Source organism: Juglans microcarpa x Juglans regia, chromosome 5S, assembly GCF_004785595.1.
Source record: "Juglans microcarpa x Juglans regia isolate MS1-56 chromosome 5S, Jm3101_v1.0, whole genome shotgun sequence".
Classification (NCBI taxonomy): Eukaryota; Viridiplantae; Streptophyta; class Magnoliopsida; order Fagales; family Juglandaceae; genus Juglans; species Juglans microcarpa x Juglans regia.
The window spans coordinates 16,387,805-16,454,909 of record NC_054603.1 but is presented as its reverse complement, the minus strand read 5'-3'; the positions used below and the strand labels follow the sequence as shown (position 1 = coordinate 16,454,909).

The window sequence follows — 67,105 nt, the reverse complement described above, 5'->3', positions numbered from 1 at the left end:
GAGTTGAGAGAACCTCCTTTCTTGGTAAGAATCAAATTATTCTTTTACCGTATTCAATTTTTTATTATCAATTTTTTTGCATCTATCGATTGCTACTTTCTATCTTCATGTCAGGCATGACCAATGGAACAAAAAGTATTTGAGTGAAATCCGTGTTTAATTTTTATGTAGTTATTTTTCAAGACTGAGTCATATTGTTATTACGTTATAAATGAGACTGTTATAACTTATGGCTGCATCATACATGTTATTTACTTTTTAAACTATTTATATAGTTATATTTATGTAGTATATCCCGAGCAAAGACATGAGATAAGTATTCTTTATTCTATAATTTCTATTAGTACTTATCCATCCTCTCTCAAACGTTTAGAATTTATTATCCAACTGAAATTAATCGAATTATAGAAATTCGTACCATCATTCTTTTCTATAAAATTTTAAATTTGTGTAATTTTCAACTCATGAGTCATGAGCACTTTTAATGCTAAAGTTTAGGCGGACATAAAACAAATTAAAGATATAATCAAAATTCAGTAACAAAATCAGAACGAATATTTAAATAATTGAAAACTCTTGAATAAACCAAATATTTGTAGATGGTTCACTTTTAAAAAATATATATATGTTGCTCACTATCTGAAACGAAATTGAACAACAAAATTTAAATAATAATAAAAAAAAGAACAAAATTTCCGAAATTGAGTTCGGAAATTTTGTTCGGAGTCGGAGCTCCGACCTCCGTTCGGAACTCCCTCCGAACTTCAGTTGGAGTTCTGATCGGAGGTCGAAGCTCCGACCTCCGTTCGGCGTTCCAATCGGAGTTCGGAGCTCCGAACTCCGATAGGAATCGGACTCCGACTATGTTCGGAGTCGGAGTCGGAGGGGAAATTCGGCTCCGACTTTTGTCGGAGTCGGAGGTCGGAAATGACAACTCCGACTCCGTCGGAGTCGGAGCCCACCCCTACTTTCAACAGTGAGGAAGCTGAAACTATATGTGGGATTCTCCTGAGTAAATGGGGAACAATAGACAGATTGGTGTGGGGGTGCTCAAAGGATGGAAAATTCTCTGTTAAGAGTGCTTATCATCTAGAACATTAAAGTATGACGAAGAGGAAATGGGAAACTTCAAGGAGAAATAAGGCTGGGAATGGATGGAAGCAGATATGAGGGTTAAATGTACCAAATGTGGTGAAGCATTTTCTGTGGAGGGCAGCTCATAATTTGCTACCCACAAAACTAAATCTGTACAAGAAACATATCACTGAGTCTGATAGTTGTCCAATATGCGAGAGGGAACCTTAATCAATTATGCATGCTGTGTGGAGCTGCCAACTGCCTCAGATGTCACTCACTAAGGAGATGAATGTTAAGTGTGGTAAAAAAAAAATACAGAACGTAGGGAGAAACCAGTAAGATTGCATTGACACTACCAAAGGGATGCCCAAACCCAACTCCAGTAAGATATGCACTGCCGCATATGTTGAGCACTCTTTCATGTGAATGATGACAAAACACACTTGCCCGTTCTCTGGACACCTCTCCCTTTAAGACCTATTTACAAATTTTCAATACAGTTTAAGGTAGAGCAAAATTCAGCCAAAATGTATATACAAAGAGGCATCTGTAGATATAAGGTTTCGTGGATGAATACACCCTATTCCTGGAGTCACCTCTGGCACTGATATGTCCAAACACTATTTTTTTTTTTTTTTTGTTTGGATTTATTGTATTTGGGATGACTATTTATGGAGAATACTTTTTGTATACAACTCGTATATGCAAGTTACTCCCTAATACCATTATTTTTACTTACAAAAGTAAAAGGTCCTATTGACAGCATTGGAGAAGAAATGCTGCAGTGCCAGGGACTAGCTGATGAAATCAACTCATTATTCATAGAAAAGAATCTTTAGTTTAAAATAAAAAAGTAGGCTGCGCATGAAAGATCTAAACAGGGTATCTATCAAATACGAGCATTATCAATTTAACATTAAAACAAGTAGATATTATTTTGCAAACTTGTGGAAGAATTGCCCCAACTCTACTTAATCTGCTACAATTTACTGCAGTGGATATATAAAAAGATCACCGGGAAGAAACTCACATGCTTACATTCAATAAGGTTTTGACTGTCGCACATAAACATGTACATTCAGCTCGCCAAATAATCGTACATTATAGACATTTGTTTTCCACCAAACATGATAATTTGCAATCACAAGACAGAAATAAAGCAAGCTAGTGAGACAAAATCCAGCCTTACTTTCTTTTTTTTTTCTTTTTTTTTTTGTCGGGAAACCACCTTTGCAGAGTAAACCCCAGTTCCGTGGACCACTCCCTCAGAAGTGCCCCTACACGAAACTGGTTAAATTGATAGCTTTTCACTATAGGTGTAGCTCCAAATGATTGTTTGCATCCATGAGGTGTTGATCCTTGGACCTTGAAGGGAGTGATACCCCAAAACCAAAGCCTTTTACCACATGGGCCAACAATCCCTTGGGGTTAAAATCCAGCCTTACTTTCTCAACAACAGTTCAGTTTACCTCTAATGTAATCAACAAGGCAACGTATTCAAGCAAAATCCAGTTTCTCTTAATTTCAATTACTGCTTCTATTACATCAAAAAAACTCATAGAAGATGCAATAGTCTTATTAAAACCAACTTCACTTAACATTACAACAGGTGCAGGCGGATACAAATGCGCTGGTTCATAAAGCAAGTAAAAATAAAATTTGCAACGGACAAACTCATCAGCCTGAAACAGATAAGTTGATTGTAATGTTTTCTAACCATACAGCACTAGAAAAGTCAAGTAAAAATAATGAGAGGAATTTAGAGAAAACAACACCCGCATCAAAACACAATGCGGTCACAAGAGAGAGTCCCTATGTTTGGCTTGTTTCAATAGCTCCTCCCGGACTCTCTTGATTTCCGCTTCCTTCTCCAGTCTCTCTCTCTGTGAAAAAAAATGAATAAAAAAGGAAATCAAGCTCACTACAGCAGAAAATGATGTGGATATTCTTTAAGGCTTAAACATCCATTTCTTACCTATAAAAAATTGATGCGGATAACATAAAAATCAGCAACCATATTTGTTTTTTGATTGGTAAACAAATTTTTATTGATCAAAGAGTACACAAGAGCCCAAGTATACAGGAAATATACAAGAGCAATGCCTAAACGTGCAAGTTTAGACGTACAAGGAATTCATGAAAAGTCATGCCACAAAAATCAATTACAATCGACCAATAGAGTAAAGTACTAAAAAGTAAGTTGCTAAGCTCATCTATTGACTGTTCTTAATCTTCAAAGCTTCTTTCATTCATCTCTCTCCAAATGCACCACCATAGTCATATTGATGCAACTTAAGAGTTGCCGAATGCCTCTCCAAGAAGTGAGAAGGTCGCTTACCCTTCTCTGCATCACCCAAGCTAGTCCCAACAGATCAAAGACTTCATTCTACAAAGTTATGGCAATCTCACAACGAAGTAGTAGATGGTCAATGGACTCTCCGCTCTTCTTGCACATATAACACCAATCTATGATCATGAATCGACGTTTCCTTAAGTTGTCTAGAGTGAGGTGAGGATTTTTCCCAAAGAAGCCATCTATACAAAAAATGTTTGCCTTTAGAGGTGTCATTGTCTTCCAAATGCTCTTCCTTGGGAACGGATTCGTGTTGCGCATGGTCATGGCTTGGTTGGAAGAGTAGACTGTGAATATCCCTTTCTTAGAGGGACACCAAAAAATCTTGTCTTCCACTCCCCCTAACAAAAGGGTGGAATACACAATGTCCAAGAACGTTGAAAAAAAAAATCAAATTTCCAATGTTGTGCTTCTCCAAGGAATGTAATATTCCATTGGGGAATACCATTGGAGATGATTAGTAGGTCTGCAATCGAGGCTTTTGTCATTCTTGCTAGACCATAAACTTGTGGGTACGTTTTCTAAGTGCCCTATTGCCACACTATACATCATGCCAAAACTTGACCTAGGATCCATTACCCACAGTAAAGTGGATATTTCTTGCATATGTATCCCACACTTTTCTTGTATGCTTCCACAGCCCCACTCCATGAGGCCCACTCACCTTATTAGAACACCATCTTCCCCATGGTTCTCCATATTTCAATTCAATGACAGTTTTCCACAACGCCCCTCCCATTCATAGTGATATCTCCATAACCATTTGCCAAGCAAGGCTTTGTTGAAAGATTTTAAGTTCCGAATACCCAATCCTCCTTTAATGGGACAGCCTCCATGCGATAAGCCACCTTGGTGGGGAATGGAAATGATGATAGGAAGTAAGTTGGCAAATTGGCAAGAATAATTTTGATTAAGGTGACCCTACCACCTTTGGATAAATACATCATCTTCCAACTAGCTAATTTCATCTCCATTTTTTCAAGAACAACATCCCAAATAAATTTTGACTTCAATGTAGCACCCAAAGAGAGGCTAAAATATTTCGTGGGTAATTGCGATATCTTGCATCCCAAAATAGAAACCGTACTCTCCACATTAGAAGCATCCCCCACATTAGGAGAGCCCTCAAAGCTCGAATTTGTTCATATCTAGCCCCACAAAAGATTAAGGTATCATCGGCGAATAATAGATGAGATATGTTGAGCGAGCCACTAATTGCCTCCCCCACTAAGAATCCAAATATGAACCCCATGACACCTAAAAGCATCTTACTAAAAGCATCCATCATAAAAACAAAGAGTAGCGGAGATAGAGGATCACCTTGTCTCAATCTTCATGAGCTTTTAAAGTAGCCTTTTTCCGTGCCATTCTCCAACATAAAGAAACAAGCCATAGATATACAATGATGGATCCAAGTACACCATTTCATACCAAAGCAACATCTCTCGAGCATGTAGAGTAAGAATCTCCAGTTGACATGATCATATGCTTTTTTCCATATCCAGCTTGCACAAAAGCCCCAACTCTCCCGACTTGAGTCTACTATCCAAACATTCACTGGTAATAAGCACCGAGTCGAGGATTTACCTACCTTTGACAAAGGCATTTTGAGGCTTCGATATTAATTTTTCCAACACCTTGCTCAATTAATTCGCCAATACTTGGGAGAGAATTTTGTACAATCCACTCACCAAGCTAATGGGGCAATAATCTTTTAACTCTATAACACCATGTTTTTTTTGTATGAGTGCTACAAACGTTGCATTTAGGCTTTCTTCAAACCTTTCCATTTTCATGAAATTCATGAATGATTCCATGATATCGTCTTTAAGAACTTCCCAACATGTTTGAAAAAAAGTCATAGAGATCCAGACTTGGAGCTTTCTCACCCGCCATGCATTTTAATACTTGCCTAAACTCTTAACTCCTAAAACGGCTTCCGAGCTTTTCCATTTCCTGTGCATCAAGAATGTCAAAAGAATGCCCATCTAATCTCTGTCTCCAAGAAAATTGTTTCGAGAGCACATTCTCATAGTAACTGACAATGTGATCTGTGATCTCAATTTGGTTGGAGGAAGCCACCCCATCAATCACCAACATCTCTATAGTATTGTTTCTCCTATGTGAGTTAGCCACCCGGTGGAAGAACTTGGTGCATCCATCCCCTCCCTTCTGTTACAGAGATGCTTTCTATATCTAGATAGTATAGTAGTAAATAGACTCTTTGTGTACAGTAAATAGACTTAACGTGTAAATAGCAGCTAACGTGTATAGTAAGACTAGCTGTTGGAATGAGTGCTCGATTGTAACCCTCGTCTATATAAATGAAGAAAAACAATGGAAAGAGGTATTCAGACCAATCTTGACATGGTATCAGAGCCCCTAACCTGATATTCATCTCTGTGGTTTAAATCCTTCGTGTGCGACAGGAGGAATTTTTTTTTTCCTCTGTTTCTGCAAGATTTTCTTGCTCTCGGTTGTTCTTGGTTGTGGAGTCAGAACTATCTGTGGTGGTTCTCGGCTGTTTCAGTTGTTCTCGGTGGTGGGTTCGTATTTTTGGTGTCTGTGGTGTCTGTCGACACTGTCTGTGGGTGGCTGTGTGGCTGTCGGCACCGTCTGTGGCCATCGGCGTTGTCTGTGGGTGGCTGAGTGACCATCAGTCATTTCTGTCGTGGTTTGGTTTGCCGTTTGTTTCCTGGCAAGTTCTTCTCTTTCGCGGTGCTTGTTTTGTGGTGGCTGGGTCGCTGTGGGACCGTCAGCTCTCTCTATGGCAGACAGCAGTTTCTGTGGCCGTTGCGAGGTGCTCGGCTTCCTCTGGTTGACGTCAGTGCGGGGTGCACCTTCTTCTCTGAGTGATATCGGGCCTATCGGTTTGCCGATTCATTTGTGCGGGTGTCTCCTTTGGTGAGTATCGAAATTTTCTGGGTGAAATTTTCTGCTTTCTATACGTGGGAATTTCAGTTGTTTGGGCTGGCCTTTTTATTTTGGGAGTAGACTTATTACCGTGACTTTGGGCCTTTATCAGTTTTGGCTTATTTTGGTCCTAATTTAAGTTAGGCTTGCAGCTTATTTGATTGACTACTTAGAGCATATTTTTCTAAGTGCTTTTCATCATGTCTATTGAAAATACTATTGTTCGCTTTAATGGAAAGAATTTTCCTACGTGGGAATTTCAGTTTAAGATATTTTTGAAAGGAAAAGAATTATCAAATCATATTGATAATTCTGCTAAAATTCCCACTGATGAAAAAGAATTTGTTCAATGGGAGGTCAAGGATGCCAAGGTAATCTCTTGGCTATTGGGGACGATTGAGTCTCACCTTGTGACCAATCTTCGATGTTTTACTACGGCTCAGGCTATGTGGGATTATCTTCACCGCATTTACCACCAAGATCATAGTGCTCGGAAGTTCCAATTAGAATTGGAAATTAGTAATTATGATCAAGGCAATTTACCTATCGCACAATTTTATTCTGGTTTTATTAACATTTGGTGCGAGTATTCTGCCATTGTTCATACTAAGGTTCCCATTACAGCACTCGCGGCTCTTCAAGCAGTTCATGCTGAGAGTCAACGCGATCAGTTTTTAATGAAGCTTCGACCCGAATTTGAGCCCGTTCGAGCTGGTTTGTTGAACCGTAATCCGGTTCCTTCTTTGGATATTTGTTTGGGAGATTTGTTGCGTGAAGAACAGCGGTTATCCACTCAAATAGGTATGACTTCTGAGAAGGTCTTTTCTGACACTGTGAATGTAGCCTATGCAGCACAAGGGAGAGGGAGGAACAAGTTGCAATGTTTCAGTTGCAAGGAATTTGGTCATATTGCTCGCAACTGTCCTAAGAAAGTTTGCAACTACTGCAAGAAAGAAGGTCATCTCATCAAAGATTTTCAAGTACGGCCTCAGAATCGCCAATCCCAAGCTTTTCAGGCTGCTGTACAGTCTTCTTCTTCATCTTCTGCGCCGCCTACTGTAAGCTCTGATTCATCTGTTCTCACACCAGCAATGGTTCAACAAATGATTGTCTGCTTTTACGACTTTAGGCCTGCAAGGTACGGGTACTAACTCAACTTCTTGGATTGTTGATTCTGGCGCTTCTAATCATATGACTAGTAATATGACGGGTCTCCATGGTGTTCGTAAGTATAGAGGCGCGCAAAATATTCAGATCGCTGATGGCAGTACTCTTCCTATTACTGTTGTTGGAAATTTGGGCTCTTCATTTCGCGATGTTTTTGTCTCTCCTGAATTGTCTACCAATTTGATTTCTGTTGGACAATTGGTAGATAATAATTGTGATATTCATTTTTCTCGTAGTGGTTGTCTTGTGCAGGATCAGGTGTTGGGGACGGTGATCGCGAAGGGGCCTAAAATAGGACGTTTATTTCCCTTACAGTTTTCTATTCCTCATGTTGTTTCCCTTGCTTGTACTGCTGCTGCCAATACTAATGAAGTCTGGCATAAGAAATTAGGTCATCCTAATTCTGTTGTCTTGACTCATCTTATGAAACATGGTTTTTTGGGCAATAAAGATTCCTTTCTTCTTCTCCTGTATCTTTTGATTATGCTACTTGTCGTCTTGGTAAAAGTAAAATTTTACCTTTTCCTGCGTATGGTAGTCGTGCTTCTAACTGTTTTGAGATCATGCATACTGACATTTGGGGTGCAAGTCCTGTTATTTCTCATGGTCAGTATCGTTATTTTGTGACGTTTATCAATGATTATAGTCGATTCACCTGGATATATTTTCTCCGTTCTAAAGCTGACGTATTTTCTGTCTTTCAAAAATTTATTGCGCTTGTTGAGACACAGGTCAGTACTTGTATCAAAACTTTATGCTTCGACTCAGGGGGAGAGTACATGTATCATTCTTTTCAAACTTTTCTTCAGCAAAAGGAGATCATTTCTCAGCGTTCTTGTCCTTATACTCCTCAACAAAATGGAGTCGCTGAGCGTAAAAATCGTCATCTCTTAGATGTCGTCCGTACTTTATTGATTGATTCTTCTGTACCTTCTAAGTTCTGGGTAGAAGCTTTATCTACTACTGTCTATTTGATCAATAGTTTGCCTACTACTACTCTAGATTATGATTCTCCATATTTTTGATTATTTGGCATATCTCCTAAGTATCAATCCTTTCATACATTTGGGTGTATTTGTTTTGTTCATCTGCCACCTGTTGAGGGTCACAAGCTTGATGCACAGTCTGTCACATGTGCCTTTATGGGATATAGTCCTACTCAGAAAGGATTTGTTTGTTATAATGCTCATGCAAATAAATCCCGAATCTCACGGAATGTGATTTTCTTTGAAAATCAATATTTCTTTCAGTCTCAGGTTATTTCTGATCCTCCTATTACTCTTCTTCCCGCTTTTAATGATGTGTCTTCTTCTATTAAGCGATTTCAACCAGGTACGGTGTATCATCGACGTCTTCCCCCTTCTTCAACGCCCCTTCCAGACACTGATCCGTCATCTGATTCTGCGGTTCCTATACCTCGACAGTCCACCCGGGTTACACATCCACCAGATAGGTATGGTTTTCCTCACATCTCGCTTACTGCCACTCTCGACACTATTTCTGCTCCTCATTCTTATACCCAGGCATCCACCCAAGCGTGTTGGCAACAGGCCATGCAAGAGGAAATCCAAGCTCTTCAAGACAATCACACTTGGGACCTTATAATTTGTCCCTCTGATGTCAAACCTATTGATTGTAAATGGGTGTACTCAATCAAGTTTTGAGCTGATGGCTCATTGGACAGATATAAGGCTCGTCTTGTGGTTCTTGGGAACCGACAGGAGTATGGTATTGATTATGAAGAAACATTTGCACCTGTTGCCAAAATGACTACTGTGCGAACTATCTTGGCACTTGCCGCGTCGCAAGGGTGGTCTCTCCGGCAGATGGATGTGAAGAATGCTTTTCTACATGGGGATTTGAAGAAAGAAATCTATATGTCCCCACCTCCCGGCATGTTTGCTACACCTTCCTCAGAGGTTTGTCGGCTACGTCGATCCTTGTATGGACTGAAACAGGCTCCGCGTTCATGGTTTGACAAATTTCGCTCTAACCTGCTTGCTTTTCATTTTACTCAGAGTCAGTTTGATTCCTCTCTTTTTCTTCACAGGACTTCTGCAGGAATCATATTGCTTCTCGTATATGTCGATGACATTGTGATCACTGGCTCCGATACTAAGTTAATTAAGCAATTACAACAGCATCTCAAGGCCTCTTTTCACATCAAAGATCTTGGTCCCCTGCAGTATTTTCTTGGCCTTGAGGTACAGCTTACTCCAACTGGTACGTTGTTACACCAGCACAAATATACGCAGGACGTTATTTCATTGGGTGGTCTCCAATAGGGTAACTCTGTTGTTACTCCCTTGGAGGTAAATCTTAAGCTGCGTCAGGAAGAAGGGGAGCTTCTATCAGATCCATCCTTGTATCGGCAGCTTGTTAGGAGTTGGAACTACTTGATGATTACTCGTCCTGACATTTCTTTTGCTGTACAGCAAGTTGGTCAATTTATGCAGGCTCCCCGACATCTTCATTTAGCCGCTGTCCGTCGCATTATCCGATATCTGAAGGGCACCTCTACACGCAAGTTGTTCTTTCCTAAAGAATCTTCCTTACAGTTGGTCCCCGTATAGTGATGCTGATTGGGCTGGATATGCAGATACTCGTCGCTCTGTTACTGGATGGTGCATGTTTTTAGGCAATGCACTCATTTCTTGGAAGAATAAGAAGCAAGACAGAGTTTCCAAGTCCTCTACTGAGTCTGAGTATCGTGCTATGTCTTCCGCATGCTCTGAGATCGCATGGCTTCGCGGGTTATTGGGTGAACTTGGTTTACCTCAGCTACATCCCACTCCTCTTCACGCTAATAATACCAGTGCTATTCAGATCGCTGCTAATCCTGTCTTCCATGAGCGTACGAAACATATCGAAGTTGATTGTCATTCTATACGTGAATCATTTGACAAACATGTGATTACACTCCCTCACATTTCCACTGAACGTCAAACTACAGACATATTCACTAAAGCTCTTTCTCGGCACCGGCATCAATTCTTGGTTGACAAATTGATGCTTCTTGATCCACCAGCATCAATTTGAGGGGGGATGTTACAGAGATGCTTTCTATATCTAGATAGTATAGCAGTAAATAGACTCTTTGTGTACAGTAAATAGACTTAACGTGTAAATAGCAGCTAACGTGTATAGTAAGACTACCTGTTGGAATGAGTGCTCGGTTGTAACCCTTGTCTATATAAATGAAGGAAAACAATGGAAAGAGGTATTCAGACCAATCTTGACACCTTCAACCATAATGCTTGCAATTTTTGTCTCCAAGATATTTCTTCCAACAAAGAAATCCTTTCAATGACCAGAATCACTTATTTTATGAGCCTCTTTGCTCTAGATAGTTCCCTCTCCTCTTCCACGCCCTCCAATCCCTTAAGTTCCTCCAAGAGTATTTTTTAGGCCCTCCACATCACCAAACACTTGCTCATGCCACACCTTCAAATCTTTCTTCAGGGATTTTAATTTGCAAGCCAGGATATAGCTTAGGTTTGCATGAAATTGGTAAGAAGACCACCATTGTCGAACTCTGTCGAGAAATCTTTTTGACTTCAACCACATGTTCTCACTTGAAATATCTTGGGCCTCCATGAAGACCTCCACAATCAAGTGATTAGAGCAAAAGGGGATAAATTCCAAATTCGTTTCTTGCAAACATACAATATCTATTCTCCATTTACAAAGCTGATTTCTAACTTTAAGGCAATTTTCCTTCTCATTTGGCCCCCTTACATTCCATGAAACAATTTTTGGCTTCAAAAAACACCCTCCATTGCCCTTCCCTTCAATCTTCCATAGTTAGAGCTCATCTCTCTTGCTCCATCATTTACTGGTCAAGCCTTTTTAATACTCTAGCTCTCTTCTTAGCTGAAGTGAGCTTCTGTGAGCTAGAATGGGTTTGTCTAGTCTCTATAGCTGGAAGGAGAGCTATGAATTGGATACTTATAAAAAAAAAAAGGAGAGCTATGAATTGGTCCTCAAGTTGTCACACAAGATCCCCACACAAGTTTGCATCTGCTTTGCCTTGTGTATAACCCAATCTGAGACTTGGATGTTGCTATTTTGGCTTGGATGTGGGGAAGACAATAGAGTTGGTTCATCCTAATAAACCTCTTCATTGATGAAGGGGTTTGTTTGTACCGCATCCAACTTGTCAGAGACAAGACCCAGCACCTCCCAATGCTCTTCCTCAACCATAACCGATTCAAACACAAACAATATATTATCTATAAATTCCATTTCCCTCGTGATACACCCTTCACAGGCCCCTTCCTCTATTTGAACCTCTCCCAGGCTCAAAAGGCCTTCTATTTCAACATACGACGCGTTTTGAGTCGACAAATAAGTGTTCCCGTTGGTCTAGATAGTCCAGGCGATGATTTCGGCATCTGAAACTAGTCCAACATCTATTCTCCAACACTGCCGCAGCCCCCTCATTGACTGAGATACCAAATGTCAACTCGACTACCTCCATAGGACCCTTTTTTAACGTTCCCGTCCAGTATATCGTCGGCTCCGATGAGTTTCCTGCATCAAATGTGTGTTTTACAACCATAACATTTGTCGCCAGTGTTATGACCAGCAGAGCATCTGCCAAGGTGCCACCCACCTACTTGGCATGCTCAGGCGATGATTTATGTGCATCACCCTCCCTGAGAGTCATCGGCACTGAATACTTTCTGGACGACAACCCGGTTTCAAACCCAGGTTTGACCCACCAGCTCCGAATCAGTATATGTACTTTTTTCTTAGCCCGTAAATAACACAACCCATTTGTCTTCCTTTTTACTCTCGAGAACAATTTTGAGTCCAAAGAGCCGGAACCCTTAAATTGTCTTGTTTGCTTTTGGCCCAAGTCCATTCCATGGCCCAGCTCATCGTCCACTCTACTTATAAGCCTATTCACTATCTCTCTCACTTCCAGCAATTGCTTTTTTCAGAGATATTTGCCTTGGAGCTTTGAACCACATTCGATTCAAAATATGTCCTTTTTGGGTGTTGTTGTGTACTCTTTCCAACGGATACAAACCCTCCCTCCATATTTCCATTTCTGCCCCTGTTTCAACGTTGCACCCCTATTGAACCTTCCAGCACTGCCTTGTACGATCTTCCTACCACCATGCTCTCCCCTACTATTGGAAGCTTTTCTACATCATCTTCTCTTATATGTAACCCTGGCCCTGATTTTTCTCCCTCTCCTCTGTTGAGCACAATTGAAATACTATTCCTCATTATGTTGCTTGGGGCTCTATCACATAGCTCCCTATGCTCCATGGCCATCTTCCTCCATCCCTTCCCTTCCACTTCTTCAGGGATGATAAGGATGCCCCGTCTTCCACCCCCACTATATTCTATTACTACCAAATACCTCCTCTATACATTAGAGTTGTGTTGCGCTATAATGTCTTCACTACCCATTTCATAGTGAGGGTACCCAATACAAGCTCCTTCACCACCTTCCTACCTCTCTCAACTTTGATTGTCCATCCTTAAAAGATGAAATCCCTTAGAACTCACTACCAAGCCAATCACAACCATATTCTTCAAATCGGAAAATATTATACAAACAGTTATAAACAACCTTGCACAAAAAATAAAATCTAATTTGAATTAACGAAAGGCACAAATTTAACAAACATTGGCATTTTGAAAAGTGCAATGATGAAATGGATCGATTATGAAGTTTCTGACAGCCGAAAGATCACAACAAAATAGAGATCTAACTAGCATACAAAAAGTCTTAATCTCAACAATATTCTCTACATTTGAAAAATGAAATTAGGGTTTAACCAACTTGAAGAAATTCTTTTTTTTTTTTTTATAAGTAAAAAATTATATATATCAAAAAGAGAAACTAAGTACAATTCTTTTTAATTGATGGAAAGAGAAGAAGAGGATGCAGATGGGGGGCCTTTCCTTGAAATTTGAAGCAAATACATACTGCACGAATAGCAAGGAAATTGAGAAAAAGATTAATACCTTTTCATCTTGATGTAGAGCGATCCAAACGTGAAGCTTATCCATAGATTCCCAGAATAAGAAAGCTCCAAGTGACATTGCGAAGTAGGTGGACACTTTCACCATTTTCTGCTCCTCCTTTGTATTCTCCTATACCTCGGCAAATTTTTTTTGGCTGAAAATTGAAGTGTTAACAGAATTAGAGTTCCTCGGAGAGATTATATGATATATTCAATGGACATGCATCATTAAGAACAAATCTGTTTTTTTTTTTTAATTATAACTTTTTAATATTTTACATGAAAATTAGAAAAAAAAACGAAATCATAACTTTTTTGAAAGTGTGCATATATATTACTAGTGAGGGTCGGTAAACATAAGTGAAAGATTTCATATGCATAAAAGATAAATAAAACAAACACTGCACCTAATTAAAAGATGTGTGTCAAAAAGCAATAATTCTAAACAAACACAGCACCAAAATTTTCTAGACAAACTACAATGAATTACAACCTTCAAATTTTAACAACTCACAGTTCTAATTCAACACATAGTTGAAAATTTCTAATTCAACAGTCCAAACATCAAACCACAAACTAATTCAGCACACGAAGATCACAAACACACAAAGATCATTGTGAATTTAACACAGTTCAAAATTTACAAAATAAGAATAAAAAATTAAAGATTCTCGACATCTATCATTTGAAATGAAGATCGTATTACAAACTGACCAAAACAGAATTTTATTTACACAATATCCTCATATTCTTAGTATCTGTAAATTCTATACAACCTGCCAAGCTATATCCTCTAATTTCCAGCAACCCAACCAATAACATTAAAACCAACAAATGTCTCATCGACCCAAAAAAAAAACATAAAAGTAAAAACACGTGGATCTCCATGGTGTCTATTTATCAAGAGAAGAAGTAAACAATTATGTGCAAATTTCACAACAAAAAACGTAAAAAAGGAAATCTCTCAAGAGGCGACCCACGGCGTCCTCTTCTCAAGAGGAAAACAAAACTATGGATGTAGGTGGATTCCCACGGGGCCTCCTATGCAGACCTGGGCCTCTATCTTGAGAGTTGGAGACTTGTGTGGGTCTCCTATGGAGTTAAAGGAGTTAAGGGTCTCCATTGAGAAGAAGGCCGTGTGGGTCTCCGATCTCTAATTCACACAGGATCTCCAGTCTCCGATTCACACAGGATCTCCATCAAAACCCACACTTAAGAAGAAGAACGAAAATAGACAAAAACCGATATAGTTCTTGTATGAAGTACAAATTGAAGACTTGCTGTGGAAACGAGGATTGAAGGAAACCGTGATTACCTGAGAAAGATAAGGTTGGAAGAGAGAAATGCTTGATGCCTGGGTAGGAAGACGACCTCGATCGAGACAGTTCGGAATCCAAGTGTTGCTTTGTCTGCCGTAGCTAGGCCCTGGAGCTATTTATAGTGTGACTTTTTGCGGCGATTATGTGTCGCCGAAGTAGTCAAATAGCAGTCAGGCATCTGAGTATTGTCATCGGTCCAAGGTTTGGGATCATCCAAACTATACTATAATAAAATGACTAAAAACACCCCGTACAAAGACCACTTTCCTGTCATTTCAAATTTTATTTTTACTTTATCTCCCCAAACCTGTCTTCCAAGGCCTCCCCCCCTCGCCCATCCTTGGGTGTCGACTGTCAAGGTAGCGATGACTGCCAACATGCCGTCGACTGTCGAGATGGCGGTTGACAGTGCAGATTTGGCCATGAGGGAGAGAGAAATGGTTGGTGTAGGCTGGGGAAGGAGGGTATGGCCGAGGGGTGAACGTCCGGCGTGCTCGTGGGTGGCAACACGCGGCTATAGGTGGCGGAATGTGAGCCGCGACGTGGGTGCATGGGGTTGGGCTACGGGCGTGCGTGCGGAGGAGTTACTAGCATCGGGCTGGGGGAGGAGGACGGGCTTGGTGGTGGTGGTCAGTGACTACGGTGGGAGGCCAAATCGACAGCGACAGCGGATCTGGGCTACGACGGGGACACAACTGAGAAGAGAGAAACGAGAAGTAGAGGGTGAAACGGATGAGGAGAGAAACGGGTTTTCAGAAGAAAAAAATGGTTAAATCGTGACACGTAAAATGTGCTACGGATCAGCCGTGAACAGGGACTGATCCGTAACATTTCTCTTTTCCTTAGGAAACTAGTGTCGCCTTAAAATGCGTCATAATTGATCATTTACGTCAGAACTATTTGCGACATCATGATGTCGAAGTAATAAAATAGTTTAAGTGACGAATTTAGTCATTGGAAAGAAAAGAAAATGACGGAAATGCAAAACAGTTCTGCTAGGTATAGGCAAAATTTTGTGAAAAAATTTACACAACTTCTTACTATTCACACAACCTCCACATATCAAATTTTTTTAAAATTTTTTATTATTTTTTTTATAAAATATTTAATATATGAATAATGAATAGAATAATTAAATTATTTTAAAAAAATAAACTTAAAAAGTTTTAAAATTTAAAAAAAATATGGTGTGTAGAAATTGAGAGGTTGATTAGCATTGCTCAAAATTTGTGTCTGTATGCGTGCTCTCTCTGACGTGGCAACATTTATTTTATTTAAAAAATAAAAAAGCAAAACGGAAGAGAAGAAAGGGAAACAGACTTTTCCTCTCTCTCTCTCGTTTTCGTCTCTCTTGATTTGGAAAAAGCTGAGTTGTGGACTGGTTTCTCTCTTGCTTTCATTACTTTGACAGTTTCGTCCATCATTTCTTCGTTTAATTTCTTTTACAATTTCGTCCATTATCTATTTGATTGGTTTCTCTCTTGGTTTCGTTTCTTTTACACTTTTGTCTATCTTGGTTTCGAAAAAAGCTTTGGTTTTGTTTCTCTCCCGCTCATATCGTAGCAAAGTCTCAGATCTGTATCGCTTACCATCGTTGTTGATCAGTTGCAGCAACCCACGCCATCCTCGGCTGCTACCCACATTTGGGCATCGAACCTGGTAAGAGGCTTAAAAGCCTTTTTTTCTATTTATATTTTTTCTGACTTTGGGACTGTGAGTGTGAGTTATGAAATTTTTCAAACAATTTATGGTTTTCTATGTTTATCTGGTAAGCGTTTAGAATTCTTTCTGCTAAAAGAAAGACTTTTTGCTACATTAATAATTGCCCAACAATATTAAATGCACTATGGGGTTATAACTTAATAATCAAAGAAAAAAGAACAAAGAGGATCATGGATGGGACATAATATTTTGCTGAAATTTTATGGGAAGTCCAGGTTAAAATTTGGTTGAGGTTTGTCAACTAGTTAGATCTAAGTGGATCATGCAAAGTGTACAAGCTAGAGAAGATTGATAATACAAGATGCTGATGACTTTGAGAAGGATGAGACAAAAGGGTGAAAAAATAGAGCAGTGTTTTCAAGAGGTGGAACTGCGTTGAAAGCAAGGGATCATATACATACAAAGATTATAGTGTGTTGGTAGCTTATATGGAAGCTTATACGGAAGTTGTGCCATGGTAACTTGGGATGTTGTGTGTTGTGTGTTGGTGGCATGGGATAATATATTTAATTTGTGTGTTGGTATATATGCGGGTGGTTTTTGAACCAGAGTCTCATGCACTGCCCAAATCACATGTGAGCTGCTCTGCCCAGTCTCTAGTATTCGCTATAGGCATTGCACTTTGACATTTGTTCAGAACTTGACTAATTAATCATCTCAGTTTTTTTATTCTCTTTTGTTCTGAGTGGCCTCAATTTTTTTACCTACATTATGAGATTAGCAACCTTACCAAAGATGCACGCAAACCTTTAGACAAGTCGTGCACAGAGACAAGTACGAGCTTTCCAACCTCACCTTTCCACTGCCCACTTGTGAACTAAAGATATTATAACGTGAGTTATGTTGTATGACTTGTGATTTAAGTTGTTGGTTATTAAGGTTATGGATTTGGCAATAAGTGAATATGGAAACCTGAACCTTTAGAAACCAAGGGAAAAAGAACACAAATAAGATGAGAAAGTGTTTGAGCTTATCTTGAATACCTAAACTCAAGTATCAACTTGCATAAAAAAGCATTTTTTTTTCTCAACCATTATTGTGTTGCAAATTTTTCCTGACATTGGTTTAGTTGTTAAGTTACATTGAATTTCAAATCCAGTCATTTCTAAAATCCATCCAAACAAAGAAATTTAAAATCAAATAGATTTGGATATACAATTATATGCCCTGTAGTTTGGTGTTTCTGTTCTTGTATTTGGTTTTTGGGTGGTTTGGAACAAGATGCTGGAGAGAATTATGGTTATAAAATTATTTGTACCTTTGCAATTGGGTTACCTTGTGTTTTGTTATATGGATGCAGGCGGATGATGCTCACCGCTACAAGTTCAAGACATGTGGAAGAAATTAAGGAGATCAAACCAGATTTGAGAGAAGTTGAATCGCTATGTATTTGTGCACTTTGAGTGTCATTCTTGATGCTATGTACTGGTCCTTGTGTTAATTTAGGATACTGTTACTTTCGTGTATTTTTCTACTTTTGGTGTCATTCTTGATGCTATGTACAAGAAGCTCCAGCGGACCCCAAGGATAAGGAGAAAGGAAAAGCAGCCGAGCACCCGGTCGAATCGATTTTGTCCGACAAAGAAATGATCTCCGCACTTCGTCATGGGATGAGGGGCAACTAGAATCCCGACGCTCCTCCTTCTCCTCCCGAGGTCACTTCCGGCTTACAGTGGGCTGCTGTCATCCCTCCTTTGGCAGCGATCCTTTAAATTTCACTACCAGTCCAAGCTGAAGAAATTTGGGATACTGTTACTTTGATGTATTTGTACAGTTTGGGTGTCATTGTTGATGCTATGTACAAGGAATAATGTGTGGATTGTGTAATTTAAATTAGATATAATTTGAATGCCCCCTGATTTATTTCCAAGTCTTGTATTTCTGCCTCTTTGTTGGGAAATAAAAGAGCAGGTTGGTGGATGTTGCGCCACATGAATGTTCTTTTCTTGAAGTCACAAGTGCAAGTGTTCGTAAGTGGGAGTTTGGGACAAGTAGATCCAGATATGGTAGAACTTGTCAAAGCTGGTAGTAAAAAATGAGGATCCAGATATATAAATACATAATATGTTTTTAACTTATTCTCTTATTGTACTCTTTACATGCATTGCCTCAATTGGAGGTCTCGGCTTACAGCAGTTTTTTTTTTTTGAGTGGCTTGGCAATCTGAAGTTTATTCTCTTTGGGAAATGGTTCTAGAGTAGTAACAAATAAAAAATCATAAAATAAAGTCTGCATTAGAAACTCAAGCATCATTGCAAAACGTTCGACATTCCAAATTTAACACCAAGTCTATATCAATATACATAAAGTCCCTAACAACGAAGTCCCCAATAATTGGCCTAGGTCCCTAACAACAAAGTGAGCGACTGGTTGGTCGAGATTATATACAACAAACTCCCCATTAATTGGGGCTTCACTTTGATCGTATCAAGTACAACGATTGACAAATATGCAATGATCCCAATACACACGAAGTAGTGTGCGTGAACGCAACATGTCTACTTCTTGCCTTCGCAGCTCAACTTAATCGTTGTGGAGTCCCAACTCCCTTTTCCCAATTCCTTCCTCTCATTTGAAGCTCTTCTTTATTCCTTAACAATTCAATCTCTTTGTCTTCATTTCTTCACAACAAATACTTTTTTCTGCACATAGCTTTCCCATACAAATTAAGTATCTATGTTCAGGAGCTAGTAACATGCAGTTCAAGCTAGCCATAGGCCTGCTTGATAATGAAGATTTGAAATGAAGAGGTGAAGCTGCTAAAACTCCTATAGTTTTATCTGTTCTCTTTCTCACATAATAAAAGAAAGAAAATAGAAACAACAACTAAAAACAAACGTCTCGGCACCCAAAAATAGATCGAAGATGATCAGTACGTACTGCATATATATATATATATATATTGCCTTCTGTTTTGCAGCTAGTAATGGAACTTGTCCTCAACCATTTTGGGACAAGAACTAGACTATGGATATCAATTTGGTTACTTAGAAAAATTCACAAATTGCATGACACAGACACAAACACCTTCCTTTTTTAAGGCCACAGTTGTGTCATGTGGACTCTGTTAAGGTTAGATTTTGCATGCTATAAACAATCATCAAGCTTCCTAGATTAAGAAAAGGAGTGTCAACAAGCATTTTATTTTTCTCAAATTTGGAGAAAAGAACCCTCAAAGCCATCTTTTTATTTTAAAAAGTTCAGTGAGATTTGCAAGTGAGGAGGATGTGTACTCTACACTCTTAAATTGAGGAGTGGGACACATCCTCAACAATGGATTTAACCTCAGCTACTAAATGAGGAGAAAAGATCAAAAGAACCCTCAAAACTATCTTCTTATTTTATTATATACCATTGTTGAATATGTGTCCTGCACACCACAAATCCACCACCTCATAAATCCAGATTTATAAATTGCATTACTCATACCCTTCTTTTGATTCTAAGAAACAAAATTTTGAGGTTTTTTTTTTTTTCCTAATATGACTGATTATTACTATTAATTTGAAGAGAATTTAATCTTTAAGCTTTTCTTATGAATGACAGTAATATCCAAGAGAAATCAACCCACCATAGATACCAAACATGACCATTTTGACAAAAAATGGGGAATAAAGGACAATTCTAATTCCAGAAAAGAGAAATTTACCCACAATCAAAGACAAACACGATGCGGGATTGACGGGTCAGTCTGCACACAATTTTTTATATAAGTAAAATATGCGGGATTGGATTCGTTACCTAGGATCAAATCGAACCGACATCGAAATTTGAGCAACACAGAGAGAAATGGGTGTGGGCATCGAACAAGAGAAAGGGCGATAGGATTAGGGTTTGGTAATGGAGGGCATGGGCGTCGAACTAGAGAGAGGACGATAGGGTGGGTTAGGGTTCGGTAATGGGAATAGGTGTCGAACCTTAGAAAGACTACAATATTTGGGGTTTCTTAATCGGTAATGGGGAGGGAAAGTCACACAGAGAGAGGCTAGTTCTGGGGAATGGGGAGGGTAGGGGGAGGGAAGGGCTTCATGTTCTCGAGCGGATGGAGAAGAAGAGTCTCAAATGAAAAACGCTGCGTTTTGTGTTTTCAAGTTGAACGAAAGTCATGTGCACACCGTTTTCATCACTTAATCCAAACTGGGCGTACAGTGCGTTTGATTGCAGAATAAATGAAAAGTTGAATATCGAGCAATTGATATAATGGGAGCAGAGGTCATATTTTCAGATACAGTGATGGGGAAGATTTATGCAATCCAGGCTCGGGTTGGTAGTGTTCTAGTCACTGAAAGAGGAAAGAAAGGAGAGCTTGTTTTCATTTCTGAAGTCTATGTCATGTTGGCAGGAGTGTGAGTTACTTTCACTCATACTACTATATAATTCTTCCATTATTTCACTTTAATTGGCAGTGACAAGTATTGTGCTTTGGAAGCATTTGGTTCTTGTGCCTTGTAAACTTCAAAATTCAAAAAAATATTCGGAATGTAGTGTTTGTTACATAAAAAGAGTATTATAGAAATTACTTTAAGACTGCGTTTGTATGTTGAGTTGAGTTGAGTTCTTTATAAATAGTAGTGAGTTAAGATGGTAAAGTGAGTTTTGTGGGGTCTACCTAAGATGGTTTTAAATGTATTTATAAAAAGTTGTAAATATATGGGACCCACCTGGCATGATATGTCTCAATTGGCGCAATCGGTAAACAAAAAAAATAAAATAAAACCATTCAGCTGCATTCAATTCTTTCACATTTGTATAAAGCCAGTAGATGGAAACACAAAAATCGAGGGAAAGAAGAAACTGAGATATGGAGATCCAAAGAATAGAAATGAATGATCTAATGTTTGTCAGTGTGGGGCCCAAAGAAGAGTTGAAAATTAAACTACATTCAATAAAAGTGAAACTTGTGTTTGGATGTCGGAGGCACTCTAAAAATGAGATGAGTTCATCATCCAAACGAGGTCTAAGTTATTGAAGAAGAATTCTCCAAGTACTTTAGAAAGCTTTTCAAGTTGAGTTCCCTTGAATAAAATTATGGTGTTTGGAATATAAAGAGGAAAAGAAAAGAAAATGTTGTTATCAAATAAAAATATTAATATCAATAGCCTTCTATTATTACTAGGGAAATTTCTTTCATAACTCCCATCTCTATGAATGCCCTCCCAAATCACTCCTCCATCTTAAAGGTAACAGATGCTGAAAGTACTTTTATTGTATAACTATTTTTATTGTAAAGTAGATTTAACGTATCATATAAAGTCACATTAATTTGTGAATTTACTTTTGTGTGTAATCTTTTTATGATTATAGTACTGATCATCTTAGAGCAAAAGCTAGAAAGATAGTAGGTCTAGTGGGAGGTAGTGGTTCTGGAAAGTCTACAATAATTTCTTGACTTGAGAGGTTTTATGACCCTGTCATGGAGACATACGTCTTGATAAGTACAAAATAAAAAGGCTACAGATTAAGTGGCGAATGTCCTTGATGGGACTAGTTAACCAACAACCAATTCTCTTTGCAACATCATAAAAGAGAACATTCTATTTGGCAAGGAAGAAGATCCAATGGATCTAATTAACCATGCAATTTGGAGTTCGATTGTCTGGGGTAAAAGCAAAGGATTGTTATAGCAAGAGCTAACCTCCATTACAACCCCATGACCATTTGTGGAATGGGGAGTCAACTTGGTGGGACCCTTCCCGCCGGCAAAGGGAGGAGTAAAGTTTATAGTCATCTCCGTAGATTAATTCACAAAGTGGGCGGAGGCAGAACCCCTAGCAACAATCACAGTGAAGAGCATTACAAAATTCTTATGGAAGAATGTCGTCTGTTGATTTAGGATTCCCCAAAGCATTATCTTAGACAACAAGAGTGGTGCGCAGGGTTGAGGATTCAAGTTAAATACTCATCCCTGGGACAACCCCAAGCAACGGGTAGGTAGAGGCAACAAACAAGTCCCTATTGGGGATATTGAAGAAAAAGCTCACAAACAAAAAAAGCGAGTAGGTGGAAGACCTCTCAGGGGTCTTGTGGGCCTATAGAACCATGGCGAAGACCCCGACAAGAAAAACCTCGTTTGCTTTTGCATACGGGAGTGAAGCAGTTGCCCCTATAGAGGTCATATTGCCTACATAATGCACCAGCCAGTTCGACCCGCCTCAGAATGACAGAGCACTTGAAGAACATCTAGACCTCCTGGATGAAGAAAGAGAAGAAGCCAAAATCCAAACAATCCTTCACAAATGAAGGGTGGAGCACTATTTCAACAAGAAAGTCAAGCACAAGACCTTCAAAGTAGGCGACCTAGTACTAAGGGAGATAGGGATAACCACACAGGAGGGTGGAAAGCTTGGCCTTCGCTGGAGGGGTCATACGTTATAGTCGCCAGTCATCGACCTGGCTTGTATCGCCTAATGGACAGTCAAGGGAAGGAGTTGTAACCTCCCTAGAATGCCAAGCACTGAAATAAAAATTACCCTTGATCTTGTATGTTTTAACAATAAGGAACAATTAATAAAGGCGATTATTTTCCTACTTACTTTGTGTTTGAAACAGGAACGAGTGCACGGGTTAAAGACCCTGCGACCCTCAAACCACCAAAGTTGAGTCCAAAAACTTGCGGTGATGAAGCAGGCATGTAGGTCAAAGACTCTGTGACCCCTAAACAACCAAAGTCGAGTTCAAAGACTGGCGGTGATGAAACGGGCACATAAGTCAAAGACCCCGCGACCCCCAAAACTACCAAAACCGAGTCCAAATACTTGCGATGATGAAACGAGAACGCAGGTCAAAGACCCCGCGACCCCCAAAAAATAAAGTCAAGTCCAAAGACTCATGGTGATGAACTGGGTGTGCAGGTCAAAGGCCCCACGACCCTCACAACACCAAAGTCGAGTCAAAAGACTTGCAATGATGAAATGAGTGCATAGGTCAAAGACCTTGTGACTTTCAAAACACCAAAGTCGAGTCTAAAGACTCATGGGGATAAAACGGGTACGCAGGTCAAAGACCTCTACGACCCCAAACAACTAAAGTCTACTCCAAAAACTCACAGTGATGAACCGAGCGTGCAGGTCAAAGACCTCAAAATCCTAAAACTACCAAAATCGAGTCCAAAGACTAGCGGCGATAAAACGAGAATGCAGGTCAAAGACTTTGCGACCCCCAAACCACCAAAGCCGAGTCCAAAGACTCATGGTGATGAAGTGGGCACCCAAGTCAAAGACCCTGTGATCCTCAAACCTCCAAAGTCAAGTCCAAAGATTCACAGTGATGAAACGAGCACGCATGTCAAAGACCCTACGACTCCCAAACCACTAAAGTTGAGTCCAAAGACTCGCAATGATGAAATGAGTGTGCAAAAATGAGCCCAAAAACTAGTAGCGAGCAAAACGAGTAGCTTCAAAGACTCGCTAAAAATACAAAGCAAACATCAAATACCCAAACAGAGGTAAAAATGAATACAAAATCAAACCTCCACAAATGTCTACACATTGTTCAACGAGAAAATATACATAAACAAAAGTTAAAGTGATCCTAAAGGGGGGATCAACAGAAGCTGAGGGTGTGGATGTTTCAGTCCGGCATGATGCCGCGTCCCAATGCATCAAAGAATTGGCGAGAAGTTTGATCCAGCTTAACACCTCAAGGTTCAACTTCCTCAAGTCGATCTAGGGATTCGCCAATAAGAAGGACCTGAGCCGCACAAGGATAGCCCCATAGCCATAACCAAAAGCCTGATCAAGGACAAACCTGGCTGTCGTGAGTTGAGGGCATAGCCAAACCAGTTGTCCCTTCGAGGAGGCAAGCTCTGACTCTAACTCCAGCACTCGTTGGTCTCGAGCTTTAACCTTTGCGTCGAGATGCAACATAGAGTCTCCTAGCTTCTTTTGATTTTGGTCCATCTAGTCCCAATCCTTCTTCATCGCTGCGTGCCTCTAGGAAAGCTCATCCAAAGACCTATTGGTTTTAGAAAGCTCGAGATCAACTTGTCGTCGAGCTTTTTCCTCGATTAGCACATGCCAGCTCCATCTGGGAGGACTCTAGCTCCTTCCTCAGACCAAACAGATGTGGCTGAGCGGAATCCCACTCCTCCTACAACAAGGTTAGCTCAAAATTATCTTGGGTGTGTGCCACCCTTGCATGAGTGAGCTCGCTTCGGAGGCTGGACGCCCCTTCATGAAGAATATCCAGATCACCCTCTAGTGAGTGGACATAACCATAAGATTGCTCGAGGATAATCTCCAACTCAGCTTTCTCAGCCTTCTAATTTTCAAACTCCATATTCACCCAAAAGGCAAACACATGCCTCGATCGAACATTTTTCTCCAAATCAGCCTGCTCGGCAACAATCCAGGCAGTAAGTCTTCCACACCCTATGATAAATTAGATATTCAAACGCAGTAGTAAAAAAAAGATAGAGAAACCACACGAATAGAAGAAAAGAATAAGTTATACCAAAGAAATGAAACCTTTTAGCCAACCAACCATGTCGCTGACAAAATCGCTCTTGGGGGGACAGGAGGGGCCTAGGCGCCTCTCCCCTTGAGTCTTTGGAATTGAATAGTGCTTGGACATGAGAGAATAAGGGCCTGGCATCCCGCCCCCAGGGGCGGGACTAGGTTCTTCAATGGGGCGAATAGGTTCCACTATGACAGAACCGAGGAGAACAGAACCCTCCTCTCCTCCACCTCCCTTTGCGGAAATGCCCTCCTCAAGAGGGAAGATCCCTCACCAGCCCCAAAGGATGAGTTGAAAGGAGAAGGGATGGAAACCCACTCCCCACTCTTTTCCAAATCAGTGAGCAAGGTCTCACTCCCAGAGACAGTAGTGGGAAGAAAGCTCAGAGTGGCTTCTCTCTCCCTTTGATCCTTCCGGGAGTTGGGGGTGACCAGTTGCCCCCTCCTCTTGTCCCTGATCCTCGTCAACCACTGGTAAGGTAACTCCTGGAGACGTTGAGGAAGAGAGGCCTAAAGAAAAGTTAGCACAAATATCCATGTCCCCTTCTTCTTTGCCCTGCAGTAAGTCGGCTGAAAGAATTGTGGGGTGCTCAAAAGAAGGCGAGTGAGCTAAGCCAACTCCCAAGAAGGGAGATCAAAATTGAAGGCGGTGGCCAAGTCACTAAGCACTTGGCCCATGAAATCGTTAAGGCTGTCAAGGCCAGGGTAAGCCCCACGCATCAGCAACTATGCAATTGCGGAGGGTAAGGTCGATAAAGGACGGTCATCGATACGAATATAAGCTTCTGTGTTCGTCTTGGTGCCACTATAGGCCATGGTCTACTCAAGCACTCCAATGCTCCCATGGTGAAGGGGATCTTCTTCCTCTTGACCGACAGCGTGTGCGAGCAAGAACATTTACTTACTTTCTTAGGCAGAGTAGGGGTAGGCCTATTTTTGGGAGACGTTACTGCCTTTGTAAAAAACAGACGACCACTCGCACGAGAGCGATCGTGCATAACCAAAAAACGATCAATATTGGTTAGGGTTAAGAAGACCTCAGTCCAAATGGCGTCTTCATTCTCTTGAACCCAGGCGAGGACCATATCGACTAGAGCTTGTTCCCGCTCTGACAAAGTGAAGGTCATCACCTTGTCATTAGGAACTCTATGCCAACCTTGACCAAAAATAAACAAGAACTTCTTCTGCCATTGTTTATCATTAGAATGAAGAGTTTCAAATCGCGCCAGGCAATACAACTGCTGTCTGATGAGCCCCTAATCGAGTAAATCGTAAGGAATTCTCGAGCGGTCAAATTTGGGTACTCCTCCTGAGCAGGTTCCAAAACCATTTGCCACACAATAAAAATGCACAAGATGACCCTCCAAACATGAGAATGAAGTTGGGCAGGCGCCAACTTTAAGAAATTCAATAACGTTGCGCACTAAGCGACAAAATGGAAGTCTTAAGCCATGAACAAAAGTGCAAGCTGGTAGGGCCACCTTCTCGGCAAAACCTTCATCGTCAACAGCACCCCGGTGAGGAAGTTCAAGAATCACGAAATATGAAATCCCATAAGAGTTCCTCAACTTAGTAAGGCTCCTAAGGGTGAGAACGGAGTGCCAGTCAACAAGCTCAAAATAAGGAACATCTATTTGAATAGATGATTCTGGAGCAGACGAGGGAGTGCCATGAGCAGGAGATTTAGAAGAACTCTGTTGGGCGATTGTAAAGTAAAGAAAGCTAGAATATTGCAGCAAGCACGAAGAGAGAAGCACGAGAGTGTAAAAGAAAGAGGGAAGAAAAGTAAAGTAAAGAAATAGTTATAAGGAAGAAATGAAGTAACGATTACATGTGTGAGTGGAAAAACAAAGAGGCTAACAACGACGTCATTACATGATCTAATGATGTAACGAAAAAGGGGAAGACGGAGCAGTTACATCCCTCCCAAACGGTGTCACGAAAGTAAGCGGTTGTTGGAGTCCCCAAAGACCTAAGGAAGTGAATCGTCAAGCGAGGTATTCATTGAATTCCCACCCAAGGTGAGCGCTAATCCTTTTACCCATTTAATAACCACCACGTTCGTGCAATGGAATGTGGACAGTTACATGCCTAAGTGGGGAACAGAGTAAACTTACAACGACGTCATTACCACAGATGTGGGAACAAAAACTGACAAGCAGGGTAGGACTAACGGATCATTAATTTCCCCTCGTGACCACCAGAGAAGAATGAACGGATAACTGGAGGGACCCTTATAGCCTTGAAAAGGATGGGCCCAATCAGGAAGCCCATTGGATACAAGCCCAAAGCAAAAGTAGATTAGTCGCTCAAGTCCTAGAGACCAATACGAATCCATAAGGTAACCGTCGTGCAGGCCAGATAAGATGATTAGGCTAGTAGATTGGGATAAGCCCGCGCCCTTTTCAGATGATTATCAAGTTAAACCGATAAGAGCAATGAGAAGATCGAGCTTGCAATTGGTACTTATCAATAATATCTCATACCTATATATGTGATAAGAAGATAACAATTCAAGTAACTTGACATCCAGAGCTTTTATGATATCCCCTTCTAAGTATCATTAATTTAGGCATTGGAGGTGCTTCAAGCACTTTGGACCGTCTGCTTTCTTTATTGCATGTAGAGTGCATTGATGAACCGTGTGTGAAACACGTTCCTAACATGTTGATTCTCGATAATCGCACAAGGTGGCGGTCGCCGCTAACAATTGCGAGACAATCACTTATTTTTTTAATATAGATTTTATTGTTCTAATTTCTAGTTGTAAATGTAAAAGTTTGGCTAGAACTAGGTAACTAAGTTGACAAGTTTGTATAGGATTAGGTGACTAAAATGATAGAGTTTATCATATCATTAAGTTAGTAATTTTGGATGAATCTAAATTATTTATTGACTTTATCTACAATAATATTAATTTTATATAGGTGGTATTAGAGGGTGTTTAGATAGGTCATAAGTGAGAAAATCGAGTTTCAAGGAATCTGCACTTATCCAGAGAAGAAGTTGATCTAAAATATGTTACTGCAATAAAGAGTTATCGCGAAATGTCATCATTCCGTCAGGAGACGACTTTGCGACCTTCATCAGAGTCTTACTAAAACTAAAACTGCTTTCAGATTATTTATTTAAAGGATCCTGCTAGTTAGGATCTGAAATGATTTAGATGTAGATATTTTCTAGAGCACTTTATAGTGCATATTTTGGTGAAAAAAATTATTTGGAGAATTTTCATATTGTTTCTCTCAAAGAGTGTGATCGTGCTCCATGTTGGAGAACTGATTGGTCGAGTTTCAGTCACTAGAGTTTCAGGAGAAAAGTCAATATTTGAAAATCGTCAGAGGTTCTGGCTGCTACTGCAGTAGAAGACAAATGAGTCATTTGTCTGGTCAAGTAAGAGTGTCAATTAACAAAAATTTTGTAATTGAACTTTACTTGTAATTTAATTTTCAAATAATAAAATTGACTTTTCTGAGTTTGGCTACCTTGTTGGGTTTTACTTTTAAAGAGTTCTTTAAAGGGTTTCCCTTCGTCACCAATCGTTGTGTCAAGAAATTTATTTATTTACTTTACATGTTCATTTGTTTAAATATTTGCAATATTGAGATCTAACAAATTTTTTCAAGTGGATTGACGAATATTTCCGTAAATACACAAGCATACTTGGATAATTACAATTGGCATCAAAGTGTGGTTCACACATTCGAGTGTGATCTGTTCCCCTGTTGACCATGTCACTATATGTCCCGCCACACTTTGATGAGGTAAACTATGCATATTAAAAAGTTCGTATGAGGGATTTTTTCAAGTCTTTGGATGAACGTGTGTGGTGTACACTTGAGCGAGAGTGGATTAAATTTGAGACAACTATTGATTCTTGGACAAGAGATTAGATCACCAACTTTAATTGGAATAGCAAAAGACTTAATGTTATCTTCATGGCTGTATCTCCCGATGAATTTAAAAGAATCTCAATGTGTGAGATTGCTAAAGAAGCATGAGATATTTTGGAGGTTACACATGAAGACATAAGAATTGTAAGAAATTCAAAATTATTGTTACTAACCTCTAAATTTGAGAAGATTAAAATGCTAGAAGATGAGAGTTTTAATGATTTTTATGCTAAAATTAATGATATTGTTAATTTCAGGTTTAATCTCAACGAGAAGATGGAGGATTCAAGGGTCGTGAGAAAGATTTTATGGTCGTTGCCTGAAAGATTTCATCCAAAGGTTACAACCATACAAGAAAGTAAGGATTTGGATGCAATCAAGGTTGAAGAACTAGTAGGTTCTCTGCAAACCTATGAATCTTTTCTTCCTCAAACAAGAAAATGTAAATCGATTGCTTTAAAATAGTAAAAGATGATCAAGATGATTTTTCTGATAAGAACAATTTGAACAATAACGATATAGATCTCATTACAAGGAAATTCAGAAAATTCTTATTTAACAAGAAAGCTAGTGGAAAACAAAAATAAGGTAAGGAATTTCCTGCAAAGAAAAAATATTCTAAAAAATGGAATAAAGAAAAATCTGAGCAAAAAGATAAAATGAAGTATTATGAATGCTCAGGGTATGATCATATAAGAATTGAATGTCCCAAGTTTAAGAAAAATAAAGGAAAAGCAATAAATGTCACACTTAGTGACAATTTAGAATATGAAAATTCAAGTTCATCATCTGATGATGAAAATTCCTTTGTGGTTTTTTCTACTATTGTTAATGATTTTTCTAATATTGTGCATACAAAATCTGAAAGTGAATTTAATGATAGTGACTCAGATATAACTATTGTTGATGCTGACTATGAGCTGAGTGTACATGAAACATATAATGATTTATGTGAAGAAGTGATCAATCTGAAAAAACTCAACAAGAAGCCGTACAACAAACTCACAGTAGTAGAGAATGATAAAAACAATCTTTCCGAGGCACTGAAAAATACTAAAGTTGAGATGTCAAGATTGAAGGCTCAAAATGATGCACCAGACAAAGAATTGAAGAGTTCTCAAGAGTGCCAACAAAAATCAGCAACTCAGAAATTGGAAGAGATGCTAAGTATTTAAAAGCCCAATTGTGACTGTACTGGGTTGGGGAATTCAACCTTTCAAGACAAAGATCCTCAAGCCTCATCATCCGCTGCCACTACCTCTAAGGGTATTTGTCTTTGTCAAAGGAAATCAAGTTGTGGATGTTCCAAAAGAAGTCGCTTCAAAGTCAAATCTTTTTTAAAACTCTCATAGAAAATCAACCTCAAAAAGACTGATTCAAGGTAAGTTTGAAGGTAAGTTTATCCCAAGTTGTCATGATTGTGGTGTTGTTGGCCATATAAGGTCATATTGCCTTAACTTGAATAAAGTGAAAAAAAATGCAGGTGAAAGAAAGTTAAAAAGGAAGGGAAAAACTCTAGAAAATCAAGTTGATGAGATGAGTCAACAAATCACCTTCATAAGTCTAAAGCTTGGTGTACAAGCAGAATTTTGTCTTCACAGTAAAGAAAAGATCATACAAAGTGGTGTTGATGAAAATAATAGGCTAAAATTTAAAGCACAATGGGTGGTCAAAGAAGATGTCATGTCACATTAATTGATAAGGCCACTTGCATGTTCTTGCATTCCTTGCATTTTATTAGCTTAGGACATGCATTTTATTTTTCTATTTTTAATTTATGTTTTTGTTTTCATTTTTAAATAAGAAAAATATAATATAAGATTTTTCTAGTTTGTTTCTTTTTTTTTTTTTTTTTTTGGAAAATGCATGCTTGATATGTCAAAGTTTTGAGTACACGTGTTCTCACAAAATAAATTGCTGAACTTATGCATCTCTCTACTTTGTGCATACTAACCCTATGGGTCATCTTGAAAAAATTCATTTACAAATGACTGTGAGGAACTTATATGTATGCACCTTATAATTAAGTTCCATATTTATTATTGAGATGCTCACCATAAAGGGAATTCATGCATTGAATTAACTAATACTAGTTAAATCTAGTACAATAATAAATGGATCTCCCCTTGTCAAACGCAAATGGTTGATCCATATAGAAAAGGTCGGTGTTGAATCATTGCGAAAAAAAATAAACACCCTACATGGATTTGTCTCTTAAGTCCTTATAGAAAGAATCGCTGCTCAAATCATTGTGAAAAAACATGAGCAACAAAAATGGACATATAAAAGGGTTGTGCAAACTAGTGTTTGGAGGAGATATTCATGTATCTAGGCCCTAGCGTAAAGTTTGACTTTTGAGGTGAGTGACAATCACTTGGGAGTATCTATAAAAAGAAAATACTCATGAATAATATTATCAAAAATACATTGAAGAGAAAAAGAAATAAAGAATTAATTTTCTATATAAGTTTGCTCACTCGCACACTCACATGATCCTTGACATTGATGATCTTATGAGGTTTGAGCATCCAATGGGATTGTTGCAAATAAGAGAGTGTATTTTATTGTATATTATTTGTGAGTGACACTATGCTTGAACTAAGATGCATCTATGCATGTTATTTTCCTCATTATTTTTATATATAAGAAAAAGATTAATTATTGTTTATCTTTTATTTTTATTTGTTTTATAAAAAAAAAAAGAGATGAAAATATAAAATATATTTTATATTCTTTTTATGGTGTTATTTTTGTTGGGTCAGTGTTGAGTATTTTTTCTAGTACATAAGTCTGGGAGAAATTGGTTTTGCCTAAGTCCCAGTGGGACTTTAGAGCATAACCCGTGTGAGTTTTAGTGGGACTCTCCAGCGTATGCCTTGCAAAGCCCTTAGTCACTTAAGTGACTTAAGTCACTACAAATACGCCTAACCCCTGATATTATTTGCCCTTCCCTTGCGGGAACTCACCCAAACACATGACACTCTCCATTTTTAGAGCCTAGCCGTATCCCACTTCACACTTATCGATTTCATGCTTCTCATGATTAAGACATAGAACAAATACTTCTAATCGACATTTCTTCATCACGATAAGGTTTCCATCTCAATCAAATCATTCTCCTTCTCAAAGTCTAGGGTTCAGCGCATATTTATGGAGATTAGGTTGTTGATTTTAGTTATGTGAAGTTGAGTCTTGGATTTTGGTTGGGTTGAGTAAACATTACACATATGATTACATGGATCTATATTATGCATGTATTGAGGATACTTTTTGGTGGGTTATGAGATCATTCATGTCGGTTTTAAGCTAGTGCCCACCAAGGATTTGTTTTTATGTCTCAACCAAACTACTTCATTCATTTTGTCGTATTTTACTTGCATTCATTCTCATACATCAGATGCATTTAAGATGAAAAGTTGAGATACATGAGAGTTGTTCATCATGTCTTTCTTAGTGTCTTCATCTTGACTCACATAAGTGGTATTTATTATCTTATGAGTCTTGTCAGATTAGTGAAAAAAATGGAGAAATTTAAATGTGTTGCTGATGAGAGTTGAACGAGCTAAGGGGGAGTTGAATGAGTAAGTGAAGTAAGTATATTGTTGAAAAAAAAAGGGAGAGATTGAGGGGGAGCAGCAGAATATTGATAGGGGAAAACTAAATACTGAACATGGTTATTGATGATGACTAGAATATTATTTTAGTAGGTTTAGATTACGTCTAACCTTTGATTTTGTTGAAACTAATTTCAAAGAGTGTTCTATGTCATTTCTTCTTATTACTGTATTAAGATTTTTATGAGATCTTGGTCTGCTGGCTGATTTTGTCTCAGGTACACACTACATTCATCAAGTTGGTTTTGTCACCAATCTGCTAAAGGGGGAGATTGTAGATGTAAAAGTTTGGCTAGGACTAGATGACTAAGTTGATAAATTTGTATAGAATTAGCTGACTAAAATGATAGAGTTTATCATATCATTAAGGTGATAATTTTGGATGAAATTAAATTATTTATTGACTTTATTTATAACAATATTAAGTTTATCTAAGAGGTACTAAAGGGTGTTTAGATAAGTCATAAGTGAGAAAATCGGGTCCCAAAGAATCTCCACTTATCCAGAGAAGAGGTTGATCTGAAATCTGTTACTATAGTGAAGAGTTATCGTGAAATGTCGGCATTCCGTCAGGAGACGACTTTGCGACTGTCAATAGAGTCTTACTGAAACTAAAACTGCTTTCAGATTGTTTATTTAAAGGACCTTACTGGTTAGAATCTGTAGAAATTCAGATCTAGATATTTTCTAGAGCACTTTACAGTGCATATTTTGGTAAGAAATCATATTGTTTATCTCAAAGAGTGTGATCGTGCTCAATATTGGAGAATTGATTGGTCGAGTTTCAGTTACTGGAGTTCCAGGAGAAAAACCAATGTTTGAAGATTATCAGAGGTTCCGGATGCTATTGCGTAAAAGACAAATGGATCATTTGTCTGGTCAAGTAAGAGTGTCAATTGACAAAGGTTTTATAATTGAAGTTTACTTGTAATTTGATTTTTAAATAATAAAATTAATTTTTCTGGATTTGGCTGCCACGTAGGGTTTTACCTTTAAAGAATTTTTTAAAGGATTTTCCTTCGTCACTAATTATTGCGTCAATAAATTTATTTGTTTACTTTACATGTTCATTTGTTTAAATAATTTTAATATTGAGATCTAATAAATTTGTTCAAGTGGATTAGTAAATATTTCCGTGAATACACGGGGGGTACTTGGGTAATACACTAGTGTAATTATGTGCAATTTATCGCTCATTCAAAAATTGAGGTGTTATGTATTTATTTGAATTTGTAAAAGAGAGTTTTATGTTGAATCATAATCAAAGTAAAATTCTATTATAAAAGTATTTAAGTAAAGACCGAGGACTCCAGTTACTTAAGGGGGTGTACATCCTGTGTCGTGCAGGCGAAAAGGAAAGGAGAGAGATCTTCGACTTCATGGTATGATGTCGTTTAATGTTTAGGATTTCTTTTCCATCGCCTCGCGTGTTTTCGCTGGAAACTGATTTCTTGTTTTTCTTGGAAATTCATCTATTAAAACGTTCGATTCACTTTCGAGGAGTCGTTTGTTTTTCCCTGAAAGCAACTTCCTGGAAATAATTTGGTACATGTTGAAAAAAATGTTCTCGCCGTCAAGGAAGATCCTTTTCTGTTATGGAGAAAAGTTTCCGTTGGAAAAATATGCAACATTGCAATAGATGATTTTCCACGTATAAGGAACCTTTTGGTGATAATTTTAGCTGGACCAGAATGACGTTAGAATATGCATATTAAGTCAATTACATGTTTTTTCTTTTCCTATTGTTTATGATTTCTTAATTACGTTTTAAGCCTTTTTGCTGATTTTTATTTTTTGAAAATTTACATTCGAAGCTGATTCGGGTTTGCAATTTATTGTGATGAGGGTCCTGAAAGTTTTGCATACTGTGTTCTTTCTAGTATCTCCTATCATTTTTTTTTTTAGTTTCTTCAGTTCGGTTCATGTGATGCCTGTAAAATATTTCTTAGAATTCGATCTTTCCTCTCATTTTGCTCCGCGCACGTGGTTTTGCTTGTCTTTCTAATATACACAATTTATGTTACTTGAGTTCCCTTTCGTCAAACCATCCAGGTCGAGAGGTCATCATTCTTGAAAGTAATGGTGGATTTTATACGAATTTAAGCTAGTTGATTGGTTAAGATCTCTCGTAGAAGAAAAACTAAGCTGGTTATCTATCAGAAGCTTTTTTCTTCTTACAAAAAATGAATGTAATTTTGAGGTTGCATATCTATTACTAGATATGCAAAATATTGATATGAAGAACAATGTTGATATCTATTATTATTAACCATAATCATATACAATATTGTCTTTCACCAAGTCGTATAAAATAACCAATATCCAGTCCTTCATGTTGTATAGACTTATTTGCACTGTTTGGTTTATGACTAATCTATTTATTACATGGAAGATGGTAAGGCATCTCACTTTATATACAGGGTGTCACCCTAATGTAGTTTAACCCTAGAGAGAGAGAGAGAGAGAGAGAGAGATGGATAGGGTTTACTTATTTGTGATAATCCCCTTTTCTTTCTTTTTGGTGTATGATTTGGCAGAATTTTGATGTTCAGAAGAGTTCGGATACTTGTATGGATGAAGTTAAAGACATTTTGGGGGCAAATAGGCTTGAAGATGTGACTTGGCTTTGTTCCCTCTCTGAGTCAGAGCTTGTAAGTATTTCGTGAAAATTTGCAAACCCATTTAGCAGATCAATGCATCCAAATACAGAAGTGGATTAAGATTTCTTTTATCCTTGTCTTTGTACTATTCTTTTCTCTCATGCTCGTTGAAATGTTATAGTAATTGCAGGTGAGTGCTCCAAATTCATTTTCTTTGAAATGAGATTCTTAACATACATAAAAGGTTCTCAGATTTGATTAGATACCAGGCAATGTGGTTAATGGCTTAAACTTATCAAAAAGATTTTGTTGGGTCTCACTAAAATTTCTCTTTCTATTTACTATTTTACAAAAGTTCTGAATAGTTTGTGTTTGATGAGGATAGTGATAATATTAACCAGTTGATGCAAGTATGCTTGATAACTTAAGCAGAAACTACTAAATATTTTACTTTCTTTTATGCTCCGTGGCATATATGCAAATTTTATGTTAAACAGTGTATAAGCAAATATACATCGATTAGATTTTAATTGTCAACTTGATTGTCGCTGCATGCTTACTCTCCATGGGAATCCTAAAACCCTGAGCAGGGATTAGTTGAAACTAGTTTTGTTGTACTGTGGACTTAAAGATTTATAGATTTTCTGAAATTGATTTGGCTTGCAATGGTAGTAGGCATTCTCTTGTAAGACAAATTTTCTGGATTAAATATGGCACCATAGAAACCTTAATTTGGTCTTGCTTCATTTTCTTATGAGTGTACCTCTACATCCAAAATGATGTGCAAGAAGTAAATCCATTTAGATAGCTTCGTTGCTTTATGGATCTATATGCTGAGTTTTAACACTGACCATGAAAGTATTTATTTTCACAGGATATGCTGATAAGCTTAAAGATAATGCTCATCCAACGTGCAAAAGTAATTGGCCATGAAAGTCTAGCTGAAAATTTTGATCTGAAGATACTTCGAGCCCTTGGAATGTCTTTCTCTATTAGTCTTATATGTCTATCTTTCCTCATTTTTCATGTTACTCTAGTTAGGAACAAAAGATATTAAGATAAAGTCATAAGTTATTTAAATCTACTTTGTTATGTTGTGTAGTTTAAGTTGATTTCTGCAATATTTGTGTAACATACTGATGTATAAATTGTGCCTATTATGCTGTAGTAGTAGTACCAAGTTTTAACATGTTAGGCTTTGAAAAGTTTGTAAGGCATTGAAAAGTTTTGTCTCTGGTTTGGCCCTCTCCATTCATAACTTATCAAAATCTTGTATACCCCCTGTGTACTGGGGCTATGCCTATTCGTATTAATATAATTTAACCGTTTACTTATAAAAAAAAAAAACTTATCAAAATACTGTACTGAATAGTATAGTGGAAAACCCTACTTTCCCTTCATGTTTCCCTCCATGTTATATCACTTATTTGCTTATAGCTTGAGTTTTATGGTTATTTACCTTAGTTTATTTTAGCTTGTGTTTTATGATTTAAAGTCTGTCACCTATCCAACTTTTGCTTAGGAAATTCCTTTCTTGGGTGAGTTGTTTAGGAAATTCCTTTTCCAGGTGAGTTGTGAAGTAGGTGGGCTTTGAGATGTGGTATTTCCTTAGTGATTCTTTCAGGGCTGTGGCTTGTCACATGAGTCTGAAGTTGGTATTTTTGTATGTGAAAATAAGTATAAATACCTCCATATACTAGGCTCTTGCTAATGAGTAGCGCATCCTTAGAATTGTAACCATCCCATGGCATATAAGCTACTAATACTTTTTTCTCAAATCAAGTTCATCACCAACTGTAGCAGCACCGTCTGCTAAAACTTGTCCCTTTTTAATTCATTTACCTCGCGGAACCTGTGGTTTTTTATGCACACAAGTATTCTTTTTTTTTTAAATATGCACACAAATATTTTTGTTAGAACGTTGATACATAACCAATGGAATCCATAGAATATCTCACTTGCCCAATAAACGTATTTTGTGTGTCAGTATAAATCATCTTTCCCTTGTGTTCAGCTATAGTGAGAGCCCCTGTATCTAGAGTCGCTTCAATTCAGGGGGGTGTACACATGTGCATGCACAGAAGCACATTTTCCTAATGGATTCTAAGGTTTCTCATTGTAGTGATTGATCTACACACATGTTCCAATGGATTTTGAGGTTTCTTTTTGTAGTCGTGGATTTATGCCCTCTTGTTTGATGGAGAGGTTTTGGTTTAAATTATGATCTTACTCCTTTCGTCCCACAATAAGTGAGATGTTTCCTATTTAATGTCCTTCTGAAAAATAAAAAGATAAAAAAACTGCCAGCTCTATTTGTGAAAAAGAATTTTCCATTGCTCAAACTTCTGGTTCTTTTGTGGACAATTAAATTTTTTATTTTAGTTAAGAAATTGACTAACCAATAACTTCACTGTGCACCTGTGCAGGGTTCATTTTGATGGAATATTTGAAAGGAAAGGGTAAGGATTTATCACTTGGTCCTGATGACTCTGCTGCATTTATGGATCACTGCAAATTATTGAAATGTAATGTTGAAGAAATTGTGAGCCTAGAAGAATTAAAGGCACTTATTGGTCCCGACTCCAAGAAGAGACTGGCAAAAAGGTGAGTCGAAGCTTCATGACTTGATTCTTACTTTATTTTGTGTTGTCAGATGATGTGTGTTTGGTAATCCTTCATAATTTTTCTAATTAATAACTCCGATGAGGACGCCTTAGTATGTTTTACCTTCTTCCAGAATTATTTCTACTTTGGTGGACTTAGTTGATGTTATTTCTTCTACTTTTGTTGCTCTATATCATAATGCTTTTGTTCGCCAGTTAATGTCCCTCTGCTACTTTGTCTGACAAAGTGAATCATTGCTACCATGCTGTAAAACGAGCTTATTTTTTCTTGTGCTGAAAATCTAAGATTCTTGTTGAAAGGAGTGAATGTGAAGTGACACGGATAAAAGTTTAGATGGATAAGACAAATATAGAGAGATTTCCTCAATCTCTCTATATTTTTTTCCGGTATAGGAAAATAGAGAGATTGAGGAAATTATGGCCTTAAAGTGTGGAAGGGGAAAATGCGATCCATATAGCTGACTTTAACTAGTTGAGAAAGTATATATTGAACTGACTTCATTATTTAGGATCAATTATTTAACTGAGTTGAGTTAGGTTGACACAAACTGCTCTGGTATTGGGATCCCTTGTACAATTTTCAACTGGAATGAATAGCCTATCTGCTCGTATATAAAACCTAGTATCCTAAATACTCGGAAACTAGCAGTTTGCACTGTTTTCGGAGTGCAAGGTTACCGAGTCTTTGAGGACGTAGGTGTTTGGACATGCATATTGTTTTTAACCAATGGTGGAAAGGACATCTCCAGGATTCTAGTCGTCTTGTTTTAACATTTGATTCCATCAGGCATCAAGATTCAAGAAGTGAAGATGATGCTATTTTAAACCTAGCATATGCTATACGTCTGTACGACACATCACATGCAATGTCCTTTATACATATCTATTTATTAGGTGCATGCATTAATCGTTTGTATTTGTAGACAGAACAAAGGTGTGGCCTCAAACTAGAGAGATCTCGAGAAGATCATCATGAAAGCTGATCAAGTCAAGTCAAAATGCTTGATAATTAGAATGTATCACTAGTAGAGAGGAACATTGATGAGAAGACTGTCATGATGCACATATTGAAGGCAAACTAGCATCCTTTTACCCTTCTGAAACAAGTACACGACAAAATTTGATCGAACTACATAGCAGATCTTACATACAAGTCTACTCTTTATAAAGAAGAAAATTCTTTTGTTTCTTTGTTCTTCATCAAAATTATAGGTTGAAAATATTTGCTTCTTACTATATGCTGATTACTCACCTTGGTGGAATCCTTGTATTATGATTTTGTGAAATTAGACTAATCTTCTTCTTAAATTGTTCTTCGTGTCTATCGTGATCATCTTACAGATTGTCCCTATCATTAATGAAATGTATGTTTAAGATCATTATGAAACGCTGATTGGTGATAATAATCCAATCCCGGCCTGAACCTAATTAGATTTGAATCTGTTGAGATTATCATCCTAGCGTGGCTGATCATCCTCTCAGACCAGCTATACTAATTATTGCCTTGATAAGCTATTGTCTTACCAAGTTGCTAATGAAACCCCTCAAGCAAGTTCCTCCTCTTGCTCAGCCTATCTGATGTTGGCATTCGTTTCCAGCTGTTTTACCCTCCAAAGGGCATCTGGTATCAGTCTTGAATCTGTCGGGCTTCCATCTCTCTCTTGCCCTTCGTTATTAGACTTCTTGAGAAATCCAGCAGAGTTTGATGGTATTTTCAGCATTGACTTTCGGATACTCCACACTGCTTATATATGTATTTGGTAAACGCCTAAGAAAGGTAAGCCTATAAAAGAAATTACAGTTCCAAATAAAAATCAATGTCCCTATGACTGCAGAAAACTTTCAGCACAATAAAAATTTGACAGAATGGTATTGGCTTTTATGCTATTCTGAGTCCGAAATTTGGAACATTTATTTCTGGTTCGATCGAGACGACAAATTGCCAGGACCTGTAATGTAACTAATGTAACAAGTGCTGCTGCTGGGATTGCTCTGCCCAAAACACTGTCGTATACTTTCTTTGTGGTCTGTCACTGTGTCCTTCATCCTAAACAAATTATTTGAAGTACACCACAAAGTTCATGGATGATTAGTGGTTTGCATCAGGAGAGAATCAGAGACATGATGAACAGTGAATATGTTCACACACAACTTTTTACATTAATCCCTTAAAAGATTAAAATTCAGTAATATCTCATCACTCATATTTAAATGATTCTCTTCTCATATCCAATTTCAAAAGGTTCAAAATTGCACAGGCTAAGCTCTCTCTCTCTCTCTCTCTCTCTCTCTCTCTCTCTCTGCATGCTGGGTCATCAGCTTGTACTTATGTTTTGGTGCTGCATGCAGGCTTGATAAAATGAAACCCCATCATGGGGTTCATGGGATTCCAATGGGAACAAAAAGGGGAGGAGATGGGATGAAGCCAAGAACTGGGAATAAAAGTCTTTGTGGATTTGTTAAGTCATTTCTGCAATCTTTCTTCCCCCACACATTTGAGAGCATCAGTTTCTTGCTGGCCATGCTTTGTTTGTTTGTTTGTTTGTTCCAAGGAGCGCATGGCAATAAAGTATAAAGGGGCCCCAATGTTCAACCAAGATCTGTAAGAGGTGTCATTTCATCTTTCCTTTCCTTGTAGAACCACTCCATCCATATATGTCTATTTATTAGGTTACCAGAAGGAAAAAAAAAAAAATGCTTGTGGCCTTGAGCACTTGAGATGTCCCCATTTGTTGTAAAGCCCACTTGCTTCCCACCCCAGAAGATTTTTATTATTATTTTCTTATAATTAAAATCCCTATCAGAGTAAATCATGTTCCCAACACAATCAAATATACTTTGCTTAAGCAATTGGCTGTTGGAGAGACCTGACCACTTCGCTGATCTTATGGAATTACTTCTTTTGAAAGAACGATCAAAGTCCACTAAGCAATAGAGATCTCTCCAAAGTCAAACACATCATGCCATGATGAACATACCTACCATGCTTTGCTAATTGCAACCTCCAAAAGAAGAGCTAGCACAATATCAAAGTGTGTTTCAAAAGCCTAATTCAAGATAATGATTAAAGGTTATTCCAATTAGCAAGTATTCTTCTTCTTTTTCTTCCCCTCACATGCTCTCGAAGACATATATAGCCCTCATATCGCACGTGCGGTCTCGACGCAATCGTCGCCTACAAGGTACTTATATGATGAAGATCAGTAGTCTAGATCACAATACTATGCACAGATAAATCAACACTAACACAGGCTTTGTCCACATGATGATGATAAGGCTATTCATGAAACAGTTCCTCCATGAAATGGCTTAGTTGATTAATTCAAATGTTGTAGTCTTTGGTCGTAAACAGGAAAAAGAAAATGATGGTCGACAAATATCGTGTAAAAAAGTTGGTATACAAGACATGCAGAATCTTATCGTATCATAATCTTGCAAAAAGATTAGAGCATGGTGTCGGTTAAATAATGCACATGATATTATCCTTAAATAACTTTTAATTATTGCATGGATCATCGATAACAAGCGAGGCATTGGACCTCAAAGCTGGTTTTGCTTAAACATCAAGGCACTCACCCTCAATGATGTTATTTTCAAATAAGAATTATGGGCATGAATATTATTTGTCTCAACATGAAATGTCCTCCTCGGCCGCTAATAAAAATCTGTCTTTAACTGTTATTATGAGAAATAATATTTGCAGTCCTGGAATGTGCAAGTCCCGTAAAAAGTGGACAAATATGAAACTCACGGAAAAATCTATTTTTTTTTAATAGTGGACATCATTTTTTTTAAAGAGATTGTGCAACTTAACTGCACGCTTTACGATTGTATATAAAATTCCTCATCTATTATACACACACATATATATATATATGAGGCCTTGTGCTATAGATGAATTAATATGATTAATTACTTGATATATCTTCCATGCATGCAAGGTCAGTGTCATATTAATTTAGCCAAAGTAAAGGAAACAAAGGCCGTCAGTATGTCATCACAAACAAGCTTTGTTATTTGTTCATGAGTCAAATTGTATTACTTTCTTACTATTCTCCAGATGAGATATATACACACACACGTACCAACTACTGTAACTATTGCATGCTTTGTCTCATCTGATTATATTCTTGCATGCCCTCATCGAGGCTGCCATGAATTGACCTGACCTGTTCATGATCTGTCTTCTCAGGTCACAGAAACCATGGCTAAAAGATAATTTGGTTTATTCTGATTGCTTCGTTGAATTGTGATGAAATCACTCATTTCAGTGACTGCGGATTTCGTCACCAAGTTAATACATGGATTGTTTTACAGCTAGCCAACTGGGTGAGATAAATATGTTTAATTTGTAGTACCCTAAGTACTATTTAGCACTAAACTAAGACGCCACTAGACATGGTTGCAACCTTAAACTATCAAAATGTTGTACGTTCGAGATCGATGAAAAACATGCGATCGATGCATGTGATACAATTAATTATCTTTTTGGTCAAATCTTAATGAATGATGCATATATATGACAATTCTTTTTGTAATATAAATGTTTTAATTAAAAATCATATACAATTTTAAAAATAAATGTTAAAATGTTTTAAAGAGGCATAAAAGATTTTAGATTCATCTTGTATATTATGCATACCCTCTAGGGGTGACCAAGAACCGACTGGACCGATTGTCGCCAATGGAGACCGGCCGCTGGATTCAAAAACTTGCCAAAATTGGTAGAGAACCGGTCGATTGGCGGGAAAAAATAACCTGACTAAATCGAGACTAAACCGGCCGATAATATATATATTATATATATTTTTGATAAAAACGAAGCAGTTTAATATGACTATCTTAATTATCTCATGATATATTTAAAAAAATCAATAAATATATCATGAGACAATTAAGATAGTCATGTTTTATACTCTATCTCAAGTATTGTACGTGTTTCCCGAAAACAACCCACTGATCACAAAAATCGATCGGTTTTGGTTTTTTTTGTACTGTTCGATCTGTTCTGATCTCGATATAAATATTAAACGTTTTTTTTACAAGTGTCATGAAACACGTACAAGACAAAGAGTGCCTCATGATCTTTCAGGCCAAATCTTACTTAGATCTCATTCCATTATTGTCAAATGAAATTGTCAATACAATCATTTAGCAACTCATCATGTACGTACGTCCTAATTTCCAAGGATCCTATAGAGGTAGAGTTGAACTTGGAACAAATTAAACAAGTTATAAGATCATTTGCTTTCACAAGATACGTACCTAGATTCATCATGACGTTAATACACAATCTAGATGCAGCAAAATAAATTAGTTATGAGTAAACCGATTATTTGTAACAAGTTATTTGCAATGAAAATTGACTCGAAGAAATGATTATTTTTGTCGTAAATAAATGGTCACATGTAAACATTTTTCTTGTAATTAAGGGTATGCATGTTTGTTAAGTGAATCATACTACTTCATTATTATTCATTACTATTCACAAATTACAATTTACTACTATTTACAAATTATTCACTATTTCTTCATTATTATTCCCTACTTTTTTCACTACTATTCATAAATCATCTAAGATTACCTCAACACATCCAAACGTAGCCTTAAGGTAAATAATAGAGTATTGGCAATGACCTAGCCATTGCCAAGTTCAAGTCCAAATTTTAGCTTTTTTTGAGTTAAAACTCTTGTATTGGACTAGCCAAATGGATATTTGTGGAACTTTGAGTTATAATAATTTAGGGCTCCTAGTCATATTTGGAGAGTCACTTTAGAAGGACCAAATGAATATTTTATGATTTTTCCATCTAACTACCTCTCTCTTTTAATATTAAATTTTAATATTAGTACAAGTGTATTTACAAAATATTAAAAAAAAATTAAATATTATTAAAATATATAATATTATATTACTATTTTGACTTTAACATGACTGGTCCGATGTGGATTAACCTCTTCAACAGTTTTGGTTACGGCCAAAATCTCAAATTCTAGTCAAATTGTAGACTTGGCAATAGCTAGACGATTGCCAATGTTCTAAGCTAAGTCGAGTTTGAACTTCATGAATTCAAAGTGGAAACTGATGATCTAAATGGACAATATCTTATTGCTATGTCGAAGAATTCTAAAGATTGATCAAACAGTAGTAGTATAAGCGGACGTTAATTTTTAGGTTTAATTCCCAAGCAAAAGGTTCTCTCTCGTGAGGAACCAAATCCAACCCCTCTATGCCCTAATAATATTATATTATAATGATCAGAGACCTTTTGCCCATATTGGTCGACCAATAGCTTTTTTATTTATTTATTTATTTATTATTTGTCAAATAGAGGTACTTATTTCACATGTTAGGCCATGATAAAACAGGTTTGGCCATGGCCACCACCTGAAAGAAATCAAAATCATTGCCTCTGTCTTTATATATGAAGACTTTTGGCACCCTTAGATTGCCTTTTTCTCCTCATGAAAAAGGGAAAAATCATTTACTTTATTAATATTTCTGCTGTATTATAACATGGCCTGGTTCAAAGCTTTGAACCCATGCATGTTATATATATAATACAGCAGAAATATTAACAAAGTACATATTTTTTTTCCCAATTAATAAAGATATATTAATAAATTATTATATCCAACTAATCTATACATGATACTAATTATTCGATCCCTCTTTAATTCTTGAAAAATTATTATTGGGTAATATATAATCGTTGGCTTTCGGCTATGATTTAATAAATTAATTAAGAGAAATGCTTTAGCATAAAGAGATCATCTTACAAAATTAAATTTAGTAGATTGATGTGGTACGTTAGATTATAAAATTATTTTTATTATAAAATAAATCTAACGTATCATATGAAATTATGTCAATTTATAAATTTATATTTACGAGATCTCTATATAGCTGTAACAATACTTTTTATTAATTAAACGTGTTTTGGGTGCTAAAAAAAAAGTGGATAAAAATTTTCTCAATCGGGGCCACTTTGCTTTGAATTTTCATGCATGCCCTTTTTATGTTTTCAAAAAACGAAAGGAAAAAAAAAAAAAATAAATAAAGGAAGAAGAATGAAATGCTTATTGCTTCCCTCCTTTTCTGTCCCGACCGAAAGAGATGCCCTTTTTTCGTCCCCAACGGTCGAAAGTGTGTCCTTTGTAGGTTTGACTATCCAACGGCTGTTGTTATCACCGTACGATTTCGAGGAGAGGAATGATCATGGCCAGCCATGGCTATAAATTTTCCAAGGTTTGACTGGATACACCTAATTAAATTGTCTTTAAACGGCGAGTAGTTTATTAATTCTTCCTGACAATAAATGATTGATTTACCTACCTCACCTGCCTTATGACATTCTGTTTGGTTCCTCTAATATTCTGAAACGCTACAAGTAACGAAAAATATTTATTTACGTCTAGTTAATTTTAATAAAATAATTATTTATAAAATTAGGTATAAATAATTTTTAAATTGTAATAAATTAATCATAAAAATTTATTTTTTTATAGTGTAAAATAGTTTTAGATATAAGTTAAATAAAATATTATTTTTTAATATTATTATTATTTTAAAATTTAAAAAAATTAAATTATTTATTATATTTTATATAAAAATTTAAAAAATTATAATAATAAGATGAAATTATTTCTGTATCCAAATGAGACTTTAATTAATCCTATTGTTAGATCGATGGTCATTGAATGTGGACTAAATATAAAATTTGTACATATAATTAATTATGGCTTTAGAATTATAAATTTTGAAGAAAATGTATAATTAATTGAAAAATAATTATTTGTGACGAATCGTTTGAAATGAAAATTATTATTTACCATTAGAATTAACACATCTTTGATAAGAAATTATAATTTTTATCGCAAATATAACTGATCGCGTAAGCGTTTATTTGTTTTGTCTATATAGTGAATATAGAGTAAAAACGGTGGGAAATGAAATTGTTTAATTTGACTTTGTTTCCCTGTGACCAATTAATTGAGTATTTCAGTGCCTTTTATATATATATATATATATATATATATATTCTTAGAGCCAGTTTGGATTGTTATCTCAATTGATTTTACTATTATTTATTATTATTCATAAATTTTAATTTATAAATTTTATTATTAATCACAAATTATTTCATCTCATCTCTCAATCCAAACGGACCTTAATTTGCATGACTTTGACAAAGCTTTGAACGACATGCATAGTATGCATTGCCCAATGCAAATAGCTTTGCTAATTCGAACCACAATAATATATTATAAAATGGCATTCAAGATCAATGCTGGGTGCCGGGTGGTTAGGAGATTGTCGCATTCTTATTGTGGAATAAAACCAATTATCGGTAGTTAGAAAGTGTTGACTTGATCATTACTTATTAATATTGGACGCTCCATCAGTACTACTAATTTATTAGCATTAATAATATTATTTACAAAAATTATTTATTTTAATTTGTATTTATAGGTACTGATGAATCGATGATGATGAGATTACTAGTATTAGATATATAAGTTGTTCTAGTAATAATATATTAACATTAACACAAATATAATATAAATTTTCTTAATTGGATTTTGATTTATCAATTTAATTGGAAATACGTAGATTTAATTATGAAGTAATCATTTCTATCTGTTTCTAATTTCCCCTACAACAAGATCAGGACTAGAATTTGAATATACATACAAATTAAATGTTTTTAATTCTTTCATGAATTGACAATATTAGAAGTATTTTGATAGTGATTAATTAATTTCTTTCTAACAATAATTAAAAAGTAATGTTAGATATAATTTTAAAGTGTACAAGTTTTACGTATTTTTTTTAAAACTGTAAATATCATTTCTCTAATTAAAATTAGAATACTGTCTTGTTTGGTTATACAGATGAGATGAGATGAAATAAAAGTTAAAAATTATATAAAATATTGTTAAAATATAATTTTTTAATATAATTTTTATTTTAAAATTTGAAATATTTATTATACTTTATATAAAATTTAAAAAAATTATAAAAATTATATAAAATAAAATAAAATAAAATGAGATGATTCGACGTGTACAACCAAGCTTAATGTTAATTAGATTCTTTGAAAATTATAGATAGCACGCATGCATGAAAAGAATTCATGATAGTAAGACTTTGCTGATTGATGATTAGTGCATGCATGCGGAGGCTGGGTGGCCTGCAGATTCTCTGAACTTGACCGTGCATGATGATGGCGGTAGAATCTCCACAGTCACAAAGCAGCTAGAGTAGGGTTAAAACCTCATGCATCTTTTTCCTTATAATTAGCATTTGCCGGAAACCAACGTACTATTAGTACTGGTGCCAACATTTACGACCAGTTTTTCTACTGTTCTCAGGCAGTATTAGTGCTGCTACTGCCTGAGAAACTTAATCAATGAAATGATGAAGGGTTCTTTCGTCTATTAAGAATGTGCAGGTGAATGCATGTCATGAGAAGTCTATCTATCTATGTTTATGCGTGTGAGGAAACTTCAGTCATTTTTAACGGTTGTTAGGTGTGGAAGTCTCATATAATTATTTTAAAAAAAGTGTAATTTATTATTAAAAAATTAATTTTATTTTTATTTGATTCTTGTATTTATTAATTTTTTATAAAATAATTACGCGATACTTATGCATTCACGATTATAAATATCATTTTTTTTAAATTAGAAGTGATACATTTATAAATAAATTTTATAAAAATAAATTTACAAGTTGAAATAATTTCATATGATACGTTAGATCTCTTTTATAATAAATATAATTTTGCAATCTAACATATTACATCAGGTCACGTCAATTATAAGTTTATTTTTATAGACTATCTTTGTGGCTAAAATATTTCTCTTTCTAAGTGCGTTTTAAATAGTGAGATGAGACGAGATAATTTTAGATGAAACTTGAAAGTTGAATAAAATATTGATAGAATATAATTTTTTAATATTATTAGTATTTTATGATTTGAAAAAGTTAAATTATTTATTATATATTGTGTTAGAATTTGGAATAGTTATAATGATGAAATGAGATGAGATAAAACATCCTTACTATCCAAACGGGGTTGTACTTAATAAAATAATCCTTCAAATAAAATTATTTTTAAACAACTTATTCCAAAAATTTAAGCAAATGGAAAATGATAAATTTGATCATTGAAATTATATTAGGACATTCCTTTTTTATTAACTTAAGATTCAAACTTCTCCATAATAAATTATCATAGTGTGTGAAACATTATTTAATTAAGATTCAAATTTAAGATATTTCATCTAATATCATGTTAAATCAATTTCGATCTAAGAAATTTAAAGATTTAATTATATATATATCCTATCAAGGAAATAGGGTGAGATGAGGAATAAAATATATATATATATATATATATATATTGTGTATATATATTATACCTCGAAGCTATCGTTTTTTCTAATTAAAAAAAAACAATTTTCGATTGGCATTCTTCCCAATTTATACACCGTAGATCATACATTACATACATATATATATATATATATATATATATATATATATAATTATGATGAGGTGGTGTCTCTTTAAGATGGTGGATGATCTCTAATCAGTGTTGGTGAAGCATAATCATGGACCAACTGCCGGTAGACCCCAGAGTTGACTATAAATATAATTATTGGATCCATAAACTCAAAAGATCCTCCCATTGAGAACCTCATCATGAGTTGGGTTTCCCCTCTTGGACCCCATCTAATTATTTATTTTTATTTATTTTTAATTTATTTTTAATTTTTCAAAGCCCATTTCTTTAAGTTTTTCAAATTATATTTTTTTGGTGCTTTTTGATATAATCAGATAATATATATATATATATATATAGCTATATCTTACATATTTTGAACGACGTAGATTCTAACATCATGCACCAATATTTGTCATTTCATAGTTTTTTCAATGTTCTTTTTAAAAGAGAAAACAAAAAATCCTATAAAAAAAATAATTATTTGTGGCGAATTTGGATATAAAAACTATTTCAACTCATTTCATCTCATCATTACAATCAAACGAGCCGTTCAGTAACTATTTTCAATTATTCTCATCCCAAATAATCATTCATAATCGCAAATAAAAAATTTTTACTAGAAAACAATGTTTTTCATATTGGATCTAAATATGATTAATTTAAATATATAATCTATTTGAAAATGAACTTTAACTTCCATCCCCCACTCAAAGCTTATATATATATATATATATATATATATGTATCACACACAAAAAAAAAAAGACCAAGTTAATTGTGCTCATAAATATATATAATAGAAACTTTGAAGAACATGATCATAAGAACTAATAATTACCACTTTTGAAGACCCAAAATGGTTTAATTTATATCTTACCAATATTCCACTCTCTTTTTTCTTTCTTTTTTTTCCTAACATGGGGGCCGGATTCGAATAGACAACATGATAAGTTGTCAAGAATTTTAGGTTAGCTAAAACCTGAAACGATTGCTACAAGTCCAACTACTCAAAATTAAGAGTTGACCTATCTTGTTGGGGCAAATATTCTATACACTACTTCAGTAGATCATAGTTTAGAATTAGGATGGCATTACTGTTTGATTGCACCAAGTGCTGCATATATATGACTATGAAAATTTAGATGACCAGATCGAACTTTGACCTTATAAAATCTTAAAAGATAGATCAGAAGCATTAGCCGTGATGTTCAAAAATAAATAACTCGTCACAAATAGTCGTCTTTCTTTGAATGCAACACTCATTTTTATCGACTTGAAATAATTTATAACTTATAGGTACTTAATTAAAATTTTCCGGAATTTTTTTTCGTCCATTAAACTTATTTGAGGCGATAAAAAATTGCCGCAAAAGATCTATTTCGGCGACAATAACCCGTTGGGAATATATAATGGTGATGATAATTCATAATCGCTGAAAAAAAGATCTAATCTTTTGTGGCGATTTATTAATTAACCTTTTGCGACGATATATATCGCCGCAATTGCTTTTCTAAACGATTTAGTAATAAAATGAAATGTCATTTCTGTCTTTTTTGGGACATTTGCGATGGACTAAAATCGTCGGGAATAGTAGCGTTTTGTAAGAATTTTTGCCTATCACTGAAATTAATCAGAAATGACGTATTTATTTTGTCGAAAATGCAGCGATTATTAGAGATATTTGTAACAATTTTGAGTATTGAAAAAAACTTAATTTCTTGCACTGTAATAGAGGTAAAGAATTAAGGTAGTTGCAAAAGCAACAACTTTCTTACAATTTTGGAACCACATCATGACATTCTTAATTGTGTTACGAGTACTGCTACATCCCTCGAAAGATGTAACCTGAGAACCCACCCAAAAGGCAAAAATAGGTTTTTTGTTTTTTTTTTCATATTTTTTTTAATCATCATAAACATTTTTTAAAAAAATAAAAAATTTACAATATCATTAAAAAAATATTTCTTTAATTATTAAATAAATAAAAAAATCTATTAGAGATACAAATTCAAAACCCAAATTCGGATCTCAAAGTATTTCTGTATTGCTACTGAACAACTAAAAAAGAGAGACCGTTAATCGACGTTACTTTTGAAGCTTTTTCTGGTAGAGCATTAATGTAAGAAGAGAAAATGAACGGAAGAGAAGTAGTGACTGGAGTTAGTCATCTGATGTGTTCTATACAGTGTGACATGATAAAGATACGAAGTGAGAAGGATTTTTTTTTGGGGGGTTATTGGTTGTTAGAATGTCATCTTAGATACCTAGCTAGTAGGGTGCCACAACTTATGACCCTGATAATACATATACTTGAGTACCCTTTGATAGAGAAGATAATTGGATTAATGTTATAGATTTGGCCTATAGAACAAAGGTACTAGAGATAAAAGGGATTTTGGTCAATTTACTTTTATTAATTATTTCCTTGCATTAATTAAGAACAAAACATATATGACTAGAATATTATAATTATTATAACAAAAATAATTTTTACAGTTTTAAAGTATGCAAATCTCGCATATTTTAATTGAAAAAAAGGTAAAAATTCATCTATTTTTTTCATACACTTCATGACTATATTTAACATTACTCTTATTAGAATAATCACGATCATCAATTATGTTTTAGATAAAAAAAAAAAAAGAGAGAGAGAAAAAAGACTGGAAATTTTCATTGTGGGGGAAGGATTTTCCCATGCTTGATCCTCTACTTTTACAAAGACCAATCAGTAATCTCTCTTGCAATTTCATTGAAATTGCTAGATAATGCCAGTAAAGATATTATGCTACTTCACAATATTAAAGTAGTGTCCACTTCAAAGGTTAATATAGAGTCCCGATACGTCATTTGCTTATGGGTCCAGTCGATTGATCATGACAATTTTCATATATAAATATATATATATATATTATAATGTAAAAAATAAATAAATTCGATACATAGTATTTACGTTATTTAAATTATAAGATTTGATCTGTAAGATTCAGATTTTAAAATTTATCTTTAAAATAAAAATATATATATATATTACTTTTGCTAACAATATTTATTCAGAAGAGAAAAATTAATTAGAATATATGTATTTTGAAACAAAAGGAAAGAAATTAAATTTTTTATATTATCTTGCTGTGTTGTGTAAGAAAAAGCGATAGATAAAGTGTAATTGGTATAATATTCTGACTGCCCAACTAGTCCACCATTTAGCCATAAAAGGAAAAAAAAAAGTTAAAGGACTAGTACCAGTGAGTCCATTGGTTCACACCATCGTACCATGGAAAATAGGATAGATGCTTCTTTTCATGCATTGGATCCGCGACAAACATTAACTAACAGCAACTTAAGACCATATTTAATGATGATTAACGTTTAGATAGATCGAATAGTACTGTCCTTAATTTAATTATCTAATAAAACTTAATCATTCAATTGAAAAGATATAATCATATTTAATATTATGTTTTTTATTTTATTTTATTTTTTTATGAATTGGACTATCAGATGTTAATTACGGTATAACATAACGATATTGCAATGGCTGTTTTTTTTATCCACATTATTATTATTATTTTAAATAATGTTAGACAAAGTCTCAAAAAAAAAAAAATAATGTTAGACAAGTCTCACACATTTTTATTGAAAAAAATAATTTTTTTTATATGAGTAATTCTACATACAATAGTAAAATGCGTAAACACCGTATAATCGCTTTGAAAAAAAGTGAGATCTACTATTAAAAAATTAATTTTTTCATGTGGGTTCTATGTTTTATTCACTTTTTTTAAAGTGATTACGCTGCAGTTGCAATTCACGGTTGTAAATATATTTTTTCTTTTTATATATATATAAGTCTTAAATTTCTCTTTTTTTTTTTTTTTTAAATATAACAAATGTAAGGGGTTTTCCCCTCTGTTTCTTATTAGGCTTGAGAAGAGCAACTAAGAGAATAAGAAACGAAGGTCTAGCTCATAACAAATAGACTTATCAGCCCGGCCCACTGATAGACTCTCCTATACTCAACACCTATGAGGGAGCGTACTACAAGGGATGAGACTCTCTCATTATTTATAAACTCTAAAATATTTTATTAACTTTGGCATTGGAGACTTCCGGTCCCAAGACCACTCTCTTCTAGTTTCATTCTTTTCTATTTTTATAAATCCAATTCTAAAGACTTGAATTGTCAGAACCTGATCCAAAAACGTACTAAACATGACACAAAACATGTCCACCTTTAATATCAAGCCCTTATTTTTCGTGTAGCTGTTCCATTTTGATTTTGATGTCCTACTAAATATTATCATTATTATAAGGGATCATAAAACGGGAAAAGAAAATTGCATCCGAAAAAAAAAGTGGCGCCAAAACAGTGACGAGATGTTTATGGTCGACCAAAATCTAAAGGGTCGTATAAATTGTGGGACCGATCTCAGGTATTGGGCTCGACTTTGTTATATAATCCCATCCCCCTCGTCCCTTCACGACCCCTCCTCTCTTTTCTCCATCACACACACACTCTCTCTCTCTCTCTCTCTCTTTCCCTTGCTACTTTATTTGTTTTTTCTTCTTCTTCTTCCTTACACTTTGTCACGACCTCTCTCTGTCTTTTGTCTCTCACCTTCTATATAGATAGACCATTGTCTTTTGCTTTTAGGCAAAGTGTGCCCTATAAAACTAAGGGTAAGTTGTCCTAAACAGTTGAGACTGTTGGGGACGTACAGTACTTGGACACAAATACTATGAAGGAGAGTGGCAGGAAACAAGGTGCCCCTTCACCATGCGCAGCCTGCAAACTTCTTAGGAGAAGGTGTGCTCAGGATTGTGTTTTCGCCCCTTATTTCCCAGCAGATGAGCCCCAGAAGTTTGCTAACGTCCACAAGGTTTTTGGTGCCAGCAATGTCAACAAAATGTTACAGGTTTCTACCTTCATTCAATGAACTACTTCTTGCCTAGATTTCTAACATACCCCTTACGATTTCTTATACTAAATCATTCCAGCTTTTGTAATGATTTTGCAATAAAATATGCCCATCTACGTACGGACATATATATCATTGTGTGTTCTGTATACACACAAATATACTTATACTCTACGGGGAGTAGAAGTAGGTGATATACGTATAATAAGCCAATTATGAGAATTTCTACTGTCTTTGAATATTTTAATCAAATTATTTGGGGCGAAGAGAGAAATTTTGGTGGTGTTTATCAAGAATCTCACCAACTACTCATTAGTTTGTGTTGGGAAAAGATATTGATAGCAAGAAGAGGCTTGTTGCCTTTAGGTGTAGTGTAGTGGCAAAACCGAATCTTTTGGAGGGTTTTTGAGCCTAAAAGAGTTTCTTAGTCCTAAAAAAAAATTATTAGCTTCTGTTTTTTTCCCATAACTTTTCTAAAGGATGTCTGTGTGTAGATCACCCCAAATGAAACCACCTTATTCCTTTGTTTTTTTCCCCTTGGAAAATACGACATAGAATCAGACCAAACAAGAAGTTGCTATCTAGCTAGCTGCTGCACATGGTTTAATTATCTCCAAAAACAAAGAACATTTTAGACTTGCTAACTGGATTTTGCTGAGACGAAATTAATTTAATTTGCAGGAATTGCCGGTGCACCAGAGAGGAGATGCCGTTAGTAGCATGGTTTATGAAGCAAATGCCAGGGTGCGTGACCCTGTTTATGGTTGCGTTGGTGCCATATCCTCACTGCAGCAACAGATTGATGCGCTCCAGACCCAACTGGCTCTGGCTCAGGCTGAGGTGGTGCACCTCCGGGTGAGGCAGACCGCGTCAGTGTCCCCCCACGGGCTCGGCCACCCCGGTAGCCCAAGCAGTAGCGGCTCCCCTTCATCTAGGCTCATGCGTTCACAAGCCAAGCCTATTTTTGACATGGACATGATGGTGGATCAGACTAGCTTGGGAGAATCATTGTGGTCATGCTAGTACCCTAATTCTAGAGGGCAATCCTAGCTACTCTATATCTAAATTAATTTTTGTCCCCCACAAAAATTTTATTTTCATCTATATATCCTTTAGTATACCTTTGCTTGGTAGAAGTAACGGCGGTGGCGGTGCTGGCGGTGGCGGTGAAAGGAGCAGTGGCGGAGGCCGTTCGCCCGCTTTGGTTTGAAACCATATTTTATCGGTTAACTTGTATATGTTATAGTATAAACATGATTTTGATGTGTATCTATATGTTGTGGTCAGCAAAGATATAGTGCTAGGTTCCATGAGGAGTTGCGATGAACAGAGTATTATTGCATGGATGGTCCATGTATTCTAAGTGATGACTTGATTATTAATAGCAAGTGAGCATTAATGGGTTGCATTTACTTTAATTTCAGTGTTGGTATTTTGCTTTTTTTTTCACTTTTTTTTTCCCCTTTGCTTCTCCTCTTTTCCCTCTGCCCGTTAAAGATAACCTTTCTTCGACATATAATCCAAGAATTTTATTCGATAAGACCATCTCAAGAGAGAGGAGGAAAAGAAATAGAAGGTTAGAACAAATATACGAAAAATTCTATTATCAAACTCGCCTGTAAAACACATTGCTTATATGACGTAATTGGATTTAAATATTACGTATGAAATCTTATTAGTGCTCTAAATATATCAAGTGAACATGACATTTACATAAAAAGGTGGTGCATGTTCAAGATTTCAACTTAAAGAACTAGAATGTTGAAATTAAATTGATAATGGTTTAAGTTTGTATGAAAAGTCTTGCTGACAAGAATCCTGACGTCCTTCCTGCAATTTCTATGGTGCATCTTGGCTGCTTCGAGAACTTCCGCCCCAACATTTTCAACAGAAGTTGGTCATTCTCTCTTTCTCTCTCTCTCTCTCTGAATTTTGGTGCATCTTGAATTTTTGTAGCAGAAGTGTGCTTTGGAAAGCAGCAGACGCAGCCTTTTCAAAGTGTACACAAAAATTAGAAGCATGCTTTGAACGAGGCATAGCCAGAAAAATTGAATAAAATTGTCCCCTGTTTGATATGGCTTTTTGACAATAAAACAGAGAGGACTCGTTTCACCGCAAACACGTGCCAAATTTGCAATGACAAGATGACATTAGATAGGAAGCTAAGGGGGAGGGCGGGTAGCCAACCCATGCCAAAAAAATAACAAGGCTATGCCCAAAACTAAATAGGCCCATAATGCGGTTCTCAGCAAAATTTATTGAGGCGACACAGTACCCCATGAAATCAGCTTGTTTTTTCCATCAGAATGCATTCCAATTGAATTAGTTGGCTTGCGATTTGGCCATAGTTTTGCTTGAAGTTTTGCTAATATGACTTCAACACAAAAACCCTGAAGACCCTTCACCAATATGGATCTAATCAAGCCATTGATGGACCATCGTGGCAACCTTATTGATTCATAGCCACTCCGTCGTGAATCGTGATATGGCATTGCCGAATATATTGACATTTATCTTCTGTAAAAAGAAAAAAAAGGGGAAAATGTTACGTGCACGGACATTCGTGCCCACAAAGACAGATACAGCTACAGTAAAACCAAACGCCCTAGTTTGGGTACCGTCAGATATTCTTTCTGGATAATGCTTAATCCATGTATAAAGGCCACCGAAAGCAGCCACCTCCCCTTTTTTTTTTTTTTTTTTTTTTTTTTTTTTTTTTTTTTTTTTTTTTTTTTTTAAGTTTAGTAATTAAGGAAGTGTTTTTAAATAAAGTTGTAATTTTTTTAAAAAAAAATTTAAAGATATAAAAAAAATATATGAAAAAAAAGCGAAAAGAAAATTTACACTTTTCGATAGAATATATCTATGGACCTAGCAGCGTCATTCTTAGAATATCTCACTACTATTTATTATATTATTATTATTTTTCATATACTTTTCACTACTCTTCACTACTATTTAATATTCTATCATTACATTTTTATTACTTCTTTACTACTATTTACAGAATACCTAAAAATATCTCACTACCCAAAACGCATTTGGATAGTGCAAGAAATATAAGGGGGGGGGGGTTACTATTAACAACTTTACCAAGATTTATCTTTTAATTCATCCAAGACACATTGATATATATTTATTTTTAGAGTAATGCAAGATATAATTATGAATTGTGCAAGGATCGCGTACTCCTTTTGAAAAAGTATGAGATTCACCATTAAAAATTTAAATTTTTTATGTGGATCCTTATATTTACTCTTTTTTCCAAAAGTAATGCGCGGCGCTTGTGCATTCTATAACTGCAAATATATATATTTTTTTTCATGAGTAATCATTATATTAATCTAAAAAGAGAAATATAAAAGGAGAGGGTGGGGACTCCAAAAATTCTTCTATACAACCAATACAATCCACAAAGATACAATTAAAAACAAGGCAATGGTATCAAGAAAGAAAATGGTTCGAGCTTGATTTTAGGTAGAAGAAGAATTCTCTTGACAACTAGTTAATCAACATAAACTAGGGATTGAGATTGAGAAAACATGTAATACAGAGAGAAAACTTTGAAAACATTGATTAATTATAAATTTCGATATTATTTTATAAAACTCACAAGTCAGGCTTAGATAGCTTCGAAATTTAAAATTATAATGATTTTCCTAAAAATGAGAAAATCTAAATTATTGCATGCATGAAAATTATATACATAAATAAACAAGAATACTACAAAAAACTTTTGCCAAATTGAAATCAAAATCACTTCTAAAACTTAAAACCAAATATTTACGAACAAGAAAAAATGAACGTAAATAGAGGAATTGGGCGGAAAACAACTGATATTGCCTCAGTCCAAGGAAGATATTAAGTTTTTATTTCCATATTTGTGCAGATTCACCTTCTTAAGGTAGTTCAACACAATCAACATAGAATCTGGACCAGGATCCCCCATATTCTCCCAAATCCTCTTCAAAGTCATCTTCCTTATAGTAGTAAATCCACTCAACGTCATGCAATAAATCAATGAAACCTTTACCCTCCAGAGTTCTAGGAAATTTCAGTAAATTAACTGTTAAGCCTAGGTCTTCTTGTTGTTTCTTATGAACACGATGCTCTCAAAATAGAGTACAATTGTGAAACGGGGACTTGAAATTCAAGTCAGAATCGTGGTCATCTATATGATCTTCCAGGTTTTGCACCTCTAGACGCTGCATTAATTTTGCTATTTGCGTCTATAAATCTACAAGTATCATGTCCTATAGGATATAATCACCGTGAGGGGCTTCCTCATTTGGAACCAGCCCATGCCAACCACAACCTCTATCACCATCCATGAAAACTAATGATAAATCACCCTTGAAAAATGCTAAAGTTCTGATATCAACTAACAACAGGCAGAATAAGAATTATCCTTTTGGTTAGTGAATCAACAAAAACTATGAATTGAGATTAAGAAAGGATGCAACATAGAGAGAAAAACTCTGAACAATATTGATTAATGATAAAATTTGAAATTATTTAATAAAGCCCACAAGGCGGGCTTAAATAGTTTCAAAAATCGTCGATACTTTTTCAAAATTAGAAAAATCTAAATTATTGCATGAAAATTATTAACTTATTACATTAGACTTATTTCAATACTAGTGCCTAACTTATTTCTACACTTGATTATGTATGCTAGTAATACTATGATATATGCTAAACTATTTTTAGTCTATTTATATGATAGTACAAGTATATTATTGAGTTTAACTATATAAGTTCTAGTTATATAACTATATAACTATACTAGTATCTATGATCAATATATAGATAGATACATATTTTTATAACATATGTACAATATCAGAGTCAATTTTGGAGTTGAAGTCAAAACATCAAGTCGTATAGGATCGGAGTTGGTCTGGTGACATCTCTGATTCCGACTGAAACATAAAAAAAAAAAAATCCAACTCTAATTGCATTTTGTCGAAGTTGGAGCAGATTCGGATTTTTGCTCTGCCCTAGTAAGGCACATTGATAGTTGGTACTGTAAAGTTTAGCCTTTATCGTTTTTAAATTGCAATAATCCTTTTACCGACCTTTCCTTCTCTTTAGTTGTGTGCACTGTGAATAAGGTATACATTTATAGCCCTTGTCCTAGAAGTAAAGGAATCTTACGCTTGTTAGGCCTATTTGGATGTAGCTCATAAGGCTATGCAAAAAACATCATTAAAAGGCTCAAAGTAGCTACAATTAATAAGGCTTCATTTGGGTTCAACTGATTGATTTGGGTCTAATTCAGAAGGTCACATCAGACATAGCTTGATGTTGTATATTAGATTGTGTGATGCTCCCAACCCTGCTTGGGGTTTGGTAGTGACTGAAGTATCGGGACATGCAGCGTTACATACCCCTGTACATGGTGGTTAACATGCAATGCATTCTAGCAATATGAAGTAATTGCAGCGGAATGAGTCATTTCATAAAATTTTGTACCAGAAAAAACTAATATCTCAACTTCCTTCAACTTTAAATCATACATTACTTGTTCAAAGTTTATCAAGTAAGACATAAACCAAATCATACATCATAGTAATAGAGTATCAAACTCCTCGTTACACTTCAACGTAATAGATATTGTCTTCAAAAGCCTTAACTAAAAGGAAATCAGTAAATTATCTTTCTAATTTCTACTATCTCCAAGTAAATCATTACTAACTCCATTATTTTCTCCGGGTTAAGCTCATCCTTAACCTTGATCATCATTTTGACTAATTATTCGTAGCCCTACTAGAAGTTCTACCATTCTGGGGGAATGGTAGTTGGAACTACCATAGTAAGATTTCAAAAAATCTTAGCAAGTTAAGCCAATAACATACATAGAGATAATATAAGCATGTATAAGGTAAACAATGAATATGAATGAATGAGCATGAACGTGCACTTTGACAAAACATATTTTTCTCTCATCTATATTCTTTTTTCAAAAATATTGATCTTGTAACTATGTAACAAAGTAACAATATAACCATGTAACAATGTGTCATTTCTTTTTAATCACTTGTACACTCATTCCATATAATAATGTACGGACACCTCACAGCCACTCCTATGAAACAAGAGCTCCCTGCTTGTTATGTATCACATTATCCACCCTTTGACCGGTTGTGACTACGTTTATATAAAGAGACACTCAAGCAGTTCGCAATTTGCCTTCACCATGAGCTTACAATATGATACAACAGTTCGCAATTCGCATTCACTATATTTACCATGTGTTGCACCCACTAGCATTAAGCGCTGCTACTTCGCTTCAGAATCTTTTAAAAAGAACCTATTCGAAGTCTGTTTATTGTACTTCATCAATCCAGGATTACCACTCTAATTTAAGCATTCTAGAGAAAACAAGGGAGTTCCACTAAGATATTCCTCCATCCTAACATTGGGGTCGTGACAAAAATATTTTATTTTAATACACAATAAAAAAATATGTGACATGTAACTTGTAATGAAACCATGCAACTTTTCATGTAACCATGTCATGTACTTGTACTCAATATGTAGAGAATGCACATGTGAATGGCTTTAAATAATTAGAACATTTGGGTACATATACATGGTCATAACACATGATGATTTAACATGGAATATATCAATACAGATACTTAAAAGCTCCAAGCATGTAATTTAAACCAAAATTCTTGCAAGCATTATTTGAGCATATCATGAAGATTCAAGCATACGATAAAGAAAATCGATCATATCTTGTGACATTTGAGAATAGACAATTCATTAAACAAAACAAGCAATATAAATCCAAAATTTACACAAAGACAAAAGTATATTATCCAAGAGTAAGTTAGAGGTTAACTTACAGACTTTTCCTTGCTTACAAAGAGTGTAATCTCCATCTTACAAACTTTTCCTTACTTACAAAGAGTGTAATCTCCATGGGCTGAAATAACGGATTTCTCTATCTTCAATTGAAACAAAAGGGATTGCAAAATTTTAAACTTCTAAAACTTAAAGAAAGTTAACCCTTAGCTCTCAGAAAGTGTACCTTAAGTCCTAGAATCTCAATATTGCAATCTAACTCCAAATTTCACCAAGCTTAACAAACTTCATGTAGTCCCCATTCTAGACCCATGTCCAAGCTCAAAATATGTTTCCTCACACATTAGACCAAAGAAAATACCACATTAGAAACCTTTGATCTCAATCATTCACTAAATACACTTGTCACACTTGAAGTCACATTGCCGAAAATTAATTACTTTATCTAACTCTATACAGAACTCCAAAAAGGTTTTCATCCTTTTAAATCACGCAACTTATGACCAAACCTAAGAGAAAACATCATCTAACATATATTTGAACATCAAACCTTAAAATCGGGACTTGATCTAATATGCCTTGCTTCCTTTGTATTTCTAATTCTTAGAACATCAAAGTATCTGATTTTTCTAAACATAATCATGCCCAAGATCCCTTCATCAGGATATCAAGTCTAATAAACCGAATTACCATTAGAGAGAACCGTATACTCTATCTAAGGCTAACCCGAGACATGCATTTTAATACTCTTGAACATATGACATTTATACACCTTAATCTCCTCATAGATCTTAATCAAGCAAATCATTTACCAGCCTAATATGAGTCCTTAAGCGTCACATTTTTCATTGAAATCCAACATTTAGGAAATCAACCTCAAATCAACAATATTCATCACCAAGATACTAATCGTGAAAGTATTGACTTTAGGTGGCATTATAAACTCTAATACCTTGAATCCCATGCAAGAACCTTTCATCCAAACAAGAACTCTGTTCGAAGCTTGTACAAAGATCTGAATACACAATTGAAGTCATAAAAATCCAACTTTCATCAAGCTTAATCTCAACTAACAACACCAAACACAATGTTGCTAACCAAGACTTATAGCCATCACAAACACCATAAATCGATTACTCTCTTTCAAACAAAATGCTTCCATTAAAATACTAACTCAACGTTCTAACTTCTATTAAAACATTATGCAGAGAAAGATTACTTACCAAGTTGAAAAACTTGAAGATACGGCTCGGTTTGCACTACTCTAACCAACAGTTCTTAGTTCTCACTATTGTTGTGTGCTTTTCTTCTTATTTGAGAGTGAGGGTAATGATGGGCACCAAGATGGACCTAGTCTTAAAAATCCTTTACAATTTCCAGATAAACCAATTACAAGGTCAAGAGCCAAAAAGATCAAGGAGACAATGCAAGAATTGGTACAATCTACTTGGGACGAGTCTAGCAAGAGCCTAACATTCAAGATGAGCTTGAAGGATGAAGATCCAGTTTTTATTCATTTGATACAAGCTATGGAATATGGCAACAACATGACTTAAATGCTTTGGATACTTGAAGGCTTTCAACTTGTTTAATTAATTTAAAAAACTTATTTTATTAGTTTAAAATAATTGAATTTATTATAAAGACTTAAGGGAGGCGCCTATTCAAGGGCATGTTGTGAAAATTATTATTTTGTTGAACTAGGGTTTCAAGAAGTTACTGTAGTCTTGATACTATTCATTCAGTGGTATTTTTGGAAGATGGGGATTTATTTTGGCTAAGGTTTTTATTAGGTTTTGGTTTAAATACTCTTTGTAACTTCATTTTGATTAGTTTATGAAATTTGATGAATTTATTTATTGTGAGTTGAGTTTATCTCCTATTGTTCTTGAATGAACTTTTGAACTTGTCAAAGACAAATCATAACCTTTGTGGCATTCGTCCTTATGATTTAGGTTCTTGAAATAGATTCTTTAACGGGTCTAGATTTTCATATAATTTAGGTTCTTGAAACGAGTTCCGTAATGGGTTTAATTTTTCCATTGGCTTGATTTTGATTTTCTTTGGCGAGTTTTCAAATTAATTGTGGGTTCAAAGGATTTTATTCCTACGGATTCATATCATTTGGTATCAAAACCAGGTTTCCAATTAGGTCTGATTCTATCTTTTAATTCTTGCATTTTTAAATTTAATTCTAGGGCTTCTTTGTTTTAGGGTTGAAAAAAAAAACAAAAAAAAAAAAAAACAAAAAACAAAAAACAAAAACAAAAACAAAAAAATAAAAAGTAGGTTGCCGAAATTCTTAAGCTTTTTGGCTTGGCTAAAATTTACATCACCTAGGGTTTCAAAATTCTAGGATTTCTTGCATCTCTAAGTTTGTTAATTGCTTGGAGTGTCGCTTCATTGTTTCTCTTCCACTTCATTGTCAATTCTTATGTGCTTGAATTCAATTGCTTAATTTTCACAATTGAATATTGCTATTTGTAATTGAATTAGAGAAAAGAAAAACAAAATCGAAGAAAAAAAAAGGTAGTATATTCAAAGGTTGCTACATAGTTACGACAAAGAGAAAGAAATACATTTGTTGATTGAGCTTTATCATCAAAAGGGATTGAATACATCTTTCTAGTTGGTATATTATTTTAGAATTACTATTTCCCTCATATAAATTTCTTGAGTCTCGTGTCATTTTATTCTTTCCTTATTTCTTATTCTTATTTCTTAGATCTATATTACTGGTTGGAATAAAACAAGGTTATATTGTCTTGATTTAGTTTAACTAGTTCTTAAAGAACTTGAGCGGAAAAACTCTTGAGGTAAAATGCAAGAGAGTGTGAGACTATTATCGGGAAAAAGCCTTTAAGAGTGAAACACGAGTAGAGTGCCATTATTTGAGTGTATACACATAAGGAAGTGTGTGAGATTTTCCACTAACATTCTTTTTGTGCAGCACGATGTCTCAATGGAGTGACTCATCACCAAAATGGATGACAAATAACTCATCATTTGTGCTGCAAGTCAACAACAGTTTGAGTGGTTGAAATTTGTGTTGGGTGAAGTGAGGGATATGATTGATCATCAAGAAGCAGGGATTATAAATATGCAAGGTAGGAGAGATAGGACGACGCGTGAGCCTAGTATTGAACATAAGTGCAAAAATGAAGAGTATGGTGAGTCTCTTGTTGCCAGATGTGCTCTCAATACACAAATTATGATGGATGATACAAAGTAGCGGAGAGAGAACATTTTTCATACTAGATGCCACATAAACAAGGTATGTTGTATGATTATTGATGGGAGAAGTTGTATTAATTTGGCTAGCATTACTTTAGTTGAGAAATTTAGTTTACCTACCTTGAAACATCCTAGACCATACAAGTTGTAGTGGTTGAGTGATTGTAGGGAGGTTAGGCTAAATAAGCAAGTGCTAATTTCTTTTTCAATTGAAAAATACAAGGATGTGGTGCTTTGTAATGTAGTGTCTATGCATGCTGGCCATATTTTGTTGCGGAAGCCGTGGCAGTATGATAGGAAAGTGGTCTATGATTAGTTAAAGAACATTTATAGTTTTGAAAATGATGGAAAAATAATCAAACTTGCTCATTTAACTCCAACACAAGTCTATGAGGACCAACTAGAGTTGAAAAGTGAGATTGATAAAAAAAGAGGGAGTAAAAGTGAGGATGAGATTGAGAAAAAAAGAAATAGTGAGACCGAATGGGAGAGAGAGAGAGCGAGAGAGAGAAAAAAGTTGACGGTGAGGCTGAAACCTAAAAAAAAAAAAAAAAGAGAATGGGTTGAAAAACAATTGTGAGGCTGAGAGTGAAAAAAAAGAAAGTGAAAAGCAAAAAGAAAGTAAGAGGAAAAAAGAGAATGAGGCTGAAACATTAAGAGAAAGAGAGAGTGGAAAAGAAAATAAAGAGGTGGCTGAGAGTCAAGAAAAAAGAGTGGAGCCACAAGAGGAAAAGGAAAGAGAGATTAGAGAGAAGCAGAAAGACAAAAGTGAGTTTTTATGCTAAGACAATCTTTTATACTAATGAATTTAATGACTCTTTACCTAGTTTTGTTGTTTCTTTGTTGCGGGGAGATGAGATCATGATTCCTAGCGGTGTGTTTAGTAGATTGCCACCTATTAAGGAGATAGAGCATTACATTGATTTTGTGTCAAGTGCGACAATCTCTACTCGACCTTTTTTTGAAAAACATGAGTCATTGACACACTTGAATGGACAAAGTAAGTTGAATAGAATGCATACCAAATGGGTGTAATTCATTGAGACCTTTCCTTATGTAATCAAGTACACATAAGGTAAGGAAAAATTTGTGGTTGATGCTTTAGCAAGAAGGTATGTCATTTTCATCATTTTAGATACAAAGTTATTGAGACTTGAATATGATAAGAAATTGTATATTAATGGTGATGGCTTGGCTAGTGTGTATGGAGTACATGAGAAAGCATCATTTGGTCAGTTCTATAGACTAGATTGGTATTTGTTTAAAGAGAATAGATTTTGTGAGCCTACTAGTCTTATGCGTGAGTTGCTTGTGTATGGATTTGGTTTGATGAGTCATTTTGGTGTAAAGAAAATTTTAAACGTGTTACATGAACGTTTGTGGGAGTATCATTTGTCATTCATTGACTTGTTGCATGAACATTTGCAAGAGTATCATTTGCCTTTAATTGAGTTTGCATATAATTGGAGTGGTTATTTTGGTCTAAAGAAGATTTTAGACATGTTGCATGAACATTTATGGGAGTATAATTTTTCATTCATTGACTTATTGCATGAACATTTGCGGGAGTATCATTTACCTTTCATCGAGTTTGCATATAATTGGAGTAGTCATTTTGGTGTAAGGAAGACTTTAGATGTGTTTCATAAACATTTATGAGAGTATTGTTTGTCATTCATTGAGTTTACATATAATTAGAGTGTTTATACTACTATTAAATTTTCACCTTTTGAAATTGTTTATAGACTTAATCCATTTACTCCTTTAGATTTAATGCCTTTACCTGTTGATGACAGGAGTAACTTGAATGGACTTTTCCAAATTCTGGAACAAATTAATGATAATGCATATCAAGTGGATCTTCTAGGTAAGTATCATGTTTCTGCTATTTTCAATGTTACTAACCTTTTTTCCCTTTGATGCAAATGGAGATTCGAGGTCGAATCCTTTTAAGGGGAGAGGGAATGATGGGTACCAAGATGAACCTAGTCTTAAAGATTCTTTGCAATTTCCAGATAGACCAATTATAAGGTCAAGAGCCAATAACATCGAGGAGGTAATACAATGATTTGTGCAATCCACTTGGGACGAGTCTAGCAAGAGCCTAACATTTAATATGAGCTTGAAAGATGAAGATCCAGTTTTGATTCATTTGATATAAACTATGGAACAAAGCAACAACATGACTTAAGTTTTGGGCACTTGAAGACTTTCAACTTGTTTAATTCATTTAAAGGACTTATTTTATTAGTTTAGAATAATTGAATTTATTATGAGGATTTAAGGGGGCGCCTATTCAAAGGCATGTTGGGAAATTTATTATTTTGTTAAACTAGGATTTCAAGAAGTTACTATAGCCAAGTTACTATAGCCGTGATACTATTCATTCAGTGGTATTTTTGGAAGATGGAGATTTATTTTGGTAGGATTTTTGTTAGGTTTTGGTTTAAATACTCTTTGTAGCCTCATTTTAATTAGTTTATGAAATTTGATAAATTTATTCATTATGAGTTGAGTTTATCTCCTCTTGTTTTTGAATGAACTTTTAAACTTATCAAAAGCAAATCACAATTTTTGTGGCGTTATTCCTTATGATTTAGGTTTTTAAGATAGATTCTTCAACGGGTCTAGATTTTCATATAATCTAAGTTCTTGAAACGAGTTCCTCAACGGGTCTAATTTTTCCATTGGCTTGATTTTGGCTTTCTTAGATGATTTTTCAAATTGATTGTGGGTTCAAGTGATTCAATTCTGACGGGTTCATATCAAAAAGTGCAAGAGCTTTGTGTATGCATGTGAGAAGAGAGAAGATGAAGAGAAAAGCAAGGAACTAAGTTGCATTTTCATGTGCCCTCCCTAAATAGAAGATAAGGGATTGATTTTATACTAAAACCTGCCCAAGCTCTCTTTCTCCTTGCTTAAGCTTTATTGCCAATTGAATGATCTCAGATCCGCTAATAATTGTGCTAACCTTGAGGCTCCATAGTGGTGCAAAACTAAGCTATTGCATATTGGACAAGTGGCACATAACAGAAATAAGCTACTGCATGTTAGACAAATGACACATAGCATAACTATGCTACTGCATGTTGGACAAGTAGCGCATAGCAGAAGAACTAAGCTACTGCATGAATTCCATTGGTGGAAGTGGGCGGCAAGGGCATGCTTGGTGCTTCCCTAAGTGGCTCATAAATATAATGTAGTTTCCCATGACTCTTAAGTCTCCATTAATAGCTCTTAAATGCAATGCAATTCCCCTTGACCTTCATTAATGACTCCTCATAAGTGTTATAAACCTTCCCACGAGCTCCATTAATGACTCTTCATAAATGCACTATTACTAAGTTTTAGGGGTGGGCTCCGACTCCGACGGAGTCGGAGTTGTCATTTCCGACCTCCGACTCCGACAAAAGTCGGAGTCGGATTTTCCCTCCGACTCCGACTCCGAACATAGTCGGAGTCCGATTCCGATCGGAGGTCGAAGCTCCGAACTCCGATCGGAACTCCGATCGGAGGTCGGAGCCCCGAACTCCGATCGGAACTCCGAACGGAACGGAGGTCGGAGCCCCGAACTCCGATCGGAGTTCCGAACGGATGTCGGAGCTCCGACTCCGAATAAAATTTCCGAACTCCGAACAAAATTTTGTTCTTTTTTTTATTATTATTTAAATTTTATTGTTCAATTTCGTTTCAGATAGTGAGCAACATATATATTTTTTTTAAAAGTGAAACGATCTACAAATATTTGATTTATTCAAGAGTTTTCAATAATTTAAATATTCGTTCTGATTTTGTTACTGAATTTTGATTATATCTTTAATTTGTTTTATGTCCGCCTGAAATTTAGCATTAAAAGTGCTCATGACTCATGAGTTGAAAATTACATAAATTTAAAATTTTATAAAAAAG

At 35.6% G+C, this 67,105-nt stretch overlaps 3 protein-coding genes across 3 annotated transcripts; all 3 read left to right on the top strand.

Annotated features, from left to right (window-relative positions):
* Positions 1-6,543: 6,543 nt before the first annotated feature.
* On the top strand, positions 6,544-7,494 carry LOC121267141. The gene has a single exon (XM_041171009.1). The coding sequence runs from the start codon at positions 6,544-6,546 to the stop codon at positions 7,492-7,494; it is 951 nt and encodes a 316-aa protein (XP_041026943.1).
* Positions 7,495-33,788: 26,294 nt separating this feature from the next.
* LOC121268666 lies at positions 33,789-40,569 on the top strand. Its single transcript, XM_041173005.1, has 5 exons — positions 33,789-33,877; positions 35,048-35,146; positions 35,970-36,072; positions 37,522-37,699; positions 40,069-40,569. Exons 1-5 carry the CDS (start codon positions 33,875-33,877, stop codon positions 40,292-40,294), a joined length of 609 nt encoding a protein of 202 aa, XP_041028939.1. The 5' UTR covers positions 33,789-33,874; the 3' UTR covers positions 40,295-40,569.
* A 12,146-nt stretch (positions 40,570-52,715) lies between these two features.
* Positions 52,716-54,561, top strand: LOC121268665 (LOB domain-containing protein 4). Its single transcript, XM_041173004.1, has 2 exons — positions 52,716-53,146; positions 53,831-54,561. The coding sequence occupies exons 1-2, from the start codon at positions 52,970-52,972 to the stop codon at positions 54,170-54,172; spliced, it is 519 nt and encodes a 172-aa protein (XP_041028938.1). The 5' UTR covers positions 52,716-52,969; the 3' UTR covers positions 54,173-54,561.
* Positions 54,562-67,105: the final 12,544 nt, after the last annotated feature.

Excerpts from the sequence above, each read along its gene's own strand:
- LOC121268666 (XM_041173005.1), top strand. Across the intron at positions 35,147-35,969 it reads CCCTCTCTGAGTCAGAGCTT|GATATGCTGATAAGCTTAAA; the intron begins GTAAGTATTTCG and ends TTATTTTCACAG. Across the intron at positions 37,700-40,068 it reads AAGAAGAGACTGGCAAAAAG|GCTTGATAAAATGAAACCCC; the intron begins GTGAGTCGAAGC and ends TGCTGCATGCAG.
- LOC121267141 (XM_041171009.1), top strand. The coding sequence starts at position 6,544 with ATGTCTATTGAAAATACTATTGTTCGCTTTAATGGAAAGAATTTTCCT.
- LOC121268665 (XM_041173004.1), top strand. The coding sequence starts at position 52,970 with ATGAAGGAGAGTGGCAGGAAACAAGGTGCCCCTTCACCATGCGCAGCC. Across the intron at positions 53,147-53,830 it reads ATGTCAACAAAATGTTACAG|GAATTGCCGGTGCACCAGAG; the intron begins GTTTCTACCTTC and ends TTTAATTTGCAG.